General features: G+C 57.0%; 1 protein-coding gene, 1 long non-coding RNA gene and 1 pseudogene across 2 annotated transcripts in view; all 3 read right to left on the reverse strand.

Annotated features, from left to right (window-relative positions):
* Positions 1–3165: 3165 nt before the first annotated feature.
* Positions 3166–3700, reverse strand: LOC125927630 (60S ribosomal protein L23a-like; annotated as a pseudogene).
* An 11600-nt stretch (positions 3701–15300) lies between these two features.
* On the reverse strand, positions 15301–34786 carry NGFR (nerve growth factor receptor). Its single transcript, XM_049635871.1, has 6 exons — positions 34592–34786; positions 27580–27721; positions 23814–24173; positions 19935–20187; positions 18186–18346; positions 15301–17530 (listed from the first exon to the last, which is right to left on the reverse strand). The coding sequence occupies exons 1-6, from the start codon at positions 34664–34666 to the stop codon at positions 17229–17231; spliced, it is 1293 nt and encodes a 430-aa protein (XP_049491828.1). The 5' UTR covers positions 34667–34786; the 3' UTR covers positions 15301–17228.
* A 32289-nt stretch (positions 34787–67075) lies between these two features.
* Positions 67076–69274, reverse strand: part of LOC125926437 (uncharacterized) — a 3669-nt gene continuing 1470 nt past the window's right edge. The window contains exon 3 of the long non-coding RNA XR_007459099.1: positions 67076–67922. This is a non-coding gene — a long non-coding RNA (uncharacterized LOC125926437). The remainder of the gene's footprint in view (positions 67923–69274) is intronic.

Here is a 69274-nt window from a genome sequence, read left to right on the forward strand (position 1 = left end):
TAAATCAATGAAAAATCCTAAAGGAAAACTAAAAATACCCTTCAGTTGAAATTTTTAATTGAGACAACTTATGTAAACATTTTTCACCAAGTAATATACACATAGTTGAAAAGTTAAAGAGCACAGAAGGGATTCAAGTGAAAAACAACTTCTCCTTGTCCTATCTGGAGTCCCGATCCCCAGGGAAACTTGTGAACCATTTTTATTTAGATACTCTGGTGATTGTCTTCTTATCTCTAATTTTTTAAAGTTTGTTTGTTTATTTATGTATTTATGTATTTAATGTTTATTTGTTTTTGAGAGAGAAAGAGAGAGAGAGACAGAGTGCGAATGGGGGGAGGGGCAGAGAGAGAGGGAGACACAGAATCGGAAGCAGGTTCCAGGCTCTGAGCGGTCAGCACAGAGCCCGACACGGGGCTCAAACTCACAAACCGCGAGATCATGACCTGAGCCAAAGTCAGATGCTTAACTGACTGAGCCACCCAACCACCCCTATTTATTTATTTTGAGAGAGAGAGAGAGAGAGAGCATGAGTAGGGGAGCATGAGAATCCCAAGCAGGCTCTGCACTATCCAGAGCTCGAACTCACAAACCAAGAGGTCAGGACCTGAACTGAGACCAAGAGTTCTTGATAACTCCAGTATACTGTTATTTTAAAACATTTTACTTCTCTTCCTTGACTTGTCAACTTTAGACATTATCAACTGGTTGCCTTTTAGGGTTGATAAGAATTCGGCTCTCAGCCTCCCAATCTCTCCTTCCCTCCTAAATGTGGTCATGATCTACTGTTCTCAAGCCCTTCACTCCTCATCTATGCACCATCAGTCATCACACATCAGCCCACTACAGAGGCCATTTCTTGTTCAGCCCACCAAAGACGGGATCTCTTGATTCTCCACATTGGTCCCTCCCCCCGCTCCTCTCTCTCCACCTTCTAGCCACTATGAACTATACTTTTGGCATCAAGTCGTTAATATTTCCCTCTTAGGCTGTAATCATAGACAAGTCTCCCGTCATTTGTCTAAAAGTTGATCCTTGTTTAAAAAAAACCAACGACAACCAAAAAATAGCATCTGACCATGTAAATATCACTCATTGCAGAGCCACGTGGTGTGCTGTGATCCAACATGACTGTGACAACCAGTTCTCATCATTTTGTGGATGAGGAAACCGAGATCAGAGAGGTTCAGGGGCCCAGAAGAGCTCACTGGAGAATTTTAACTTCGAAGGAAGACATTATACCAATGCTCTACAATCTCTTTCAAAAGATAGAAGATGAGGGAATACTTTCTAACTCACTCTATGAGACCAACACTACCCAAATATGTAAACTGGACAAAGACATGACAAGAAAAGAAAACCACAGATCAATATCTCTCATGAACATATGTGTGAAAATCCTCCAAAAATATTAGCAAATCAAATGCAGCAATGTACAAAGAGAATTATACACAGTGACTAAGCAGGATTTCTCTCAGATATGCAAGGCTGGTTTAGTATTTGAAAATCAATTAGTGTAATCTATCACATCACCAGGCTAAAGAAAAGTGACGTGATCATATCAATAGTTACAGAGAAAACATTTGACAGAATTCAACACCCATTCATGCTAAAAACTCTCCGTAAATTAGGAATAGAGGGGAACTTCCTCCACTGGATAAAGAACATCTACCAAAACGTCTAGCTAACATCATACTTAATGGTGAGAAACTGGAAGCTTTCCCATTAAGATCAGAAATAAAGCAAGGATGGGGCGCCTGGGTGGCTCAGTCAGTTAAGCGTCTGACTCTTGATTTTGGCTCAGGTCAAGACACATGTCATGGCTCATGAGATCGTTCCCCGCATCGGGCTCCACCCTGACAGTATGGACCTTGCTTGGGATTCTCTCTCTCCTTCTCTCTCTGCCCCTCCCCTGCTCTCTCTCTCTCAAAATGAACAAATAAGCATTTTTTTAAAAAAAGAAAAGAAATAAGGCAAGGATGCTTCTCTCGCCACTGTGTTTCAACATTGCCCTGAAAGTCCTAGCTACTGCAGTAAGACAAGAGAAGGAAAGGGAAGGCATTGAGAAGGAAAAAATTAAAAAAAAAAAAAAAAAAAAAAAAGGAAGAAATCAAACTGTCTTTGTTCACAGAGGACATGATCATCTATACAGAAAATCCGCAAGACTTGACCATAAAAACTCCCGGAGCTAATAAGGAATCGCAGAATACAAGGTTAATATACAAAAGGCAATCACTTTCCTATGTACCGGCAATGAATGAAATTAAAAACACATTGTCATCTATATTAGCATCCCCCCAAAGGAAATACTTAGATATAAATCTAACAACATATGTGTAAGATCTCTGTGAGGAAAGCTACAGAACTCTGATGAAAGATATCAAAGCAGCACTAAATAAATGGAGAGACATTCCATGCTCACGGATTAAAGAGCTCAGTTTTGTCAAGATCTCAATTCTTCCCAACTTGATCTACAGATCCAGCGTCATCCAAAATCAAAATACCAGCGAGTTATTTTGTGGCTATCAACAAAATGATTCTAGAATGTAATATGGAAAGCAAAAGCCCCAGAGGTAGCCAACTTGGTACTGAAGGAGAAAGACAAAGTCAGACGACTAATGCTACTTGTCTTCAAGACTTACCATAAAGCCACAGTAATCAAAGCAAGTGTGGTATTGGCAAAGGAATAGACAAACAAATGAAGGGAAAGAATAGAGAGCCCGGAAACGGAGGCAAATGAATACAGTCGATTGATCTTTGACAAAGGAACCGATGCAATACAATGGCAGAAAGATAGTCTTTTCAACAAATGGTACTGGAACAACGTAGACATCCACCTGCAAAAACCTGCATCCAGACAGAATCTATGTGCTTCGCAAAAATTGACCCAAAGTGGATCAAAGATCTAAATGTAAAGTGCAAAACTGTAAAACTCCTGGAAGATAACACAGGAGAAAATCTAGTTGACCTTGAGTATGGTGATGACTTTTTATTTATTTATTTCTAGCTTTTTCTAAGATTTGAGTAATGTCTCCACCCAACATAGGGCTCGAACCTACAACCCCAAGGTCAGGAGTTGCACGCTCCACCAACTGAGCCAGGCAGGCACCCCGCTGATGACTTTTTATTTTTTATTATCCTTTTTTTTTTTTTATAGTAAAAAAATGCGTATGTAGGTTTAGCCAGCTGGACTCAGCTTAGTGATCCCAATTTTGTCGGCCACATCCAAAGCATCATAGTCAGGAGCCAGTTGGATATAGGCCTTCTTTTCTCCATCGGGCCTCATCAGAGTGTTGACCTTGGCCACATCAATGTCATGGAGCTTCTTCACAGCCTGTTTGATCTGGTGCTTATTGGCCTTGACATCTACAATGAACACAAGTGTGTTGCTGTCTTCCATTTTTTTCATGGGTGACTTGGTAGTCATGGGGAACTTGATGATGGCATAGTGGCCAAGCTTGTTTCTCTTGTGGGTGGTCTTTCCAGGATATTTGGGCTGCCTTTGGAGATGCGGTGTCTTGGGCCATCAGAATGTAGGTGACGTGCAGATCTTTTTTCTATGACTGTGGATGCCTTTCAGCACCACTTTCTTGGCCTTCAAAGCCTTTGCTTTGGCTTCGGGTTTGGGAGGGGCAGGGGCTTCCTTCTTTGCCTTTAGCACCATCTTCATGAAATGATGACTTTTTAGATACAACACCAAAAGCACAACCCAAGAAAGAAATCATTGATGAGCTGGATTTGATTAAAATTTAAAACTTCTGGGGCGCCTGGGTGGCTCAGTCGGTTAAGCGTCCGACTTCGGCTCAGGTCATGATCTCACGGTCCGTGAGTTCGAGCCCCGCGTCGGGCTCTGTGCTGATGGCTCAGAGCCTGGAGCCTGTTTCAGATTCTGTGTCTCCCTCTCTCTCTGACCCTCCCCCGTTCATGCTCTGTCTCTCTCTGTCTCAAAAATAAATAAACATTAAAAAAAAAAAACTTCCGGGGTACCTGGGTGCCTCAGTCCATTAAGTATCCCACTTTGGCTCACGTCATGATCTCATGGTTTGTGGGTTTGAGTCCCACGTTGGGCTCTGTGCTGACAGTTCAAAGCCTGGAGCCTGCTTCAGATTCTGTGTTTCCCTCTCTCTCTGCCCCTGCTTGCACTCTGTCTCTCTCTCTCTCTCAAAATAAATAAAAACATTAAAAGAAAATTTTTTAAATAAAAAATAACTAAATAAATTTAAAACTTCTGCTCTGTGAAAGGCGATGTCAGGAGAACAAGGAGACCAGCCACAGACTGGGAGAAAATACTTGCAAAGGACACATCTGACAAAGAACTGTGGCCCAGAATATACCAAGAACTCTTAAAAGTCAACGATAAGAAGGGGCGTCTGGGTGGCTCAGTCGGTGGAGCGTCCGACTTCGGCTCAGGTCATGATCTCGCGGTCCGTGGGTTCGAGCCCTGCGTTGGGCTCTGTGCTGACAGCTCAGAGCCTGGAGCCTGTTTCGGATTCTGTGTCTCCCTCTCTCTCTGCCCCTCCCCTGTTCATGCTCTCTCTCTCTGTCTCAAAAATAAATAAATGTTAAAAAAAATTTAGAAAAAAAGTCAACAATAAGAAAATGAACAACCTGATCCAAAAATGGGCAAAAGACCTGAACAGACACCTCTTCAGAGAAGCTATCCAGATGGCAAGGAAGCATACGAAAAGATGTTCAACAGCCTATGTCATCAGGAAATCGCGAATCAAAACAATAGTGACATACCGCTACCCACCTATTGGAACGGCCCTAATCCAAAGCACTGCCAGCACCAAATGCTGGCAAGGACGTGGAGTGGCGGGGACTCTCAGTCACTGCTGGTGGGATGCACAAACGGTACAGCCACTCTGGAAGATAATTTGGCGGTTTCTTGATACTTACAGCGGTGGCTTCGTGTCATCACACATTCGTCCAAACCCACTGAAGGTGAACTCTAGGGTAGATAACGGACTTTAGGGGACACGATGTGTCCGTGTAGTTTTATCCACTATAGCGCAGGTGTAGTGTGGGGTGCAGTTGGTGGGGAAGGATGCGTGTGACCAGCACAGAGGATATGGGGGAACCTGGTATTTCCCCCTTAATTTTGCTGCGGACCTAAATCTGCTCTAAAAAAAACAAAGCTTATTAATTGACAAGAAGAGAAGAGAGCACTAAGGGAAGAACTTTTGTCCTCGCCGTTTGGGTTATGGAGGGGTAGCGCCGATGAAGAATGAGTTCTTGCTGCATTTTGAGCGCGTCGAGTCTGAGATGTTGGCATTTTTAGGTGACCAGAAAATCGGGCATAGGAGAGAGGGGGTGAGAGAGCCGTGGGGGCCACCGTGGCAGTAAGTCACATGAGCCGGGAAGACAGGGAGGGAGGAACAGGCCCAGAAGGGGACCCGGAAGCTCTGGCCTTGGGGCGGTGGCCCAGGTAGCCATGTTCGGGCAATACAGGGGAGACAGTGGCTCAGGCAAGCTGAGGCCCTCAGAAGACCGGAGGGTGAGTCTCAGGGGGCCCCACTGGGTCCCACAAGGAGGGGGCCAACCGGGGTGGGAGTGGGTGGGGGTGGGAGAAGGGAGTGAAAGGCTTTCTCCCCGAACTTGCCGGGGAGGGTGAGAGGGCAGAGGCCTGGGAGGGCGGCAGGGCTCAGAGAAGGTGTTTATAGGGTGAGGGAAGTAGGAGCGTGTTTATAGACTAAGGGGACAGACTCTGAGAGAATCCAGAGCACAGGTGGAGGAATAAGGGACTTTCATGGCTTATTTCGATTTATTGTGGAAAAGGTATTACACCAACTCTTAAAACATTTTTTTGGGAAAACTCCCATAATCACACCCCTCGACTCGCTCAAAGATTCCTTTTCTTCTAATGTGAAGAAGTTTTTCCTGGCAGAAGGGAAGGGAGTCCAAGGAGGTCCTGTCCCAAGACCTTGGCCTTCCCAGAGCCTAGCGGATGCGGGGGCTGGATGGGGAGAGGAGAAGCCTGGAACGGGGGAGGAAATTGGGGGGGACACAGGGGGGCTGCGGGGTGGGGGGGAGCAGGGGACCGGGGGTGCCAGGCTGGGATTTAATACAGAATCATCAGAAATGACTCCAAACCTTGTGTCCTTCCCGACGTCCTTGTGGCCGCCCTGCTCAACACGCCCAGTCCTGACCCCCCGCGCGTGGAGGACGTGGGGAGGGTCGTGGCGCGAGTGGGGGAAGCCGGCCGTAATTGAATCCAGGGGCCTCCAGACAGAGGCCAATGGCTTTTCCCGGCCTAATTAGAGGGATTTTTTTTTTTAAACCCAGGAAACAAATCCATATGGTCTGCGATTCTTTTCTCAGGCTCTTTACCCTCCTGAAGTCGTAAATGTCGTGGGCTTTTTAGCACCGGAGCCTGGGGAAGGGGGAGGGCTCCCAGGCTTAGGTTTCTCAGCGGGGGCCCAGTCCAGGATCTGGGGCCCCCAGGGCCAGGGTCCGCCCCACCCCCCCCACCTCAGCTCCCTCTGCTGGTCCTGGCAGGCAGCCTCCGTCCCCCACCCACGCAAGCTTCCCCTTCTCCCCCAGGGCTCTCCCCTGGCCAAAAACGCTCCCCCCCAACGCAGCCTTTCTTTGCGGCTGACCAGTCCATCCGCGTGGCCTCCCCTCGGCCTCCCCCCGCCTCCCCCGCCACCCCTGGGAGGATGCCCAGCGCTCTTTGTCTCCGTGCTGTCCTCCATGTGGGGCCTGCTTCTGCCATCAGAAGGGGAGGTGACCAGAGACCAGAATCATGCCTTTCCCATCAGTCTGGGGGCTTCTTAGCGGTTGTTCTACACGGTTGGAAAATCTTCTCTAAAGGACAGAAGACGCTGAGGTTGGGTCTAAGGCAGCAGGGAGCGTGCAGAGCTTTGCTGTGCTGTTTCCACGGGGATGGCTCAGAGTGTGGGACAGACTGGAACCTTGGGCCCAGACCCCTGGGCAGCCTTCCCCGGGCATCTGGGTCCTCTCCACAGAACCAGGGCAGCAAGCGAAGGGGGAGAGGTTGAGGTTTGCTGTAAAACCAAGAGACAGGCTCCCCCGGTCGGTGGTGAGTGACCTCGCTCGGGGCCTTCTAAGCTAGGAGGTCAGTTGAGCCCTGGGGTGCATGCTGGCGAGGGCAGGCGCATGCAGAAGGAGCCGGCTTCTGCCCCCAGAATCCTTCAGAACGTGTTGAGCTTCGGGGGTCTGTGGGTAGAAACATCTTGCCCTGGAGATCCCTGCCCCAAGGGGATTGTGACAAGAGTCACGAGGTCTCGAAACGGGTTCCCACCTCTGCTGTATCTCCATGGTGTGACCTTGCGAGAGTCGCTGTACCTCCTGGAGCCTCAGTTTCCTCATCTGTACAGTGGGGCGGTTGTGCTAATGGCTGTCCATCAGGCACAGCGCTAGGTGTGGGGGATTAATCGGTAAGAGCCAGACCCTTGTTCCTGAGCTTACGGTTCGGGTGAAAGGCAGAAGGGACTTTACCAGAAGTCTAAGAGGGGTTGTGTGGGGGGATAGATGGAGGACAGCGGCCCAGAAAGCAGACAGGTGTCTGATGCATTAGTCTCCGGTCCCGTGTCAGCTGCAGCCAAACTCAGCCATCGTCCCCCTGACTTTACTTCCCCCACCCACAGCCTTCCTTCCAGCTCCCGTCCGGAGGGCCAGGCTATGTCTGTCTTGCAGGCTGGTATCTGTGGGTGGCTTCTCCTTCTCCACATCGTCAGCCAAGAACGGGGGAAGGCGAGAGCTGCCGGCCTGGCTGGAGCCAGAGGGACGACGGCGAATGGCTTTTGCCAAACCGTGTCAAGCTGGATTAAATCACAGGGCTGGCCTGTGTTAATCCGTTTCTCTCCCCCCCTCCCCCCACCGAAGCGCCATTCGGGTTCTCCCTGGAGTGGCAGTGTCCTCGCTGGGTGGTGAGAAGTCTCCGTGTGGAAGTGGGTACGAGCAGACCGGAGGGAGGTGGGCTGGGCTCCCTCCAGGGAAAAGGGAGGCGATCAGCCTCCCACGGGCTTTCGAGAACCTAGTGGTCGCCCAGGGGCTGGAGAAATGGGAACATGGTAAGGACGGGAAAGGGTTGCAGAGAGGAATCAGCTTATAACCTCATAGAAGAGTTCTTCAAAGCTATCAAGATAAAAATCTAATAAAAGATGTGAAGTGTGGACCCCCCCCAAGCGGAGTAGAGCCCTTTCTATGCAACGTGAGAGGCCGGTCTGGGAGGGCTTCCTGGAGGAGCTGGAAAAAGGACGAGGCTACAGACGGGGCCCCACAGGCTGCAGGTGCAGCCGGAAAGACCTCAAATGCGGAGTCTGGCCTGTCCTCAGGAAATGCAAGCCACATCGTCTGGCTGCAGGGGGAGAGGCTAGAAAGGCAGGGCGGGGTTCCTATGGGACCCCCAACGCCAGGGTGGGGGTGACGACGACTCAGATATCCACCGTGACCCCGGGGTGTGCCAGCTCCAGCCTCCCATATATTAACTTTACGTTTCACAGCACACCTTGCAGGGAGCTTTGTCGATTCCCATTTTACAGCTGAGAAACAAAGGCTCGCCGGGCCTGAGACCCCAGAGCTAGGAAGCAGCAAGGCTGGGGTTTGAACCGAGCACTGCGTGACTCTAAACCTTACGCTCTTTCTACTTGCGTCCCTTGGGGGATGGAGGCGAAACACCCAGCAGGAAGGGTGGGAGGAGTGTTCTGGCAGGGCCGTGGAGCCTTCATTTTAGGGGTCCAGGGACGGTCCCTGTGGGGCTGCCCAGGGGGATCCAGCAAGAGCCCAGGGTAGACGGAGGACCGGGGTGTCTTGAAACGGCAGACGTAGCTGAACCCCAGATTGAGGTCTCGGACGGGCAGAGTGGTGGGCAGCTGAGGACGTGCAGAGGGGTCCGGGCACAGGGTTGCAGGCTGGCCATGGTGGTCTTCTTGCCCCCTCCACCAGGCCTGGCCTATGTGGCTCTGTGCCAGGCTCCCCGTGGCGCCAGCCTCCTGCCGCCTGGGTGGGGGGCTGGAAGCAGAGGGGAGGGGGTGGCGGTGGCGGCATCGAGGTTAAGACACCAGGCTCTGAACTGGGATCCCCTTTCTTCTTCCCCTGGTGGGTTCCAGCTGTCCCTGCCACTCTGCGGGAGGGGGGCAGGGGATTCTAGAAGGGGAACGAGACTTCGGAAGCATTTGAATGGGGTCGGCTTATTTTCACCCTCCATCCTTTTGTCTGAATTCCAGTCCCCGCTCCAGGCTCCCTGCCTCCCCAGCCCTGCCCCTTGCCCCAGCCCTTCCTCGACGGAGACTCTGCTGACGGAGGGTTGCCGGGCATCGGGGCACCCGCTCCGAGTGCGGGTCCGTCTGAAACGGCTTCGATGCCAGTCTGCCGTGCCGGCTTGCCTGCTGTTAAGGGAAGCATGCTCCCAGATTGGGAGCTAAGCCCCCACCCCTGGCACCCTCCCTGCCCCCCTCGTCCCTTGAGCAGCCTGCACCTGGTATTGTGGGCGGGGTGGGGGGGGGTGCCACAATCTGGCCTGGAGGCAGCCTTCCCGCCCCAGGCCCCCCCCCCCCTCGCCTGAGTCACTGTTCGGGGGTTTGTCCTGCCCCGGGGTTTCTGGCAGCCTCCTTGGAGAGGCGTGAGGCAGGTCTCAGCCTGATAGGCGTGTGGCACTCTGTGGGCACGTGCTCAGCCCGTGTGTGGCCCCAGGAAGAGGCGGGATTTGGTGCCCAGAGCTGTCCAGGTGGCTTCTGCATGAATCTGACGTGATCCTGGCGCGGGTGGGGGACGAGACGGGGAGGGCCCCGAGGACCAAAGCGCAGTCCCCTTTGCTGGCCTGGACTGTCGAGGGTGTGGAATATCACACAGAGGGGCTGGGCTGATGGAGCCGGGCCCAAGAGGGAGTCCGAGAGGAGAGGGATGGCTCAAGGTCAGCCCTCCTTGACCATGGAGATCCCCTCCTTCCTCCAGGCAAACCCCATCTCCTTCCCCTCCCAGCAAAGCTTCTAGGAGACTTATACGCGGGCTCCCTCGTCTCACCTGCCACCTTTTCCTTGGGCCACTGCCATCTGTCTCATGCACCCCCTCCTCCAGCCCAGAGGCTTATCCCAGCCCCCTCCCTCCCAGGCGTCCCCGCAGTATTGGCATCGGGGATCACCTGTTCCTCTTGCACACTTAAGAGTGAGTGAAAGCCCGCTCCTCCTCCAGGGCTCCCGACTCTACGAACAGCACCATCATGCCCTTGGCTGTCACAGCCAGAGACCGGGAGTCGTGTAGACTCCTCTCCGCTGTGCCGTTTCCCATCTGATCCGGTGCCAGAGCCGGCTCATTCCCCCCTCCTTAATATCTCCTGAGTTGCTTCCCTCTCTTCCTCCCCACTGCTAGTTTTCTTGCCTGAAGCACCAGCCTCCCAGCTGGGCTTCCTGCCTCTCCTTCCAGAACACTCTCCTGCTTAGATAACTCCGGTAGCTCCCCGTTCAGTCCAAATTCCTCAGCCCGGCATTGGGGTCCCCGCTAGACCCGGCCCCGATTTTCACCTTATTGCCATTGTTATTCATGCCGGTCAAAGGGGACTCCTCCCTGTCCTTCATTCTTTTGTCTTTGTTCCACCCGGTTCCTCTGCCTGGAACATTCTTCCCACCTTTTTTCCCCATCCCCCACGATCCAAATCCTGACCATGGTTCAAGGCTCGGGTCCCTGCAGGGGATCCTCCTCGGGTTCCTGCAGCCACGAGGACTTCCTCCATCTTCAGAACCCCAGTGCCTCTTGGTTGCCCTCGAATCTTGACGCCCGTGGTGTTTCATGGCGATTCTTACTAGAAAGAACCACTCGGGTCTGGGGGTGCGGTCTCACTCAGGTTGCCTGGTGAGGAGGAAGGAACTCAAATGTTGGTCTAGGAAGGGGGCTACGTTTGTCCTTTCTGGGCCCCCTTTGGGTAACTGTGCCTCAATGTCCCTCACTCTCGGTCCCCATGCTTCAAGTGGGGCGACCCTCCTGCCTCGGGGGGTGGAGTGTGTGACCTCCACCGTAGCCCGTCAGTGGTGGCCATTCCACGGCCACAGGGATAGGCCAGTTAGAACCAATGATGCCTGGAGACTTTCATAGAGCTTCTAGAACGGAGGCATGTTCTCATTGCCACAGACCTGAAGCTGTGCAGCCATCGTCTCACCATCAGGGAATCGTCTGGGGAAGGAAGTGAAGGCAAGAGATAGAGACAGAGAAGCTAGGCCCTGGGATGCCATTGGAACCTCTGAATCAAGCTGTGCCTAGAGCCGGCCCTACCCCAGGACCTTTGACTTCGGATGGACAGTGCATTCCCTTAAACCACCCGGGGCTGGGTTTTCTCCGTCTTGCAACACAGAGAATCTGAACTGGTACTCGGGGTGAGGAGAGGGGAGATCCCAGGTGGCTGGCTTCCCGGCCTTCAGCACCACCTTCCAGGAGGTCATCTTGTGACCTCCCTCGGCTCCGAGGTTGACCAATGGAAGCGTGGCTGCTCCGTGCCCCTGGCCCGCACATCCGGTGCGGACTGCTGCCATCCCAAGGTCCGTAGGAGTAGAATGAGAACCATCTGGACTGTCGATGGAAGCCTTAGGCCTCGGGGTAGGGCTGGGCCCCTGGAATGTGGACACTGAGCCCCAAGCCCAGGCCAGAGAACGTTGCGGACTTCTCAGGGGGGCGTCAGGCAGAAGGATGGCCGGCTTCTATGAGTCACTAAAATATGGGAGGGGGGTGGGAGTATTCCCAGACTTTTCCAAAGAGAGCATCAGAGCAGGGAGGAGACCCGATTCTACCTTTCCCAGGAGCCCTTTGGGAATGTTGCTGGAAGCAGCCGGGAGCAGGGATTGCCGGGAAGGAAGCACAGGGATTGGGATGTGCCCGGATGCTGTGGGAAGAGGGCTGGACTCACGCAGTGCCCTGGGAGGGCTGGGGGGTGAGGGTTGGACTGTTCCTGAGTATTCTTCCATGAAAGAGCCCTAGGAGAACGTTCCTGGAATCCTCTAACACGGTTGGGGGACTAGAGCAGGTAGAATTGGGGTGTGGAAATGGGGAGTCCTGTGCAAAGCCCTAACTTTCAGTGGGGCCTGGGAGGGATCCCCCTGCCCGTAGGGACGCAGAGAGCCTCTCAGCGTCTCCCCCAGGGGGACAACCGGGTGCCTATATGATGAAGGTGCTGCTCCAGAGACTGGCCTGGGCATGTGCTGACAGCTAGGGGGCTTTGCTGGGGCTGGAGAGGGCTCTGGAGGCTGGGGCAGGGCCGGGCAGGCAGATTGCTGCAGGGAGCCTGGTGTAGCTGGGAGGGTCGGCAGGAGGGCAGGGGTGTTGCAGGGAGTCAGAAAAGAGGGGGAAGTTCCCCCTCTTGCCTCTGTTCTTCTATGCCCCAGAAGCCCGGGGGGCTCAGTCTTGTCCCCTGGCCTTCTGCCCACCAGCTGCCACCAAGCTGGAGAGGAATCTGCTTTGCATTATCAGAGGAGCCACCTCCCCCAGGCATATGGTCAGCAGACCCCCCCCCCAGCCTGGAGCATCATGGGAAATGTCTTCTCCTGACCCCAGCTCTGGCCCAGCCCCCTGGAGCACTGGGCTATGGGCTCTGTGGCCCCACCACACCCCTCCCCACTGGATGAAGAGGCCTTTCACATGGTTCTAATCTGATCTCAGCTTCGTGGAAAAGAGAGGAAGGAGCCACTGGGGGAAGACAAGGGGCCCCGATGGGTGGGCAAAGATGAAGGGTCTCATCCTCCAGCCCAGAGAATGAAAGAGATAAAGGGAGGTTTCCCAGCCTGAGCAGAGAACAGAGAGGCCATGGGGATGGGCAGCGGGGGTGGGAGGGGGGAGCCCTAGGCTTCAGGCCTAAGGATACTGATGACGCAAGAAAAAGCATCTATCTGTCCCCTGAGCCCACTGGGGGTTCCAAACGCATCCCTACTCTGGGGGGTATGACTGTCTAAAGCTGAGCTGCCCAACGTAATAACATACAGCTACGAGCACTTGAAATGGGGCTAGTCCAAACTGAGGTATGCTGTAAGAAGAAAATACACACCGAATTTTGAAAACCACATGGGGAAAAAAAATGTATCCTGTTTCATTAATAATTTTAAAATATTGATTATATGGCGAAATAACGCTTTGGTTATATTGGGCTAAAGTTCATTTCACCCGGTCCTTTTCACACTTGTAATGTGGCTACTAGAAAATTTTTAAAAATCACGTATGTTCCAATATTTCAATTGGACAGGGCTGTTTTAGAGCACATTCATTCATTCATTTATGCAACACATTTTTATTGGGTGCCAGCTATATGCCAGGCGAGGTGCTGAAGATTAGAAGGTGAGCAAAACCAGACCCTGTCTCTGGATTCCTGGCATTTACAATAATCAAAAAATCACTCAGATGGTGCCCGATCGCAAAGAATTCTGGAGAAAAGGAGTGGAAGACGATGTCCTCTGGACGTGGAATCAAGAAACCTCATTTGTGTCCAGAGTACGTGAGAGCTTCCCCAGGGAAGCACTGGACTGCGAAGTAACTTAGGAAAGGAGAAAGGGTTCCAGACAGAAAGGACAGCATGTGCAAAGGCCCTGTGGCTAAGGGGAACATTGAAGCTTGAAGAATTGTAAAAAGGCTGGTTTGGGAGAACACAGAAGGCAGTGAATCTGGGGGAGTCGGCAGAGGCTTCACACAGCCCTCTGAGGGCGACATTAAAGATGGGAAGCTGATGAAGCATTTTTACCCTTGCGGGGGGGATTAGAGAAGGAGGGGTGGAGATTAGGCTGAGGGCAGAGAGGGTTTCTCCACAATTGCTGAGGGAGAGGGTGCAAATGTCTGGGATGATGTCTGTAAGGCTCCCTGCTCCTCGACACCCAGGGAGCCTAGGCCAGCTTCCTCCCCACTCCCCAATCCTATGTGCTCTGGGTCTTGGCTGAGCTGCGTCCCTCTGCCAGGAATACTCTCTGCCCCCAGCTTGTTGACTCCACGCAAGGTCGCTTCAATGTCCCTTTTCTGGCAAGTCTTCCCTAACCCCTGGTAGGGGTGGGTCTGGGCTGGGGCGCCCCACTCACGGCTCTGCACATCACGCAAGGCCTGTCTGCCGTCTCCCTTGTTCCCACGGGCAGCATCTGGCTCTCCCCCCACCAAATTAGAGGCATTCCCCCCCCCCCCCCCCCCCCCGCCGCCGCCATCAGAATGGGGTTCTGTTAGGACAGGAATTGTGCCTCCCTCATCAGATTAGAGGCACCCAAAGTCCTGGACTGTGTTCTCTCCAGCAGACGAGAAAAGGCTCCCTTGAGACAGAGACGGTCTCCCCCATCACCCTGGGGGTTATCCAAGCACCGGGACCATCCCTCTTACCTACTCCGAGCCACCCCTTTCCACGTGCCCTCCCCACGGCCCTCACAGGCTGGGGGTGGGAATGGAAGACGGCCTCCCCCCCACCATCCCTCTACTCGGCTGCCCCAGCCAGGATCTCGAGACCAGGAAGGCTTGTTTGCTGTCCTTTCTGGGAAGAGCAAGCCTCCCGTGGCCCTCCCCAGCAACCACAAGCCAGCCCCGCCGGAAGACCTGGCCAAGTGACCAGCAGAGGCCGAGCAGCTCTGACCTGCTCCCGGGCCAGCCTCGGCGAGGAGCGCAGGCCCTGCAGCTCCTGGGCCAGGCACAGCTCGGAGCCAGGCTGCCAGGAGCTGAGGTTAGGACCTGCCCCGGAGAGCCGCCAAGGGAGGGGTCTGCCTAACTGCAGGCCAAACAGCCCCGGCTCCTGCCAGGCCATCTGGAGCCAGACCCTGTGTATGTGCATGTGTGTGGGTGTGAGTGTGTGTCTCCCAGGCCACGTGGGTGGCTGGGAGCTGCGGGGTGGTGACCTTGTCCGCCCCCCCCCCCCCCACAAGCCTCTGGCTCCCTTGTGGTCACTTTCACTTCTGACATCTGGTCAAGTTCACAGCGGTCGAGCTTCCTGCGTGGCTGTTTTCACTTTTCCTCTCCCAAATCTGGGGGCAAAGGGCCCCCACTCCTTCCCTGTCCCACTTAAATTTACTCCGTGGCTACCCATGTGAATTTGCTTGATTTCTGCGAAAACTCCCCGTTTCGGGGGGGGGGGGTGGCGGGAACAATAGGACAGGAACTCACGCAATTAGAAAGGATACCCGGGTCCCCGCCGCACATGCAGCCCCCCACTGGCTCAAATCACGTGCATTTCCAGAAAAATCTCTTGGCGCGGTTTTTCTTTCTTTGCTATTTAATGCTCATCATTTATGTTTTATGTGTAGGTTTAGGAAGGCCCAAGAAATGATTACACAGGATGCAAGGGGGACATGACAGGGAGTCTGGAGCTCACAGCCCCCAGCTGGTGGCGGAGGTTGGCGGGGGGGGGGGGGGGGGGGGGGGGGGACGGGATGGGGGGCGCGGAGAAGGGCAAAAGGGTTTCATCTCAGCCCAAAGGGAGGCAGGAGGGGCCCCAGAACCAAACACATGCTAAAACATACTTGCGGTACCCCAACCCCCTCCCCAGCTGCTGGGGAGGAAAATAAATACACTCAGATTCTGTCCCGCTCTCCAGGTGCACAGGTGAGGGGCCAGCAGGTGAGTTTCCTCCTCCCATCAGATTGAGGTCAGAGAAATGCCATCTACTTACAACGCCCCCAGTCCCTTACACGGAGTCGGGAGAACCCTGGGCGGCAGAGGGGTGCCTGTCAGCGCGCACCCTGCCTGGGGCTCGGGGATGGGTGGTGGGGGCTCGTTCATGCTAAATAGAGGGGGCGCCACACTCATTCCAACATCAAGCAAAACCGAACAGGCCAGGAGGGACCTCAGGAGACCTCATGGCCCCTTTCTGGCACCAAGCTAGGGAACAAACAGTCCTTTGCGGGGTCCTTTGAACTCGGGAGAGGCCGTGTGCGGGCCGCAGTCGACCTCTGTTCCTTCTTGCTGCATTCCCACCCGGGGTCCACTCTTCTCCACTGCAACCTTCGGAGCTCAGCCAAACCCACGCTTGCAGGAAAGGGGAGGATGGGGGTGCATTCCTCCGCGTGCAGGCCCTCGGAAGGCAGACGCCAGCTCGGGCCTCAGCCGTCTTTGGCCCGCCAGACCAGGGGTGAGGGAACGGAGCAAGCTGACTCCCAATCCCCCCCCCCCCCCCCCCGTGCTTCTCTGGCAGCTGCCCTGGGCAGGAGCGGGCCCCAGCCCAAGGGAAAGAACTTGTGGAGAAAAGCGGGATTTCTCATCCTCTCTGTGTCTCTGTATCTGTTTGTTGCAGGCGGGGGGTCCTTAGTCCCTGGCCCCCGGGGCCGGCTCTAGAAGACACTGCCTCCGTTGGCTTTGGTCTGTGCCCGCATGGAGGGCACCCGGCAGGCTGGGCCGCACCACGGGTGCCACACGGACGTGCCTGAGCGGGGGATCAGCGAAGGGAAGCACAAACCCCAAAGCACGCTCGATCGAATCCGTCACTGATCGAGACGGATCAACGGGCCAGGCCTTGGGCACAGCATCCCATCTCCACGGGGGTTGGATGGGCCTGGAGATGGTGGAGGGCAGGCTGGATTTGGCTTTGAGACATTTCCCAGAGGGTCGCCTGCCCCCGGCTCTCAGGCTCATGTAAACCTGAGGGCCACACCCCCTAATTCAGAGAGTGGGGTGGGGGGGGCAGCCCACATTTGGCCTCTCCATTGCTGGGGCGCTTTGGACAAGCCACTCCCTCTCTGGGCCCGACTGTCCGGTATAAAAAACAAGGGGTGGGGGCGGACCAGATTTCAAAACCCCCCTTCCAGCTCTAACAAGCCTCTGACCATCTTCGTCTTGGGCCAGAGAGGGGAGTGAGGGGGCTGAGGGAGGATGTAGGCCACAATGATGGTCCCTCATTCCCCAAGTTCACAGTGTAGAGCCCATGGCTCTGGTTCCTCAGTCTCTCCCTTTGAGTCTCTGGGGCTTTGTCATCACCCCCAACACCGTCCTTGGTGTCAGCCCCCCAGGCCCGACACCTGCTGAGGTCGAGGTCGGGGGCGGCGGGGCTGGGGGGACTGGCCCACCTATAGAAGTACCGGGAGAAGAAAGGAGCAGAAGGTTTGAGAGGTGATGAGCAGGGGCAGGGCGGGAGAGGCGGCAGGGGCACTTCTGGCACTGGAGAGAGTGAGCAGAAGCGAGGGGGACCCCACAGGAGCAAGGACAGGGCTGCGGTGGAGGGGTCCGGGCTCCGAGGCCCTGCCCAGAGGAGCTCAGCTCTGACGCTGGCCCGTGGGGGTTGGCTGGAGCATCGGTCGTCGGAATGTGGGGGCAGGGCGGGGGGGCTCCGGGTCGGCTCACACCGGGGACGTGGCCGTGGACTCGCTGCACAGGCTCTCGACGATGTCGGCCCGCTGGATGCGGCGCAGGGCGGCCAGGAGGGCGTCGAGCGTCGCGCTGTCCTGGGCGGCCCAGCTGGCGAGCAGGGCCCGGGCTGGGCAGGCCTCGCGGGTGAAGGAGTCTATGTGCTCAGGCTGGTAGCCCAGCTCGCCCGCCAGGTGCCGCCACGTGTCCCCCGCAGAGCCGTTGAGCAGTTTTTCCACCTCCTCCCGCTTGGCCGATGGCAGGCTGCTGTAGAGACCTCCGTCCCCCTTGAGGGCTGCCAAGAACCCGGGGTGGGGGTGGGGGTGGGGGAGTCAGGGGCTACCCTCCAGACGCCCTTTTCCCCAGTGGGCATGGGGGGCCTGGAGCAAGACCCAAGAAGGGCTGAGGCATTTCTCCTCCCGATGTAGGGAAGCCCCAGGGGCCTAGAGGCAGAGGAGTCCAAGATGAGGTCCTGGATGGAGGGGGTGGGGCAGGGCTGCGGAGGGGCCCAGGGGTGCGGACTCACATCCCCTGTCGCCCCACAGCTTCGGCACCAACCCCACGGTGTAACCCCGTCCCTGCCCCTCAACGATGAGCCAGGACAGGGCTTAGCCCCAGACTCAACTGCAGCAAATATCTTGGAGCTGGGCTCTGGGCCACTAATTAGGGTCCGTAATTAACTACGTGTTCCCCAGAAGTCCGGAGCAGGAGGCTAATTGCAGCCACTTTGGGGAGTAATTAGCCCTAGGAGGGACAATTAGCTTGATGAGTCTGGCTGCTCCGGTCTGTCAAAGCTCCCATCTCCCACATCTCTCCACTGGAAAGACCTCTCTTACCCGCGTCTCCCGTCCTCCACAGAGGCCCTGCTCCCTGGGAACCAGCCCCTCGGGCGGTCCTTCCTGCGGTCTAACCTTCCTCCCGGCCTCACCCCGCCCAGCCTCACTGCTCACCCTGGCCGGCGGCCGTCTGCGTGTGGGCCTGCTGATCATGCAGGCTCTGGCTGTCCACAGAGATGCCACTGTCACTGTGGAGCTTTTCTCCCTCGGGCGGGGGCGTCTGGTTCACGGGCCGGCTGTTGGCGCCTTGCTTGTCCTGTTTGCAGCTGTTCCACCTGGAGCCAGAGGATGGGCCCAGTGTCAGCGGGTGAGGGGCCACACTGGCCGGGCGGCTAAGGGATCTGTGCTCTGATGCGTGGGGCCGGGGCCACGGTAGGTACCCAGCTACACCCCCAACCCACCATGGTACCTAAGGTTCTCCTTTCTCTCCATGTTCGCCCCCACCCACCTCCCCGCCCCCACCGGCCTCGCACTGAAAGCGCCAACGTCCAAGGCACGTTCATGGAGGGGCCCCTGGGCGGCTCAGTCGGTCGAGCGTCCGACTTCAGCTCAGGTCATGGGCTCGCAGTTCGTGGCTTCGAGACCTGCCTCAGGCTCTGGGCTGGCAGCTCGGAGCCTGGAACCTGCTTCGGATTCTGTGTCTCCCTCTCTCTCTGCCCCTCCCCCACTTGCGCTCTGTCTCTGTCTCTCTCTCTCTCTCTCTCAAAAATAAATAAACGTTAAAAAAAAATTAAAGAACGTTCATGGAATGGATGGTGGATAAATAGAAGACTGTTCCACTAAATTATGATCCACGCATACACTGAATGAGTGGTTACCAGCAATCAGATAATCCCTATGTCCCGCGAAAAGCTCTCCCAAGGGAGATTAAGTGAAAACGTAAGTTGTGGTGCATGTATAGTGTGATCCCGCTGATCCCTAAAAAAAACAAAACAAAAAAAACCCCAAAAAACCCTCTGCGTGTTTACACATAACTATAAAAAGTTTCCCGTACGTGTGTTTACAAAGGCACACAAAACGGTTGGAAAGGATCCATTCCAAACAGATTCCAATGAGGAGAGAGGTGGGACTTGAGGAGATAAAAGAAGGCTTTTCCTTTTTTCCTTTACAAGACCTTGGCCTTGTATTGCATTTACCCAAACAAGCATGTATTCCTTGGATGATTTTTTTTTTTCCACGAATGGAAAATGCACTTAAACATTTCAAGCACTTTCCAGAAGTGCTGGCACATCCTGAATTTCTGGGTGTGGGTGCCACAACTTCCCAGGTGTGCCATGGGAAGGAAGAGACACAGGCACACACAGGTGACTGTGGGTAAATGGGGTTTGAGGGATGAGGCACAGGTGGCTGGTAAAGAAAACTGTGTGTGCAGCGGGGGCCTGGGGAGTCAGGGAGGGGAGCGGCATGGGAGGGGGGGTGGGGCCGGTGGCAGAACAGGTCAGAGACCGTCCCTTTCCTGCGTCCTGCTGACCTGCCACACCCTGGCATGGGGCAGCTGCTGGTGAGGATGACCATGGTTTGGGGTTGAGTTTAAAAAGGGGATGAAGGGGCGCCTGGGTGGCTCAGTCGGTTGAGCGTGCGACTTCAGCTCAGGTCATGATCTCGCAGCTCGTGAGTTCGAGCCCCGTGTCGGGCTCTGTGCTGACAGCTCAGAGCCTGGAGCCTGTTTCAGATTTATCTCCCTCTCTCTCTGTCCCAACCCATTCGCATTCTGTCTCTGTCTCTCTCAAAAATAAATAGACGTTAAAAAAATTTTTTAAAAAAATAAAAAAAATAAAAAGGGGATGAATTTTCAGGTCAAGGTCACGGTTAAGCCCTACTTGAGAGCAAAGACCCGGCTTTGTCCCCCATCCCCTCTCTCACCTCTTGAAGGCAATGTAGGCCACCAGGCCCACAACCACAGCGGCCAGGATGGAACAATAGACAGGGATGAGGTTGTCGGCGGTGCCTCGGGTCACTACGGGCTGAGAGCTGCCCATCACTGTGGTTACCACATCTGCCACCGTGCTGGCTATGAGGTCTTGCTCTGGAGGTACCTCTGGCTCCTCCGTGCTGGGGGCGGTGCTGTCCGAGCCCTCCGAAGGTGTAGACCGAGTAATCCAACGGCCAGGGATCTCTGGGAGAAGGAACTACAGGAGTGAGGGCCCGCCGCCCCCCCACACCCCCCCCACACACCCCTCCCCTCCACTTCTTCCCCAGCCCTGGCCGGGCTCCAGGTGCTAGGGTGCCCAGCTGCACACAGGGGTGAGAGCTGACATCGTGCGTTTGAGTCATGACGGTGGAGAAGACAGACCGGGGTCCCCTTCAGCTCTGTCACTGACTTACTCTGGGACTCTGCACACACCTCTCGGGACCTCAATTCCCCCATCTCTAGAAGGGGGATATTAAGAGAGATGGTCTAGGCGCCCGTCCATCTGAGCTGTCGCCGCGGTCCTAGGAATCTATTTTGCCTTCCCTGGGTACCCAAAAGCCTGGCAGGGAGGTAAACACACAAAGAAGAGAGATCGAGCGCCAGGAAGCTTCTAGCGGGAAGCCCGCTGGGGAAATGTTGGACCGTCTCCGGTCCCAGTTGGTCCCAGTGCCCCAGTCATCCCGGTCCTTGGGAAGGATGAAGATACCCAGGCCTGGACGGAGAGATACCTCCCTGCAAACCACCTCCCCAGGAGCTGGCACTCAGCCTCCCTCCCGGTCTCTGATGTCCTAGTTCTCAGCTTGGGCAGGGGAGGGGGTGCCCAGCTGGTTTGCTCCCCTCCAGCCAGTCCTTAAACCGCCCAGTGGCTAGCCTCCGTTTCCTGCCCTGTGCGGCCCCCAAACCAAACCTTCTGATCTCGCCACCCAGAGGAGATGGTGTCGGGTAGCCCACCCGTTCCCTGGGCAGAAGCAGACTGTTGGTGGAGAAAAGACCTACAAAGAAGATACTGCCCGCTGCCGGGGGGGGGGGGGGGCGGGCGGTGCGCCTTGCCCCCCACCTGGCCTGAACATGCCAGCAGGGCACTGCCAGCCTCCCTGACAGGGGACTTGGCACCTCCGGGCACTAGTGGGTGGGATTTTCCATTCTGCCACCCAACCAGGGCCAGGACCGGGGGCTGTGGGCTCCAGACCGCCCGGGGGGTACCTGTCTGGGCAGAGTTGCCTACCCTATCCGTCCTCGCTTCCTACGCCTGGGGCACGGAGGGAAAGCAGACGGAACATGCCAGTGGGGTGAAGGAGAGGCACTTCGCGCCCTGGCTCTGCCCCCCCCAGCCCCCAGTTTGCCCACCCAAGTCGGAGCTGAGGCTGCCCACTGGTCCCTTGGGCCTCCTTGGCTCAAGATGTGGATGGTTCAAAGGCCCCCATTTTCAGCACCTTCTGAGGGGTAAGGCCCCCAGATGTGAATCTGGAATCCATCTGGCTGGCATTAGGGAGGGGGTTGCCATCTGTTGCCCCATTGTCCCCCTCCCCTAGCTCGGTCCGAGGAGTGGGGAGGGCGGGAAGTGGAAGAGACACGGCCCTGTCCTTTGGCAGCCCCAGACAGGGTGTTGGGACTGGGGAGGGTCTTCTCTTGCCCTGCGAGGAGACTGGGCAAACTGGCGGGGCAGCCTGAGCCCTGAGGCTGAGATACAACTTGGCTAGGACCGACCCCACCCCAGAGGCTGAAGGTTTTGGCGGGGGGTGTGGGGGGGTGTTGGTGAATCAGGCCATCACAGAGATTCGAGAAATCTCAAATGGGACCGGTTGATAGTGGCATTAAGGCGACAGACCGGGCTAAGACGGGGCTGTCCAGGGCACTTTCTCCTCATCTCTCTGATCCCCTCTAGCGGGGGTGGGGGGCGGACAGCAGGATGAAATCCAGATGTGGCCATGTCCACCAGCATTCCAACCCGCTAAGCCCCTGGCAAGTCCTGACAGCCATTTCCGGAATGGGAGCTGTCAGACTTGGGGGTGGAAAGAGGGAGCAGGTTACTCCTAAATCCAAATTTCACTGGAACAAGGGGGTGAAGGGGGGGGTGTCCTTCTGCCCCAAGGCTGAGTGAGTCACCATGTTGACACCTGAAATGTATATGCAAGAAAGTACAATGCACTGGAGGGGGGGGGGGGTGACCAAACCACAATCCGATTCCATTTCCTGAAATGTTCCTTCTGTTCCAAGCTGACACTTAACCCTTCAGAAACTCAGAGAAGGGAAGAGGGGCAGGGATAAACACAGCCCTCAGGGGCACCCTCTTCCTTCAGGCTGGCTGGGAAAGTAGGGTGGTATCTGGGAGGAATGCGTGAATGCCTCGGAAGGGAGAGCCTACCCCTCCCACAGCCACTACCTCTCTTTGCTGTCACCGCACCCCTGACTAAGTCCCCCCACCGGCTGGTCCAGACTTGCCCCTGAATCGTGCTGCCCGCCTGCCTGCTGCCCGCTGCTCTGCCCGCCTGCCTGCTCTGCCCTGTGCCTGACGCCACTTGCCTGTCTCCTGGCCGAGGGCAATTGCCACCGGAATCGTTCTGTTCTGCGCCCCACTCCTCCCCCCCCCCAACACCCCCTCCCAACCCCAGTGCGTGAAGCTTCACACACATACCTGGCCTCAGCCCATGTTTAACCACCCTCCCCACCGTGTGCTCCCCGAGCCAGGGATGACAGGATGTGGCAGGCAGGCGTGCTCCCCACGAGCAGGGGATCTATCCCCCCCCAAATGACTGGGGGCTGACTGAAGGCAGGGGCTGTGCTGCCTCCCCCCAGAATGGGGGAGAGGCTTCCTGGGAACTAAATCCTGGGACCCTATCTGTCTTATCGGAATGGGGCAAAGGCTGTCTCTCCCCCGTGAGACCTGGGGCTCCCCGAAGGAGGCTGTTCAGGGGAGAGCAGCCAAAGGCAAGTAGCTAACGAGGTACCCAGCCACAGGGCAATGGGCGGAAAGGAAAGGCACTGACAACCTCTCCCCGGAGATGGATGTCACCAACCAGAAACCAAAATGGGTCTGCCCTGGCTGCCACAGCGCTTCCTCCTCCCATCCTGGGAACTGTCTCATCTCCACGGGGCGCCATGCCTGACTAAGGTGGGTGCACCCAGTTTCCAGCCACCCTGGAGACCCACAGCCCTCCAGGAGCACTCTGTCTTATCCCTGGGCTCCTGAGCCCCAGGCCTGCTTCCTCTGCCCCCACCACCTCCTTAGTGTCCCGAGTCCAGTGTCCTCCTCCGCTAACGGTAACAATGACTGTTGACCCCTCCCCCAGACACCGCAAGTTAAAGAGGGCCAGCCACCTTCCCTAACCCACAGCATCCCTGGAAGCTGCATGACCAATGAGGAAACTGAGGTCCAGAGACAAGGGTGACCTCCCAACCATCACTCCAAGAGCGACAGTGAAGATTCCATCCCCCGAGGCTATAAACCACTCCGGACTGAGACCAGGCCTCAGAGCCAAAGGGCCCCAACTCCTGAGGGTCCTCAAGCCCCTCGTCCAGGCCAGAGAGGCTGCTCAAGGACCAAACATGTCCCGCACTGGGCTCTGACCCACAGGCTACCTTTGAGTTGCTTGTCTGTTGCCCATCCAGCCCCACAGATGAATAAGCCGCGAGAACTGAGTTCAAGGGTAGTAGCTGCGGCCTGGGGGCCAGACGAGGGCTTTCTAAGCACTCAGCCCAAGGAAGGAAATAGTGGGAGGGGGTCCTTTGGGCCTGGAGGTTTCAGGGAGGGTGGCGGCGGGCTCAAGGCCACCGAGCAGGCCCGGCCCGTCTCGACCCCCAGGGGGCGCCCTTGCCCGCGGCGCGCTCACCCTCGCACTCGGCGTCGGCCCAGCGCGTGCACTCGCGCAGCTGGCGCTCGGTGTCCTCGCACACGGTGCAGGGCAGGCACGGGTCCACGTGGTTGGCCTCGTCCGAGTACGTGCCGTCGGGACACTCCTCGCACACGGTGTTCTGCCGGTCCTGGCACGAGAACACCAGGCCGGAGCCCGCCTCGCACACGCGGCACGCCTCGCAGCGGCCCGTCGTCTCGTCCTGGTAGTAGCCGTAGGCGCAGCGACACACGGCGTCGTCGGCCTCCACGCACGGCGCCGACATGCTCTGCAGGCCCACGCACTCGGTGCACGGCTTGCACGGCTCCGTGGCGCTCACCACGTCCGAGAAGGTCACGCCTGAGGGCAGATGGAAGGGCCGGGTGGGGGCGGGTTGGGGGTGGGCACGGAAGTTCGGCACCTGCCCTCCGGGCATCCGGGACGTGGGGGGCTGGAGGCGCTCCCTCCCTCCCGTATCTTCCCGCAGGGGCCCCTCCCTGAGCCCCACCCTCCTCCTCGGGGGTCCCAGGCCGCCTGGGAAGGGCCCCTCCCCACGCCCCCAGCCCAGTGCCCCAGGGCCGGAAGCACGGACCCCGAGGCTGGGCGGGGTAACCCGCCTGGAGCCGGTAAGTTTCTTGTTAAATTCTCTTAGAGAGTTCCCGGCCCAGTACCCTTGTTCCCAGCATGATTAAGGAATAATCTGAGCGTGGTTCCCATCCAGCCCTCCCCGCGGGCCAGAGCTGGACTGCGAACCCAACCCAGGCACGGGCGGGCCTTCGCTTAGGGAGCCTCCCGCCCCCGCTGCCCTTCCATTCGTCTGCGCGCAGGTGGGGGCCCAGGTGTGGCCTGACTAGGGTGAGACCGCAGAATGTCCACCCGTGGCGCTACCCCACGCTGCTTAAGGGCTGGGCTCTTGAGGGTGGGGATGGTCTCCCCGACAAGGCAACAATAGGAGGGATTGACGCTAGACAGCAAGAAGGACTTGCCCGTAGAGTCCTCTCCTAATGGATGTGAGCTCTGATCTAATAAGGGGAGGGACGCCAGGGGATGCCAGGGTCCTCTCCTCCGTGTGCAAGGAGCGGGGAAGGCACAGATCCTTCACCCCTGCTCGCCCAGGTGCAGAACTCTGTGCCAGTCCGAATCCAAGAGGATTCATCCTGGCTTCAAGGGCAGAAAGAGCAGAATTTAGGAACCGCGAACCAGGGAAGGAGGGGGTGTTCAGAATGTGGAGGCGGAAGTAAACTAGGGTTTCCCCACTGGGGGGAAATCGAGGCCTGCAATTCTGAGCTTAACCATGTCTAAAGGAATCCAGAGTCCAGATGGAGCACAGGGTCACGATCTTTGGCAGAAGCAAAGAAAGAAAAGCAGAGCCGAATGAAAGGGAAAGAAACTGAGGGGGGAAGACAACACAGAAGACAAGACAAGCCTGAAGGGAGACCAGTGTCAAGTCTGTTCTGGCAGAGGAACTCCTGTGTTTCTCTTCCCGGGGATCAGGCAGACCTCGACCCAAAACCTGCGTCTGTCACTTATTAGCTGTGTGACTCCGGGTGTTTTACTTAACCTCTCTGAGCTTTTTTCTTTCTCTGTCAAATGGAGAATAATGTCTCCGCTCACAGGGTTGTGGTGAGGAATACATGAAATTCTACCATAAAGCACTAGCCACACAGCAGGGACCCTACAAAGGTTGAGCCCCCTGGGGTGGGCAGTGGTAAGCCCTGTGAACTTCAGTAGCAAGGATACAGTCAGCAGAAGGGACTTGCAAACATAACACAGTCAAGCAGGACGTCCAGTTTATGCAAACAAGAGGATCCTGTCTGGTTGGCATGTGGCAGGGGGCGTGGGTTTCAATCACACTGGAGGGGGGAGGGGAAGGGGGGCCCTGCCCATGGGAAAATACAGAAAAACGAGTAGTAGAAAACTCTTGGGAGGGGGTTTTAAGGGGTGGGGAAAATGTGGCCTTTTTTGGCAGAGAATGAAGGCGGGAGCTTAATGGGTTTCCTTGTGGAAACATTTTGAGGACAGAGGGAAAGTCCGCTGGGGTCTCCATCCCATAAAGTGAGCTTATAAAGGCGGCCTGTTAACACAGCTGGAGAGGTGGGGGAGGGGGGGGGGAGGGGAACAGAGGAAGCAGACGCGAGGGAGGGACTCCTCCTGCCGCCACCTCCTTGCTGGGCTCTGCTCCTGTCTCCCCTTCCCAGCAGATGCCAGAGCCTCCCTCTCTCCCAGGCTCCTCTCCCCTACCTCCTGTTCTGACAGAAGGGGGTAGGGTCCCATCCTGGGAGACTTAGGGTCCAGGGAGGAGAGGCACCAGGCAGGGGTCTAGGAAACGAGAGAGGCAAACTCGGGAGGTTCCAGGTAACCAATGGTTGGCCAACCCCCACCCCCACCCCAGAAGGCAAGGTGGCAAAAGGCATTACAGCGTGTGTAGCCTCTCCACCTGAGGTCCAGGCATCTCTCTGCTGCAGGATAGAATTATAGGATCCACAGGCACAGAGAGAGGAAAACTGTATTTTGGGACACCAAGGAGTTGGTGTTGCCGATCGGCTGTGTGCGTGTGTGTGTGTGTGTGTGTGTGTGTGTGTGTGCACGTGCGTGGTGGTGGTGGAGAGGCATCCAGAGGTCAGATTAGGCGGGTGGGTTCAGGGTTCCCGGTTCCTGTACTCTTGTTTCCATCATGATTGAAGAATAATCTGAGGGCACCTCGGTGGCTCAGTTGGTTAAGCCAACTCTGGATTTCGGCTCAGGTCATGGTCTCACAGTTCGTGAGATCGAGCCCCGTTGTTGGACTCCACGCTGACAGTGCAGAGCCTGTTGGGACTCTCTCTCCCTCTCTCTGCCTTCCTCTGCTCGCTCACTCGCTCTCTCTCTCTCAAAATAAATACACTTTTTTTTAAAAGCCTAATCTAGTATGGTTCCCAGCGGCCCTCCAGGCGGGCAGTGAGTGCCAGGTAGAAGGCAGGATGTGAATCTAGGCAGAGAGGAAAGGTTTCTGGGCAGGGAGAGAGCACTGAGCCCATGGCCTGAAGGCAGCAACTGAGGCCGGGGGCATCCGGCAGGGACAGAGACTCCTGGGTCAAAAGCACCCAGAATTCAGACCCCAGGCCTGCCATCCTTCTGCATCCCCTAGGGGGATACATCCCCTTGGGGTTCTCCCCCCTCCCCAAGGAAATCCCAGGTAGGACAGGCCACAGCAGCCCTCTCCCCTCTGACACCAGCCCACAGCGAGGAGGACATCCTGACATTGATTCAGCCCCCATTCCCGCCCCCTCTGGAAAGCTCTGCTTCCTTGGTCAGAGCTGGAGAACAGTTGGCCTGGGGGGGAAGGGTAGCCACACCTTCCCAGGATCCCCCAAGGTCAGTTTCCAGGGCAGCCAGGATGTGATCCTCCCCCACTCCCCCCCAAACCCGGTGAGGGTAAGTGGCAGCCATTGATTTTGCAGTGCGGATGATATTTTTAGCTGGTCTTAGCATCAGCTACTCCTCCCACCTGGCCACATTCTTCTACCAGGCCTCTCTGCCTGGGGGCTGGGAAGGGGCACCCCCTGGGGATCCCTGATCAGGTCCTCCACATACTTCCCTGCATCCCTTCTCCGCTTCCCCCCTGGCTTCCTCTATGGGGTCAGACCCATGCTGGTGTCCATACGGAGGTGGGCTGGAGACCCTGCCTGGAGGCAGAAACGCGCATAAGGCTTCTAGCGGGCATGTTCCTCCCGGCCGGGCCGATGTGCCCTTCCGCCCCTCCCCCCACCCGCCACCCTGTACTCACTGTCCAGGCAGGGCTCACACACGGTCTGGTTGGCTCCGCAAGGCTGGGCTACGCCCTCTCCCAGGTTGCAGGCTTTACAGCACTCGCCGCTGTGGGTGAACAGGCCCGTGGGACATGCCTCCTTGGCACCTCCAAGGGACACCTGGGTGGGGGGGAGATCAGAAGGTCAGACTGGCAAGAGAAGGGAGAGAAGGGGTCTTCCGGGGGATCCAACACCCCCCTCCTAGAGCCTTCTATTGGAACCACCTGGGCTGGGGATGAGCTCACCACGGAGGCATCAGGCACATCAAAGCTGGCGGGGAAGCAAGGCGGTGGGGGGACAGTGCGCCCCTGCCGGCTGCTGGGGGTGTGAGGTCAGAGCCCCGGAGGCTGACTTTGTGCAGAGTTCATCTTGGGGTTACGGCAGCTTCTGGAATCCCAAGGATGCGCCACCTGGGGAAGGCGGCCTGAGACCCAGCAGCGGGCCTTTGGGCAGGTACAGGTTGCAGCTGGCACAGGGCTCCCAGCCAACGGGGCAACCGGAAGCTAAAATCTAGCCCACATGCCACTTGCTAAAGCTGTACACCTGCACCCCATCTACCCAGAGGGGAGCCCTTTTCTAACAAAGGCTAGCAGGGCCCTGCTCCAGGGCCTTAATTCTACCTTTCCACATCCTGAATATTAGATGGGAGGTGTCTGTACCCAAGAACAGAAGGCAGAGGGGGTAGGGTCTTGGGTTCGAATCCCGACTCTGCACTGGAGTTCTGACTATCTCTGCCTTCCCTCTCTGAGTCTACCTCTCCTCGTGGATGGCAACAGAGACCACTCAGGGCCAGAGCAGAGAACGGGCCAATTAGCAAGAGTCTGGAGCCAAGAAGGGAGAAAGGGACGCCTGTTATCAATGATGAAAACGGGGCTGCTCTCACCATCCGGCCACCCTACTCCACCAGGGTTTGATTTCCAGCCACCAGCCCTCCCCTCTCCCTGCCCCCCATGCAGCCAGTGGGAACGGCGCGCTGGAACCGGGGGAAAGGGGAGTCAGATTCCTGCCACGGAGGCATCTTTGCTCTTTGCTCATGGATGGAACGATTTAGCACCAGATTCCCTGGGGTGGGGGGAGGGGGGGAGTGCTGGCCGCTTGCTTTATGTTTCTATTCCTTACCAAAAAAAAAAAAAAATTCTTCATGTCTAATAAAACTCCAAAGCCTGTTTCCCTGGCTTCAGACCATGCAGCCCTCCTTTGATGCCAAGAGGAAGTATGGGCTCTGGGGTCATGGGACCAGAGGGGAGTGTTAGAGGTCATTTTGGATATCCCTCTGCTTCCACACTGGCCAGATCAGAGCCAAGAATACTCCCTTTCCCTCCAGTCCTTTAAAATATTCTGAGGTTTAGGGGTGCCTGTGTGGCTCAGGCGGCTGAGCGGCCAACTCTTGATTTCCGCTCAGGTCATGATCTCCCGGTTCGTGAGTTCGAGTCCTTCATCGGGCTCGGTGCTGACAGTGCCTGAATTCTCTGCCTCCCCTTCTCTCGGCCCCACCCCACTCGCTCTCTCTCAAACATAAATAAATAAAATACTCTGAGGTCTCCCTAGGGTTTGGTGGATGGAGGGGGATGGACAGGTGGGATCAGTCTAGGAGGGGGCTCGTGGTCCTCAAGTGACCAGCAGGGAGGGTGCAGGCAGCACAGGAGGGGGGCCTTGGGTATTGCCACCATCCCCTCCCAGGTGGTAGGAACACCGACCTGGGAACATCTGCAGAGCGGAAGCCATGAGGGGTGGGAGTGGGTGGTGTCCCAGATGCAGGCTTTCCCCCAGGAGGAGAGCGAGATTCCAGAAAGGTCTGTTTGGATTTCTTTTCATCCTCGAGGGCTCCGCTTAAATGTCAAGGAAGTGGTCCTGTGGCCCCCACCCCTCTCAGATCAGGTGGAGGTGCCCTGTTACAGTTCTCCCTGGTCACTGCTCTTGTCCGCAGAGTCCCTACTGGACCGTCAGCTACCCAGGGGCAGCGCTGTGGTTGCCCCTGCACCTGGTACATAGTAGGGACTCAAAACATGTATGTTTATGGAATTTAAGAACATGAAAGTACAATGTGAACTAGACGATTTGCCGCTCTAATGCTTTTCGTTGTAAAGCATCATGGTTGCGCCCTTCTGACTCCAGAACATACCTGCCCAGTTTCCCCAGGACTCAGGAACTCAGTGCTAAACCCCAGTGATTATTCTGGGCTGCTGTGCAGTGAAGCCCTTGTGTCTTTACCCCAAACTGTCACACTCTTGTGTCTGAGTTCTTCTGTCAGCCCTTTTTTTTTTTTTTTAAGTGTTTCTGCCTCCCTCCTTCCTGTCAAGATATCAGTTGTCAATTTCGCTGCTACCAGAGTGTGACCTGAGCAGCCCCTCCCCCACCACCCTAACTTATGAGACCTAATTGAATCTGTAGAAAGCATGTAACTAGCCTGGGTAGGGAGGGATAAAACCCGGAGTGTAGGTAGGATCTGAACCAGGAGGGGGCCATTCTCCGGGGAAAAGGGGCAAGCTACACTGCCTTCCTCCTCAGGGGTCTCCATTGCTCTGAATCCTGGCTCATCACTTAGAGCTGGGTGACCTGGGCCAGGCTGAAGTGTCTCTGGGCCTCAGTTTCTTCATCTTTAGGTGATGGTGACAATACCTGTCTCATAACATTGCTGTAGGCATTAAGCGAAGAAGGTGTTTATACACTTCAAGATCCTTCTTCCCCACCCCCCCCCCCCCCCCCCCCCCCCCCCAAGGTCTTTCCTGCTGCTTTTGTGGCTATTGGCTGGGTTCCAGTTGGTTGAGGTCAGCAGAGAGCTGGGCCCGCTGAGGGGGTCTGTCGATGGCAGTTGTGCATCCCGTACAAGCCCCCTCTTCCTCGAGGCCTGCCCTCCCTGCGATCCTCTCTCTTCTCCCAAGTCTTGCATTTGGACACCAGACCACATAATTAGTACCCAGGCGTTTCCTGTGCTTGTGTTATGTGTCCTATTTCAAAACACCCCAGATCTGCTACTTAACAGTATGCTACTCTGGGAACAAGTCGCAGTCTCTCTGAGCCCTCCATTTTCCCACCTAAAAGTCTGGCTTCGTAATATTTACGGCTCAGGGTCGCCATGAAAATTACAGGAAATAATTTATGCGAGTCCGTCCGGTGTGTAGAAGGAGTTCAATAGATGTTGGTCGTCAGAGAAGTGTCTTGTCTGAGGCTGAGCTGCTGAGCCCAAGTGGGAGGGGAGAGTTGTAGTCAGCCCCAGAGAGAGGAAACTACCTAAGAGGGGGTGGGATAGGCATGAAGATAGACTTACCCACCAGGAAGAGTCTGAAGAGGGCACAGGGACCAAAGGAGGATGGGAATTGTTCTCCTTACAGATAACTGATTAATTAACAACTATTCGCTAGTCAACAACCATTTACTGAGCACTGAACTAAGAGTTTCCAATGCGACATGGTCACTGACCCCTGGGGGAAGTCACAGTCCCTTGAGGGAGAGAAAATACCACTCCAAACAGTGACATCAGAAGCCAAGATGCTGAAGGGGAAAGACTTGAGGGACTGCCTTCATCTCCTCTCTGACAGATGGGGAAACTGAGGCTCACAGAGGCCGTTCTGCCAAGTGGCTTGACTCATGGCCTGTGTCACACCTTTGCTCGGTCCAAAGTGGGGCAATATCGGGAAGCAAGGAGGGATGACCAGGATTCAGGCTTCTTGCTCCAAAATGATCAATTTACCAAAATGATAGCCACATTGGCCTGAAATGTACATCTATTACACTTATTCACTTCCAACTTAATGGAGTGATTTCATCCCATTTTTTGAGAATGTTTTGCAATCTTGTCGCCATCTCAAGGCTTTCAAAAAACTAAGGTGGACCCATCCTCTGATGAACGGACTTTTTAAAACGTTTTTTTTTTTTTAATTGGACAAACTAGAAAACACACTAAATAGGTGAAAGAATTTGAAACTATATGACTGCTTCAGTGGGATGAGCCCTAACCATTCACAACAGTCTCGGCAAAGGGGTCCTTAGGTGAATGGAGCCATTAACCACCGCCAGGGGGCTGAAGAGTTTTCAAATACGTGGAGGGTCTTTTGAGGTCGATGCAAACCCAGGAGAGACACTGCCACATGCGTGCCACTCCTTTAGAGAGAGATTGAATTTAGGGTAGGAGACGAGCTAATTACTGAGGATGCTGCTGCATGGAGGCTATGGGAGGGGGCGGGGCGGGGGGAGACCATGGGTGGGGTGCAGGGGCTCAGTTCCAAATTTGTGGCGCCAAGGACATAGGACATAGATCTAATATTGAGGGCTAGTGATGGTCAAGGACCTCGTGTCCCTCCGTGATCTAGAAGGCTGGCGGGGGCGGGGGGGGGGGCGGGGAGTGGGGTGGTGATGGCACTCGGAGGACAGAATAAACTCGAAGCCAAGCATCCCGGGTTCCAACAGGGGCTCCACCCCTTCCGAACTGGGGGAGCCTGGTTTCACGCCTGAAAGTCTGGGAGGTTCAACTCCCTCAACTGTATGAGGGGAATAACTAGATTTACTCTGCGGGGATCTTATAAGGATTAAATGACACAGTAGAAATTAACCAGGGCAGTGCGTGGCACATAGTAGGCACTCGCCCGATTTTATTATTCCCACCTCCCCACCCCCCACCCCCACCCCCAGGGCAGAATCTAGGCGTGTGAATGGACCCCGGCGGGTACAGGGGAGCGGGGACCCCTTCCATCCCCGAGCCGCCTCCCCCGCCCTGTCCTCTCATTTGCTGCGCTCGTTGCATCCCTATTAGGCGCATTAGCCAGCCCGGCGGCTCCGGTTACAGACGTCTGAATGACAAAGTGCCTCCATTACCGGCGCGGCCGGCCAGCCGAGCCGCCGGGACGCGCTCTGGTTTCAGCACTCTCTCGCCGCGGCCCAGGAAGAACCTCGGACCGCCGCGGCGCGCAGAGCGAGCGCGTAGACAGCAGTCCCGCCGCGAGGCGGAGGCCAGAGCCGCAGGCGCTTGGGGGCCGCGTTCTGCGCGGGGTCCACCTTCCCGAGCTCCCAGGCGCTCCGCGCCCAGCTCCCCTCCTTCCTCGCCCCTTCTCTACTGGGGTGGTGGGGGGAGGACTCTCTCCAGCCTTGGTCTGGAGCCCACGCCCTCGCCCCTCTGAGCTCTGCACTCCTGGCCACCCCAGTCCCACCCCCCAAGTCAAGATGCCTCTCTGAGCCGCCGCGTTAGTCAGCAACCATGCCCACGGTCACTCCCAGATCTCCGGCGAAGCCACAGGTGCTGACAGCTCCAAGGGGCTGAGCTTCGGGGATGGGGCCAGTGCCCGGAGACGGTCTCTGCCCACCCTGGCCCCCACATTCCACCGCCCGCCCACTCTGGGGATGGCCTCAAGCCCGCTCCCGCGGAGAAACGAGCTGGGACGCCGCGCTGCCTCCTTCCGAGGTATGGGGAGTACCGAGCTGGGTATCAGGTGAGGGACGGCCTAGCAAGCACTGGGGAGTTAACTTGCTTGCGAGATCTTGGCCAAGTCGTTTACACTCCCAGAGCCTCTCAGTCTCCCTTCCTGTAAGATGGGGGTTGGGGATGCAATGCTCAGATGAGAGATGAAAATGGCAGGGAGAGTGATGACACCTCTTCGGCGCCGTTCAGGGGCCCGCACAGGTCACATCTCCTGAGTATCTTGGGACTACCGGACGGACTTAGATGCTCAAGAGGACCCGCAGTCCTAGGCGGAGGCAGGATCCGAGGCACCTGAGCGCCTCCGTCTGGTTCGGTGCCCAGCGTCTTCCACCGAAAGCTGGGCGGGGCACGGGCGGTATCCAGACCCGCTTGGGCGCTGGAGCCCAGCGAACCGCGGGCGCGGCGCTCGGGTTGCTTAACTTGACGGGGTCGGAATGCGGGCGCGGCGCGCAGCCCTAGGCGCGCCCGAAGCTGCGGGTGGCACAGCCGTCGCATCTCAGCGCCCCCTGCCGGCCACCTCGGCCAGCGCGACCCGGGGCTGCGCGCCGCCGGGACCTTCCCCGCTTTGCGAGTCCCAGCGCTCTGCGCCCTGAGACTTGGCTGTGGCCAGACCGGGTCGCGCGGTGTCTGCTCCATCCCTGTCGGTCCTACGCACTGCTTCAAACCGCGAACATCAGCGCGTCGGAGGAGCCCGCGGGTCGCGGGGGAACCAGGGAACGGGTTCGCCCCGGCGAAGTGGGCGCTCCCTTCCCAGCCTCGGATCCCCAGGCTCATTTCCCAGACTGGGCGAGGCCGCGAGAAAGAGCACGCGACAGGCGCGGGAAACGTCCGTCCCTCCGTTCTGTCTGTCCCACTGTCCCTCGGCGAGAAGGCGGGGCCCTGACCACTTCAGGGTCCGCTCTCCCTTCTCCGTCCTCTTTCAATTTGCTTGCATCTATCTCCCTCGCCGTCGTCCTTTTTCTGCCCTCCCTAACCCACTTCTCTCTCTGCAACCGACCCCCCGTTCCCCGAAGCTCTCCCTCCCACGCCCCTCCCCCCCATTGTCTGCCTGGCCCTCATTGTCCGATGCCCGGTCCCCTCTGCCTCCAGTCCCTCCAACCTCCTCCCCCATTGTTCTATCTCCTCGTCTCCGGTTCCCCGCCCCAGCCCCGCTTGTCCCTCATATCTCCAATCCCCGTCCCATTCCTCTTCCTTCCGTCCCACGACCCTCCAGAGATCAAGATGCTCAGGGGGAAAGTCGCCTCGAGATCCCGGCATCCAAGCGTCCTCTTCAGAAGAACCCAGGCATCCGAGAGAGCCCCTCTCGGCTCTGCCGTACACACCCTCCGCGGTACCCGAGGACCCGCATCCCCGCGCCCCTGTCTCGCGCATCTCTATCCTCGGTCTCAGGGTCGCCTCTGCGCTCTGAGAACCCTAGACGCTCCTCCGTGGATCCTGGCATCGGAACTCCCCGCCCGCCATCCACCCCCAGCATCTGGGACCCCCTCGCTCTGTTCTGTTTTCCCTTGGCGGAACCTGAGCCCATTGGGGTTCCCGTCCGGGGAGAGGGCGCGGGCTCCCCTCCGGCTAGCACTCACCCCCAGGAGCAGCGGCAACAGCAGCAGCAGCGGGCGCGGCCCGTCCATGGCGCAGCCCGCGGCACCTGCCCCCATCGCCCGCCTCCCGCGGCAGCGCTCGGCTTCCAGTTGAGTCCGCTCCGCGGACGGATAGGGCTGCGCGGCGCTGCGCTCCAGCGCCCGCCCCCCAGAGCTGGCCGCGGCTCCGCTCGCTCTGGCTGCGGGCGGGAGGGGCCGGGAGAAGCCAGTGCGGCGGCCCCGCCTCCTCCCCGCCCAGCCCGCCCACCCCCGGAACCGCGCCCGCCCGCCCCACCGCCTCCGGGAGGGGAGAGGAGGGGAAGGGAGGGCTTGCGGGGAGCTGCGCGCCCGCGCGCCCCGCGGCCGCTTTTCCGCGCCCGGGCCCTCGGAGCCTCTCCCGACTCCGCCCCGGTACCCAGTGCCGGGTCCGCGCTACGGCGTGTCGCTCCCGGATGCTGTGGGCTCTGGGACCAGGGCGTCCCCACCGCGGCTCCCATTCCCTCTGGGCTGCAGACCCCGCCAGGTTCACTCTCTAACCCGTCTTCCTCTGCCTCCAGCTTCGGCTTCTTTCCCCGGGGCTCTGCTCCCTTCTCAGCCGTTCTCAGCAAGAAGGCCCGCCCGGCCCTTCACCTCCTGGTCCACACCCGATCCCTACCTCTGCCCCTTCCCCGGGCAAAGGCGTAGGGGAAGGGGAGGGGAGGGGTAGCAAGGTGGTCTGAGCCCAACAGCGTGCAGCAGGGGCATTCAAGGTGGAGTCCATCCTGATGTTTCTGAATTCGCAAAAGATGGGTTTGGAGGGGGGGGCGGGGTATCAGGTGTGCACACAAGATCACGGGAATACACACACCCTCAAGCTCACGTATACATGTGCTTACGCACGTGTCCACACCACCCTCCTGCACTCGTGTAAACCTGTGCATTCTACACATGCATGTGCACCTACACACTCGTGCGCGGTGCACACTCATTGCACTTGTGGTCATAACGTGCAAACACACATACTCACCTGCACACTCACACTTCCATGCAAGTCACCACACAAGCCCTCGCAGGTGCAGTCTTCTGGCCGGGTGCTCACACATTCATGAACACACATGCACACCCATACGCAAGCACACGTGTATCCTCACTAGACTGCGAGTGTTTCCATTAGCTTATGAGCTGCCTGCCGGCGGGGACTTCGATTTCTTATCTGAATGCCTGGTTCAGGAAAGGTCTGTAGAAGGGTTTACGAGGAAAGGGGGTTGGATACGCTCACACCTACATACCACAGACTACGTAAGCAACCCAGGACCACACTCACCGTGCCCTACAAACCATAGCGGGTCCCAATCGCAGCCCCCCCCCCCCAGCAACCCAGGGAGGGTGCCACCAGTCTTTTGAGGGGAAGCACCCCACCTCAATGCCTACTCCTTGCTTGTCCCCACACATTCCTGATTCCCAGACAAGGAGGCCACCGAACAGAGAACCTGTAAGGAGCAAATCTACAAAGCCCATCCCCACACCCTGATCTTGGCCATGTGTCGACCTCAGTTTTGACTCAGAAAAAAAAAAAAAAAAAAAAACTACTGCCCTCCCACATGACAGGAAGAGGGGGGAAGATCAAGTACACTTGGGAAGAGAGTATCTCAGCAGTTGGTAGGTGACTCCCTAGATCAGCTGAAGCTAATTTCTTCATTGGGGGGCTGAGGGGGGGGGGCATCTGCCCTGGGACATCTTTCCCGTGTATCCAACAAAGTCCAGGGGACAGCCTCAGAAAGAACAGGTGGGCATCCCTGGGTCCTTGAGCACGAGTGTGATAAGCCACCACCTCCATGGCTGGGCAGGAGAGGGCAGGCAGTTAGCCCATCTCCAGAGATCCCTGAGGAATCCCTCCTCCCCAACAGGGACCACCTCCAAACTGTCTCCTCCTCTGGCAGCTTTTCACAGCCCTGCCTCTCCTTTCCGAGTTCATGGAAGGCAGGAAGGGGCCTCGATGCAGGAAGGGGCATCTGAGCTGCTTACTACCAAGGGTATCGACAATGTGGCATTAATTTAAATACTCCTGTTATTAATTTATGATCCCGGTTACTATTATTGCTAAGGTTATCCGTCTCAACACGATTTAATATGACCCACACTACCATGGCTGGGCCCTGGCTTATTAATAATTTCCATGGTCTTGATCATTTAAGCCTTACTTCGACAATTACACACAGCAATTGTTACTATTATTAGCGGCATTTCTATGATTAAGCCTGAGCGCAAGACCACAATGTAGTGCTGAGAACCCGCGGGGGGAGGGGCCGCAAAGTATGTAGATGGAAGACCACTGAACTGAGAGTCAGGTAGGCCTGGCTGTACGCGTCTACGCACCCCATCCCCACCACGCGCTCCCGGTTGTCTTAGGTGGGTTATGTCATCTCTCTCGGCCTCAGTTTCCTCACCTATCAAGTGGGATTTTTTTTTTCTTTTTTTTTTTTTGTAAGTAGGCTTCATGCCCAGTGCGGAACCCAATGCGGGGCTTGAACTCATGACCCTGAGATCAAGAACTGAGCTGAGCTCAAGAGTGGGATGCTTAACCGACTGAGCCACCCAGGCACCCCTCAAGTGGGAATTTTTTTAAAAGCTCCGTGGGGGGCGCCTGGGTGGTTCAGTCTGTTGAGCGTGGGACTTCGGCTCAGGTCATGATCTCGAGGTAGGTGAGTTCGAGCCCCGCCTTGGGCTCTGTGTTGACAGCTCAGAGCCTGGAGCCCGCTTCGGATTCTGTGTCTCCCTCTCTCTCTGCCCCTTCCCCACTCGCTCTCTCTCTCTCTCAAAAATAAATAAACATTAAAAAAAATTTTTTTTTAGTAAAAATAAAAAAATAAAAAGCTCCGTGGGTGAGGGGGCTGGGGTGGCTCAGTCAGTTAAGCATCTGACTCTTGATTTCGCCTCAGGTCATGATCTTGTGTGTGGCTCATGAGATCGAGCCCTGCATGGGGCTCTGAGCTGAAGGCACAGAGCCTGCTTGGGATGCTCTCTCTCCATCTCTCTCTGCTCCTGCTCTGCTCAGGTTCTCTCTCTCTCTCTCTCTCTCTCTCTCTCTCTCTCTCTCAAAATGAATAAACACTTAAAAAAGTCTGAAATGGGCTTGGTGAAGAATAAATGAGGTAATACAGTGTCCACCACAAGGAAAGACTTGATCTCATTTTACTCACTCAGCACATATTTATTGAGCACCTACTACGTGCCACACGCTTGTTGGAGGCCCTGGGGACACAGCGGTGAATAGCAGCTGCCCTCGTGGAGGCTTCCAGGTTCTAGGTATTTGATGTGAAGTACTATTCTATGAGGTGGCACCTTGACTCGACCATCCTGTAGATAGCGTGGCTGTGATCGGGACGTTCCTTCGCTGGGACCATTACTGTCACCGCGACTGTCACCATCACGGCCTCCTGTGCCAAAACCATCCCCGTACTATGACCACCATCCCCGTGACACCAGCACCACTACCAGAACCAGCACGGCCATCGCGGCCACACCCACAATCACCCCCATCACTACCATGACAGTGGGACAATCGCCACCACCGTCACCATCATCGCCATGACTGCTGGGCCAACCGCCTTCCTGCTTCTGCGCCCCCACCCCCACCACACACTCTCCAAGGCTTCCCGGACCTGATAGTGACCCTGAGGTGAGAAGGTGAGGATGTCAATGGGAGTAGCATCGGGGGTCAAGCGACATCTTCAGAAGTCAACATGTGTGGCCCCCCCCCCCCCGCATGCACCTGGCCACCCCTCCATCACCCGCCCTCCCCCACCGGGAGGCAAGCTCCTAATACACACCCCCTGTCCTCCCGTCCCGCGGGGACCCCTCACCTCAGGCCTCCTGAAAGACACCACTCACAGCTCCCTGTGCCCGTCCCCTGCAGTCCCTGGGGAACCAGCCTGAAGCCCCAGCCAGACCATGAGAACTCGCATCTGTGGAGACGTCCTATGGGCAGGGAGATCCACACATTACCTCCTCGAATCCTCACTGGGTCCCCCTGAAGGAGGTGCTGGGATTGACATTCTACAGATAAGAGATTGAGGCTCGAAGAGGGTAAGCCACTGGCCCAAGGAACCACCCCTGCCCCCACCCCAGGCAGGAAGCAGTGGGTAAGTGGCCAGTGTAATACACAAGGCCCCCACAGCCACACTTCTCCCTGTCACTCTTTCCCTCCATCCCTGCCCCTCCAGCCCTCACCCTGAGTTGGGGGGATAGAACCTGCCATGTCAGAGAGACTGTACTCTGTCCTTCCATGCTACCACTCAGGGGCCCCCTCCTGACACCCGTTCATGGAATCTGGGCTTGGGGGCCCAGGTGGGAGGAATGGAGGTAACCCCGGGGACGATCTTTGTCTTTTGCTCCAAGGCATGATGTTCAAGCTCTCTCAGTGAGCGCTCACTTTTCCTGCTTTGGGGGAATCGCCTCCCCTACCCGCACCCCCACCACCACCGCCCCCGGTTCCAAAATCCAGCCAGAGAAGGGGTGAAGGGAGATGGGCAAGAAGACAACAATTTCTGCGGGGGAGGGGAGGGGAGAGGAGGTGCGGGGCCTCCCCCCCCCCTCCCCCAGCTGCAGCCCATCTGCCCTGGGCAGGCGGCCAGGCAAGGTAAGTGAAACCCGCTGCCCCCCATTAGGAGCTGGCTCAGTGGTGGCTTTGAAGCATGATGCAGTGATTACCTCTGAGCTGACTCCTTCTGGGCTGCAAGGGGGACCCTGACCCACAAAGGGGGAGGGTGGGCGCCCTGGGACTGGTTTGGGTCAGTGCAGTTTGATTCTGGAGCAGTGTCAGTAAATGTGAGGGGGTGGGAGAAATTAGCCAGTTTCCGAGTCCAGTTGGGTTAACTGGAGTGTCAAAGCGGGCCAGTTCACAGCGCCCTCCCTCACCTCCTGCCCCAGCCTCAGAGGCCTCCACTCGCCCCCCGCAAGGGCCCCGCCTGACCCACATTCATCAGCCGCCCCCCCACCCCCCACCGCAAGCCCTTGCCTGGGTTCCGCTTCCTTCAGAATGGTCTTCTCTCTTCCTTTGACATAACAGTGAAATTGGTCAAGGTTTCTACCTTCCCATCTGTAGTCTTTTCCTTCAGAAACCACCCTCTCTCCTGTGCCCTGTTTCGCATCCATATCTCTCATCAAGGAATCACAGATCCGATCCATTCATCAGACATCATCCGCAGTAGGGACTTAATTCCCCCAGACTTTGGGACTGGGAGAAGGGGTGCCCCGAGAGGGCAATGCTCTACCTGAGGGCTTGGTGGAGTGTTCCAGGCCTTGTGGTAAGGGTGTGGGGGAGAGATTCAGGTACCCCAAGCCCCAGGGAGGCGGTCTTTTTTGCTAACTCCAGGGCCCAACCCTCCCTGGCCTTTTGTTCGAGCCTCTGCCCTCGTCTCTGTGGGTGGCTATCCTCCAGAAAGTTCCTCCTTGCCAGCCCTCAAGGATCGCAGCGCTGTCCCGCAGTTCTGAAGGACTCAGTCGTCCGTCTCACTTTTTATTCTGCATCCAAAGACAGTCAAGACATTTTAAAGAAAAACTAAGCAGGCTTACACCATGGCTGGAGCCGGGCAAAGCCAGCAGGTGGGAAGGTAAGAGGATGGGGCATCAGAAGACCCAGGTACCAGTCTACCATTATTTGCCAGTGCCCTGGGCCCAGTCCCCTCCCACACCCCCTCCCCTCAACCTCAGTTTCCTCATCTGTAAAAATGGGTGTGAGATCCCAGTCTCCCAGAGCTGCTGCAAGGAGTCAAAGCAGTATTGAGTGAGGGTGCCCCGAAAGTCAAGGGGGCTTGTGAGACGTCAATTACTCTCGTTCTATTTGCTGCTGCTGCTGCTGCTGCTGCTGCTGATGGCTTCTGGCCTGCAGGCTGGGGACCGGATGAGGGGTGAGATGACATGTCAGCACTGGAGACCCAGGCTCCGGGGCCTTCCTGCTGCAGATAAGAGCCAGACCTGTGACAGGGCCTTGGGCTCCGCACAATTCCCACGGGAATCACTGCGGGGAGGAGCTATCCCAGGCTCGAGCTTATCTTCTCCCTGGCGCGTCTGGGAAGTAGGGTCAAGTGCAATTGTCTGGGTTGGTTCCTAGCAGGGGAGGGTAAAGGGGAGGAATGCACAGTCTGGCAAGTCTCTCAGTCAAGGGAAGACCCCCAAGAGGGCCCAGGAAGGGGAAGGAGCTGAAGCAGGAGTATCCCTTCTCTGTCCCACCCTTCCAAGGCTGGGGGGGGGGCCCTGAGACGAGGCTGAACGTGTAAGAACAGAGGGCCCCAGGCAGCCAGCTCTCCCTACACCCGCCTGCTCTCTCGGTCCTATCATATCCACTGGCCATGAGCGCCCCCTCCCTCGGAGGAAAGAGAAGAGACCACCCTGCCCTGGGGACAGCTCCTGCTGAGGCAGGAGACCAAGCCCTCGAGCCCTCGCCCTGGAAGTCCCCCTGCTCTAAAGAGAGAGAGAGAGAGACGTGGTCTCTAGGCTGCAATCTGCTGGCCCAAGGGAGCGGAGAGGCGGGTCCGGAACATGGAGAGGAACTTCAACGCCACTTTCCACTCCTATGCTGGGCTTGGACAGGGGTGCGGCGGGCAGGGGCAACTCATGGCCTTAGGGATCTCCCAGTCTAAGGGGCTCCCAGTCAAACAGTGATTCACACCTGGGGCAGGAGCACAAGAGCGCTCCTAGTTACACACTCTAGGCCAGGACTCGGATCTCAGGAGTGGAAGCCACCACCGCCCCCACCCCCCGGCCGTCTACAATTGGGGAAACTGAGGCCCCGAGAAGCGCACGATGTATTCCAAGTCGCTCAGTGGGTCCATTGCAAAGAAGGGGATTACGAACCCGTTTTGGCAGTTTCAGCTGAAGGAGGCAGGAGGTGAGGGTTGTCCCCTCAGCTTGCCCCTACTTCCGTGACCTGAGACCACTCCCAGGGCCTCTCCTGTTCCCCACCTGCCATGAGAGGAAAGTGGTCCTTCCCAGACCACCCCTGCTCCCCCTCTCTAGGGAGTCTGAAGCCAGGTTCCTGTCCAGCCCCAGCCTTGTCCAGCCCACGGTGCCCGGAGGAGGGGAGGCAGGTGCGGGAGGTGCAGGGGGGACGAGGAGGGGGGATCTCCTGGAGGAGCCAGCGGGCGGAGGAAAGTGCTGAGTCGGCACTCAGAGCCTCAGCCACCTCCGCTCCTGTTCCATTATTCATCCGTGTAAGAGGCTCTCCCGCCTCCTTTCTGACCCAGGCCCAGTCTCCAGGAAAGCCTTTGCCCACCCCCCAACGTCCCCCCTCAGCTGGAAACTCTTAAGCAAAAAGGTCGTCAAGATGATTAAATGCGAACAGATTTTCAGCTCTTTTTCCACTTTAATTAAAAATGGGCTCTCTGTTCAGAGGAAGCTGGAGACAGAACAGCAGCTCCCCGAAGGCCCCTGGGCTGAAAAACTGAGGGAAAAACACTCAAGAGATGTCTGAAGGTTGGCCTGCGGTGGCCTGGGGTCAGGGGCCTGGCCTGCACAGCCACCACCCGCCCATAGGCCCTGCCCGCAGAGGACAGAGGGGGCCTGGAGTCCCCTAGGCCCAGGAACAGAGCAGGGACACAGGCAGGTGGGTGAACAAGCAGGGGAGCTGAGCTCCCCATATCTAGGGTGGGGATGGGCTGGGAAGCAGAAGGGACTCCATTCCCACAAACCCTCACGATTGCCCCCCCCACCCCCCGCCGTCCTGGTCTGGGGTGGGAACATGCCTTCAAGAAGGGGTAGAGCCTGACCCAGAGAACACAGGATAGAAAATAAGAAATGGGTTAGGGGCACCTGGGTGGCTCAGTCGGTTGAGCGTCCGACTTCAGCTCAGGTCATGATCTCACAGCTTGTCAGTTCGAGCCTCCCGTCGGGCTCTGTGCCGACAGCTCAGAGCCTGGAGCCTGCGGCTGCTTCTGTGTCTCCCTCTCTCTCTGCCTCTACCCCACTCTCATTCTGTCTCTCTCGAAAATAAACATTAAAAAAATTTTTTTAATAAAAAAAAGAAAAGAGAGAGAGAGACGGGTTAGTAGCTTCCAAACAACCCAGAGGCAAACGCAGCAGGGGCCCAGCATAGGGAAAAGAAAAACGGGGTGCTCGCGTGGGAGGGGAGCCTACAGTGGTGGGAAGGCTGGGAAGGCTTCAGGAAGGGGAGCCAGACCAGGACACGGTGCATTTTGTTAAGAAGATGGGGAGATAGAGAGCAGGGAGAAGCCAGCAGAAGAACTCAACCCTTCTCTCTCTCTCTCTCTCTCTCCCTCCTATCAGGGATCAGGAGCTGGAGAGAAGGGAAGGAGTGGCAGAGGAAGGGATTTGGTAGAGACACCTGAGAACATCCGCAGGGGAGGAGGAAGGCGGGTGGGGGCGGGGGGAGCTGGCACAGGCTTCGGGAACAACAGGAGCCCACAGCCCTCGGTCACCGATCCCATTTCCGGTCTGGCCCCAGCCCCTGGCAAGCCCTGGAGCAGAGCTCCCCTCTGAGAGGACGGTTGCCTTGAAGTTCCTCTTGTGTTCCAGACCGCCTCTGCGCTAAAGAGGCCAGGCTGCCGAAGTAGCCGCCAGGCCCGGGGAGGAAGGCCTCCCACCGCTTCCGGTACCTGTGCTGGGTGGTCCCACCTGCCCTCCACTCAGGGGACAGCCCTTGGTCCTCATCCCGGGGAAGAAAAGCGCTCTCTTCCTGGTGAACCCCCTGGGTGTCTGGGGGCAGCCCAGAACCCTCAACCCGCTGCTCAGCTCTGGTGAGAGGGTCCCAGCTGGGCGCTTCAGAGTCGCCCCCCCCCCCCCCGTCTTTTGGCCCCAGCCCCCTGCCACCACTGAGGATGCACCTGACGAAGTCAGGGGAGCAGGCGCAGCGAGAACCACCAACTCGGCGAAGGTGCCCCGCCCGGGGAGGTCCCGTGCACCATGAACCATGCCCAAGGAAAGGACCTTCCCAGGGCAGGGAGGGGAGGACATTCTGAACAGGGGGTATAGGGGGGTGACAGGGAGCGATCAGTGTGGGGGTTGTGCGAGGGATGGGGGAGCAAATGGGCCCGGATGGAGCTGGCCACACCGGTTGGGGGCACTCAGAAGTCCCATTTCCGTTGTTAGTGATAGATCACCCTTCCTTGTTGAAATGCCCGTCCTGCTCCTGGCGGGGGGCGGGGGGGGGTGGCAGTTGGCAGGATCATAGTCCAAACCTCCTGCTTCTCCAAAAATCTTCCTAATCCACCCTTTCTCTCCTTCCAAACCAGGCGGCTGGGGAATGGCTGTCTCTGTTTCGCCCTTGTCCCCCCGGCTTCTCCCTCCCTGCCTGCTTTGGTAGAATGGGCGTCTTTGCCCAGCTCCTGGGCACAGCCCTCCCCGCTCAGTTCCACGGGCTACCCTGCCGAATGCCACCCAGACCCTCAGCCTGGCACCTGCTCCTCCAGGAAGGACACGTGGTCGGGAGAGGATGGGGGGGGGGCGGTGCTGGCCCGCTGCCAGGTGGACGGGACGCCTGGATCCCCAACAGCCTGAGTCCCCCACTTCTCAGAGAGAGCTATTCACCCAAGCAGCCCCCCAGCTTTGGGCTTTGTCTCCTTCCTTCTACTTTTAGAAAACCCAGGGACTCCACGGCAGGGAGTAGCCTATTTAGACAGAGCCCAAATGGAGCAGTGTGGGGAGGGGAGCAGACGGGGCGGGAAGCGTGTCTCTGTTGGCGGCCCCCGCTTTGCCCGGAACTCGCTTTTCCTCCCCGGTGTTAATTATCAAAATTAACCGAACACTATAAATAACCCAACTCAGAGACTTGAAGAGCCTCGCTTCTAATTAATTCATTTCCAATCAAGACACTTCTAGGCCCCCCTACCCTAGAATCCGAGGCATGGGAATCTCATTGTGCAGCTTTTCAAATAACGAACCCAACCGTCCCCTCGCTCCTGAGCCGTGAAAGCTCAAAGAGAAAAGAGAGGAGGAAAAACACTCTGCTTTCTTGGAAGGGGGTAGCCTATAAATAACCCCATATTGGTGCATTTGATGGACGACGTTCGCGTCTCGATTGGCTTTTGTTGGGATGAGGAGACGCAGAGGGTGGGGGCCGGGTGATGGAGGCTTCCAACCTGCTGCCTCCTTTACCGGGCAATAAATTTAAAGCAAGACCGTGAGCACCATCCAAGGCCTCCGTGTTGGCTAGGGCCGGGGAGACTGATCGATAGAGGAGGAGGGGTGGGGAAGGGGGGAGAGAGAGAGAGAAAGAGAGAAAATGCAAGTCTAGGGGAAGTGTCAGGGAGGAGAAGGTGGGGGCGGGGCGGGGTGGGGGGAGAGGCATTTTCATCGCCACCTTGCAAGAGACCCTCGCCGCCGGAGACCCACCGACCTGCTCCAGCCTTGTGTCCAGCTGCCTCCTGTCAAGATCCTCTGCGCCTCTTCTCCCTGGGTGTCGGTGACCTTTGTGGTCTGTGTGCCCCACCCAGGTCCCCCCCAGCAGCCCCCCAGCAGCCTGGCTCCCTGCTGTAGGGGAAGGGGCAGGCTGCGCATGACCTTCCAGGACCAAATGCCCCGCTGGACAGGGCGGGGGGCGGGGGCGGGGGGGGGCAGGGGACAGAACTGAGTCAGAGGAGGAGGGACTCAGAGAGGGAAGGGGAAAGAGGCGCTACGTCAGTGAAGAGACAAGAGGAAGGAGTAAAAAGCAGGACTGAGAGACAGACAGAGAGAGGGACAGAGGTGGAAGGAGAGGGGGTGCTGAGGCCTGGGAGGCCAGGGCTGGGAGCACTGGATTTCGCTCCGCTTGAGCTCCGGCTTCCCTCCCCGCAAAATGGCCTTAAGGTCAGCCCTTTCCTCCCCGCAAGGTGGTTGTGAAGATTGAACGAGAGTAAATATGCATGAAACTCAGGGCACCTGGGTGGCTCTGTCGGTTGGGCGCCGGACTTCGGCTCAGGTCATGATCTCGTGGTTCATGAGTTCGAGTCCCGCATCGGGCTCTGTGCTGACAGCTCAGAGCCTGGAGCCTGCTTCGGATTCTGTGTCTCCCCCTCTCTCTCTCTGCCCCTCCCCCCCCCCGCCTCTCCCCTGCTCGTGCTCTGTCCCTCTCTCTCTCAAAAATAAATAAACGTTAAAAAAATTTTAATATGCACGAAACTCTCACCCAGGGGCCTGGCGGGAAAGGAGTGCTCACCTCAAGATGGCTGCTGTTACTACCCTCATTAGGCTATGTCATTACTCCTAGTGGTACGAGGAGAGAGGGGTCCTGCAGTAGGGCTGATGTCCCCTTCCTTGTCTCGCCCCTGGTTGTGAGCGCCGCCCCCCCCCCCCTGGGCCCAAAGCCTTCCCCCCCCCCCCCCCCCCCCCGCAGTGGAGCTTTGGCCCAGCCACCAGACTGGGGTCCAGAGAGCAGGGCTGTGGCCCGCCCCCCAGGCCAGGGGCTTTGCTGGACTGTGTCTCTTCCCTCAGACTGGGAATGCCTCCGGGGGTGGGGGGGGGGCAGCCCGGGCTTTCTTCTCTCTCTGAGTGCCCTGCCCTGGTCCTTCCCAGCCAGAGGGCTCCACGTGTGGGGCAGGTGGTTGACCGAGTGGCCTGGGGAAACCACGGAACCCCAGGCCCTAGGGGGGTTGCCTTTGGCCGGCCTCTTTCCCCACCGCCGTGGCCTCCCCCGTCGGATGCAGCCGCTCTCCCCACCTGGTCCTACTCCTCCAGCTTCGACCCCCTCCACTCCAGCTGAGATTAAGGGAGGGAGATTAAGGGAGGGACCAGGTGGGGAGAGTGGCCCCTTTCCCACCTACATCCTGTCCCCGGGCCTCTCCTTTCCGCAGGCTGGGGAGGGAGCTGCTGGGAGCCAGCCCCCGGGCAATCTGATCTCCATTAGACCCTTCTCTGGTTCTCATTAGTGCAGCCCCGGAGGCTTCGGAAACGTGTAATTTCCCGGTGGCTTTTCTCTCCTGCCTCTGCCTTTTGAGGTCCCTCTACCACCCCAGTCTTCTTTTTTTTTTTTTTAATTTTTTTTAATGTTTATTTATGACAGAGAGAGAGAGAGAGAGAGAGAGCGCATGAGGTGGGGAGGGGCAGAGAGAGAGACACACACACAGAATCCGAAGCAGGCTCCTGGCTCTGAGCGATCGGCACAGAGCCCGACGCAGGGCTCGAACTCACAGACGGCGAGATCATGACCTGAGCCGAAGTCGGACGCTCAACCGACTGAGCCACCCAGGTGCCCTCGCCACCCCAGTCTTCTCTGGAGACCTCTCCTCTAGTGGACAGGCATTGGGAACACAGAGTCACCAAAGCACTATGAGGAGGGGATTACGATGTGACCTTCAATCTCAGCCCAGCTCCGGACCCTCAAGGAGCAGAATGCTGCCTTTCTTCCTAAATGAAAAATAACTCTGGAGGGGGGGGGGGGGTGCCTGGGTGGCTCGGTCTGTTAGGCGTCTCACTCTTGGTTTCGGCTCAGGTTACGTTCTTGCGTCGGTGGGTTCGAGCCCCACATGGGGCTCTGCGCTGACAGGGCAGGGCCCGCTTGCGCTCCCTCTCTGCCCCTCCCCTGCTCGCTCGCTCTCAAAGTAAATAAACAAACTTAAAAACATTTAAATAAAATAATAAGAAATCAATTTCAAAAATAACCCTGGGGGTGCCTGGATGGCTCAGTCGGTTGCGCGTCTGACTTTCGGTTTCAGCTCAGGCCATGATCTCACGGTGCGTGGGTTCGAGCCCCGGGGCCAGCTGCACACCTGCTCTCGCAGAGCCTGCTTGGGACTCTCCGTCTCCCTCTCTCTCTCTGCCCCTCCCCCACTCGTGTGCATTCTCTGTCTCTCTCAAAATAAATAAATAAACTTAAAAAAAAAAATAACTCCCTTCTCACCCCTTCCTTCTGCTTGGGCCCCCTGTCCTTCCCTCCCCCTCTTGCGGGATACACCCCAGAGTCCCGGCCAGGGTGAAGGGGTTGCTGCAGCCTAAGCCCTGTGCCTGGCACTGAGGGAGGCAGGCAGGAATACCTAAGCAGCACGAATGGTCCAGCTAACAAATGAACCGAGACGGGGCAGCGGGGGAGGGGAAAGAACTCAGCCAAAGAAAAAAACCTGCTGCCAATGACGTTCAGTTCATCACCCCTGGGTATTTCTCCAGCCTCATCACCCCACCACGTCCCCTTCCAGAACTATCTCCCTCTCTCCTACTCGCCAGCACAGGAAATCACCTCTTCTGGGAAGCCCTCCCTTTTATTCCAGTCTGAGTGAGCCCCGCGTGGACCCCAGGCACCCTGCTTCCCTCCCGGCCACCAGCACAATGTGCCGCGGAGGGGGGGTTGGGGATTGCCATGTCCCTCCATCTGGGCGCTGAGCCCCTTGGGGACGGCGGTGATTGTGTCTGTTATCCATCTGGTGTCCTCCTGGCCCGGGTAACAAGTATGCGATCACTGCCGATGAACGAATGCACACACAAAGGAATGAAGGAAGGAAGGAGCAGACGTACTGACAGCCTAAATGCCAGCTAGCAGTGGGCCGGGGAGGTCAAAGACACGCCCCTCTATGAACTTCAAGCGACTGTCAAACGCCGTGATTGGCAAGCAGGGGGCAGCCCAGGGAGAGGGGTAAGTGGGAAAAAGCAGAATTGCGACTCACGCGACCCAATATGCCACGCGCCCAAGGGCCAGAAGGGAGCAATTGTATTGTGTGTTTTTTCCTTTTTTTAAGAATCCTCCTTTCATGTCAGATTCTCGTGTTTACAATTCACAGATGGCTGTTTAAGGACTTTCCGATGCCGTCAGGGACAGGGAGAAACCCCCAGATGAACAGGAGAGATTGTGGGCAGGGGGTTCCCCATCATTCCCTGTCTTGTGTCTCTGGTTCCTCACTGTTCCCACCTGCTTGTCCAGGACTGGGTGGTGGCCTGGCCTAGCCCATATCTGCTGGAGGAGGAGGAGAGCAGGGGAGGGTGGCCACAGAGCCTAAACAGCCCTGACTGAGTGTCTCAACGGACAGGCCTGGGCAGTGCCCAGATGGAGTGTGGCAGACATCATGCCTGCCCTCTGGGGCTTCCAGAATGTTCCAAACACACAGATGGGAACAGACATGGATGGGCAGCCAGGAACAAAAATAAAAGAGAATGTTAAAGCAGGCTCTGTGCGTATACACACACATATAAGGTGACCCTCTCTCTTCTCACTGCTTGGTGAACTCCTATTCACCCTTCAAGGCCCAATTCATTTATCCAGTCATTCATGTATTCATTCGTCACGGACACCTGTTGCCTAGCACCACTTTGCTCTTTTTAGCTTATGGGAAACCTCCTCTCCCCAACTCTCTTGTAGGGAGAGGGTTACTTTCGTTCTGCTTTTACCCCCCTGGCCACTCTGGGAGGGGTCCTATGACCCGAACCTGGTAAATTAGTGTATACAATGCCCCTGTCATGCGATTGGCTCAAGGGTGAGCATATCACTGAATCCACCCAGTGACAGCCAGTCCTGGGCTTCCTCTGGGACTACAGGGAAAGAAGTGCTTTCTTTGTGCTGGGGATGTTGACCTAGACTATTATAAGCCTTCTTACCGTCCCTTGGGGAGACCCTGACTAAGAACGAAAGCCTGACTGAGATGGTCTGAGAGAAGCTCACGCAAGAAGAAGACAGAGGCAAGAGGTGCTCAGTGACAACAGGTAGCACCTGCGCCTGGCTTTGCCGGACTTTGCCTCCTCCAGGAAATTTCCATGATGTTGAACAATATTCTCTCTCCCCTTTTTTTTTTTCCCTTAAAAAGTTTGCAATGACTTTCTGTCACTTACAACCCAAGAGCTCCTGACTAACGCACCATTAATTTGTCACTGCGCTCCTGCTCTGTGCCAGGAGCTGGGTGGTGGAATCCAAGGGGCAGGGGGGGACTGAGGCACAGCCCCCTGCCTTCAAGGGGCTCAGAGTCACCTGAGATCTTCCAAATGCTGCCCCTCTGTGCTATGGCCAGCTTCCACAGACAGTGAGTCCCCTTCTCCCCTCTGCTCCTGGAGGTATGCTCATATTCCGTGGCCACCTATTACATACGGGGCTCTGTGGTTCTTCCTACTGTCCTAATGTCCTGGGCTATGTCTACAGCTGTCCCTACCTCTGCCTCTTAAACCGTGAGCTCTTTGACGATGGGCGCCATGCTGGTGAATCCCCAGTACCTTAGGGCAGCGCCCGACACCTGCTTCTTGCTTGCATTCGTTTTGAATGAATAAGCGAGTGCTTATCTCTCCGGTGTTTACCAGCGTTGAGGCAGCAGGCAGCCAAGGAAAGGTACAACAGTATGTAGAGCAGAGGGACCTGGGGAGTCCTAGATCCAGAAAAGCCAGCCCACTGCCCCACTCGGTCCCATGAGCCTTCCTGCAGAAGCATTCCACACAGTCGAACCACAGGCATCCCTGTCTGAAACTCTGCCCTGCCGCAAGCCCCGCCCATGGTGTCCCCACCCCCCCCCAAAGGCCACTACCTGGACCTGTGCGAGGTGTCACTGCAGCCTGTCCCTCTGAGGCTCATTGGCCCATCTTTCACACAGCTCTCTCTCACCAACATGGCCCCGGGGCCGCCCGGAGTGATGAGGACTGCCTCACTCTGCCTCCAGACACCGTCCCTCCTTCCTTCTCCTCCTTGCATCCCTCTCCTCTGTTCTTCTCTACCCCTTCCCTTCCCATCTCTCCATGGTCCGCCGTTCCTTTCCCTGCTCCTCATCTGTTTCTCCAGCCCTCCTGCCTTCCCACTGGGCCAGTCTTCCCTGACCATGACTGCAGCTGGGTAAATTTCTGTAAACAATTCAGTTTGTAATAGATTCAATTGTATTACATCCTTATTAGAAGCTTATAGCATTTGGGAAGAGGGACTCGGGCGGCTAAGAGGCTGATATCCTCCCTGACTGCTTGAGTGCCTGGGAGTGTAGTGCTCCCATTTTCAAATTAACTTGGGCTTCACATATTTCATTATCTCCCCACATTTCCCCCTGTCGAATCATCCGGAGCATCTCTCTTTCCTTCCTCTCTGCTTGAGAGAGTTCCCCCCCCCCCCCGCAACCTTTGTCCAGTCCCAGAAGATAGTCCCTGAGAGCAGGAAAGATGGGGGCTATACAGCAAGAAGGACTTCCGGGTGGGTAGGGCATGAAAAGACTCCTTAGAAAGAAGGAGAGGAGCGGAGGAAGGTGAGAGAGACTCCGTCAGTGGAAAACTGTGGTCATGGGTGGGAGAGGAGGAGGCCAGCCCCCTCAGCCCCAAACCCGGGGCCCCGGGACCCACGGAGCAGCTGACACGGGTCTCCAATCCAAGACCCGGACGGGGAGTGGGAGAAAACAGCTGCACACATCTGGAAGATGCTTGCCCAGCTCCCTCCATTAGGCCAGGCACCAGCCGGCTGCGTTTGATGTTTGATCTTGCCTTCAGTGCAGGGAAGAAGCCAATGAGAAGGCAGAGACCGCTCATGCAGCCACCCCCTGCCACCAGCCTGGCTCCCCTCCCCAGATCCCCTGACAGCCCAAACCAACTTCCAAGGCATAAATGAAATGCCAGAAAACCAAACCCTGACCCCACCCCCACCCCCCTCCCCACAGCAGTGGAGCCAAAGCCAATTCCCCATGAGTGGGGGGTGGGGTGCTGGAGCTTCCTACCCACCCGCACCCCTCCCCATGCCTTTCTTGTCTGTCCCAGGCCCTAGGAGAGAGGCTCAGCGCCAGACCACAGTCATGCCTCATTTTGGTTCTTTTCGCCGAGGGCAGGTAATTGATCAAGATTTTGGAGGGCGGGGGAGGCAGGGAGTGAATGGTAAAGACTCATCTGGAAGAGGAAGTGTCTGTGGAGAGCTAGGAAGGGCAGCAAACTGCTCTTAAGTAGGACTGGAACAGAGAGCAGGGAATGCAAAGCTAACGTGCACTTATTGAGCGCCTGCGGCATGCATATATACCAAGGTGAATGAGATGGTCCAGTGGGGGAGGCAGACATACAAGCAGACATAAGCATGGTGACAAGGACAGTAAAGGCACCCACGAATGCCGTGGATGGAAGGCGTTAATTCCACCAGGGAGAGAAGCAGAGGGCTTCATGGAGGCGGAAACACTTGAGCTGGGCTGCGAAGGGTGACTATGAGCAAGCCGGGCAGAGAGAAAGGGGGAAGAGCCTTCCAGAACCTTCCAGGCAACAAAGCAACACAAGCAGAGATTGGGGGGGGGGGGTGGGGGGGGGACCAATGTAACCCCTGGACTGTAGCAAAGGCTGTGATAACGTGTGCAGGGTGGGGTGGGCAGAGGAGGTGTTGGAAAAAGCTCATACTTACCAACCCTTCGCGTTTACACAGCACTTTATAATCTGCAGGGTGCTCTCCAAAGTCACAATCTCATCAAACCTTCACCCCAAGCGGGGGGGGGGGGCAGGGGGGCAAGATGTCCAGTATACGAACGGGGAACCGGAAGCTCGGAGAAGTCAAGCGATTGACCCCGAGTTCATCTGCTGCTAGGGGTCAGATTAGCCGACTACGTCTGAACTGAGTAAGCCCAGTGAGGAGTCCCTGGCCCCTGTGAAAGACAGGGGTGGGGTGGGGCATCCAGACTGAGGCACCAGGTGGGCGTGGCAGCAACAGAGAAGCAGTGGGCAAGAAGGCAGGGGCAGCCCAGGCAGACTTCCTGGCGGAGGGAGCCACGAGTTTGGTTGGGATGCAGAGGAGGGGTGGAGGCAGGGAGTACCGGTGGGAAATAGCGGGGGCAGTCGCTGGCCGACAGGCTGAGCTCACCCGGCACAGGGGCGGTGGCCGAGCTGCCTATTGGCTGGAACGGAGCCGGAGTGGGGTGAGCTGGTATGACAGCAAGGGAAGGGTCCGCCGGCACTCCTGAGGGACACCAGACACTTTGGGCTTCACCCGGGAGAGTGGTTAGGGTCGGCTTCAGAGAGGGAAGGAGCCGGGTTCCCAGTTCTCTGCCCCCCCCCCACCCCCACCTCAGAGGAGTGAGAAGTAAGCAGGTTAACACGTAGCGTGTCCCCCCCGGCACGTGTGTTCACGATGGAGAACATGCGAACAGTAGAAACAGAACTTTTGAGAAGATACTTATTGAACCACTGCTACGGGCTAGGAGCTGTATAAGAAGCTTCTACACAGCTTAGAGTTTTCCAGAGTTGCTGGGTCCTGAGGACTCTCTGGGGGTGACCCAGATCCGCTAGGGGGACAAAATGTTTTTAACAAGGGTCCCAGGGGCATGCCTGGGTGGCTCAGTCGATTAGGGTCCGACTTCGGCTCGGGTCACGATCTCGCAGTTCGCGCGTTCAAGCCCCGCGTCGGGCTCCGTGCTGATGGCTCGGAGCCTGGAGCCTGCTTCGGATTGTCTCCCTCTCTCTCTGCCCCTCCCCTGCTCACGCTCTGTCTCTCTCTGTCTCTCAAGAATAAATAAACGTTAAAAAAAATTAAAAAAAAAATAACAAGGGTCCCAGCTGATTAAGCTCACGCAAGTTCGGGAAACACTAACAGGGGACAAAAGCCAAAAGAAGGCCGGTTCTAACGCTGGGAGATCCACGCCTCCCAGTGGCAAGACTGGGAGAGGGGCACCCAAGGCTTACAGATGAGGAAGGCAGCTGCTGGGGCGGCCCAAACCAGAAGGAAAAGGGACTGTCAGGCTACGTTAGTTATCTGTTGCTGCGTCACAAAGTACCCCCCAACTTAGAGGCCTAAAACAAGTCCAGCCACGTATTATTTCGCATCGTTTCTGCGGGTCAGGAAGTTGGGAGACGTTTAGCTGGGTAGCTCTGGCTCAAGGTCTCTTGAAAGGTCCCAGTCAGATGTCCTCTGGTAGCGGCAGTCATCCCAAGGCGTGACTGGCGCTGAAGGACCCGCTTCCAAGATGGCGCACTCACCTGACGCCGGCTGTTGGCTGGAGGCCTCAGCCGCTCGACACCTGGGCCTCTCCTTTGGGCTGCTTGAGTGTTCTCCCAACATGGCAGCGAATGTCCCCCCCCCCCCCCGCCCCCAACTAAGTGATCTAGGAGAGAATAAGGAGAAAGTTACATGAAGTCACACTCTGCCATTTCTAGGATATTCCATTGGTTACACCCCTCGGCCCTATTCAATGTGGGAGGGGACTCCGAACACGAAAACCAGGAGGACAGGTTCATGGGGACCACACTGGAGGCTGGCTGCCACAGGAGAGCTGATCACCCCCATTTCACGGATGGAGAAACACGAGGCTCACCCAGAGCAGAAGCTTGACCCCTACACTTGATCTTAGCCAAAAAGCCGAGAAGCGAGGAAGCTTGACCCCTGATACCCTTCCCCCCCTCCCCCCCAGCAACTTTCTACCACCCTCAAGCTCCTGAAGAAGAAACCACGGACCGGGAAACCTAAATCTTCATGCCCCCAGCTGGGTGGAGGGGAGGGGTGACAGTCAGGCCTCCCAGGCCTGTGAAATAAATATTATCACATGTTTGCCTCAGCAGAAATAAAGCTTCCAGCCGGGTGGGGGAGGGAGAGGGCTCGCTTCATCTAAACATGCTTCTGCCCTGATGGGCTGTGTTTTCCATTTAAAACCACACTTAGGATGGCTGGGGAAAATACGCGTGATCCTGGTGCGTTTTTCGGAAATTCGACCTGTTGGGTTTCTTGCCCCTTTCCTGGTGCCCCCCGAGAGTGGGCTTATCCTACCCTCCACAGCCTTAGTGGCTCACTCGCAGGGTGGTCTCAGACCCCTGACTCACCCTCTCTGAGCCCCCCCCGGGAGCCGGGGCAGGCGCCAAGTCCCTCCTGATGTTGGGGCAACATCAGCCTTCATGTCTTGATATCCGTAGACTTTGGGCAAGAGCTGTCTGAGATCAGGGACACCTCTCATTTCAAAAGGACCCGAGGGCAGGGGTTGTGCCTATGGATCCCAAAGCAAAGGGACAGGGACTAGGGGTCCCAATAAGTGGAAGCCCCCAGTATGGGGCCACGCCTCCTTCCTCCACTCCAGCTGACGGTGGTGAGGGAGAGAAGGTCACTGGCTGGCAGCTAGAGCAAGATGGGGGGTGATTTAGGGTCCTTCTGCCGCTTTCCTCCATAAGCCCTCTGCCTGGTATCTTCTCCCGCTTAGCAGGGAGGGCCTGGAGAGGAGGGGGGTCAGTGAAGAAATGCAGCAAGGTAGGGCAGAGAGTGGCCACGGTGACAGGTCTCAGAACGGTAGGACAGTCTCCACCCCGCTCCCCTTTATGACTACTCCCCACCCCCTCGTCAAGCGCATCGACCTCCCTCTCCCAAACCGCAGTCACACGGACTTCACAAAAGGCAAACTCACAGAACTAGAAAGGACCCCTGGACTCACTGCGCAATGGAGAAACTGAGGCTCAGAGAAGGAACAACACTCGCCTCGGGGTGCCACGGAGTCAGCTACAGAGGCAAGGAGCCCTCCCTAGGTGCCAGCACTAGGCAGAGGCAGCAGTGGCCATCATCGGGGTTAAGAGTCACCACACTCCTTCAGGAAGGAGGAGAGAGGGAGGAGGAAGGGAAGAGGCAGCACAGAAATCTCAGGGGCTCCCCTTGTCAGGGCGGGGTCCCCAGCGGGGTCTGTGGTGGAAGCCTGAAGAAGGTGGAGTCCCCAGAGGAAGGGGGAGGGAGGGGCAGCAGGAGGAAACTGGCGCCCTGGCTTTAGACAGGTAGAGTGAACACTCCGGGCCTCAGTTTTTCCCTCTGGAAAATGGGGCTGTGTTTTTCCGGTCTGGCCCCACTGCTAATTGTAAATCAGAGCTTTTCCCTGTGGACACCGGCTTCTAAGCACTGAGGACATGAACTTGGCCTCCTCTCTCCTGACCCCTGACCTCCAGTTTCCTCTGCAGCGGGGGTCGGGGGGGGGAGGGTAATAAATCCTACGTGAGGAGTAGAGGGTCACTCCAGAGCTCAAATTGCAGAGTGGATGGATACTAGGTTAGAGGGACTTCCTGGCCTAGCAGCAGTGACCCTGCTGGGCATAGCCACCCCTCCAGCCCCCAGGCTGCGATGGGGATCCTCTCTTGGGAGACATAGCCTCTTTTTGTTCCTCCTCCCTGGGGGCAGGGGAGGCTGTGGTGTGGTGGAAGGTGCTAGACTCCCAGACGCTGCTGGGATATCTCTCCTCACTACCTTCACAAACCCACAAGCCACCTGTGCCATCACAAAGCCACGGAGCCCTTCGGGGCGGGGGGAGGGGCAACCCCACCCTCCCGCGATCGCCCCTCCCCTCCCCCCCCCCCCACCGCAGTTCTGACCCCAGACTTCCTGCCAAGGGGAGGCAGTGGGGTGAGATGAGTGGGGAGGGAGAAGGTGGCCGTGAGCAGGATGGTGGAGAGGGGCAGCCGTCCAACTACCGGGGGAGGACATCGGGCAGACAATATTTCCACACAGAAAAAGAAAAATAATCCATTAGGAAAAGCTGGTGGCAAGGCCTGCCCTGTGAGTCCTTCCTTCAACCCTTGGAATGCTGGGAGAGACCCGGACATCCCGGAGACACAGCAGCCAGAGCAGGGAAGCCTCAGGAGACAGGACTCTCTGGGGGAGGACAGATTTTTTTTTTTTTAATGTTTATTTATTTTTGAGACACAGAGCCCGCAAGCGGGGGAAGGGCAAAGAGGGGACAGAGGATCCCACAGCTGTGAGCCCGATGATGATGATGCGGGGCTCGAACTCACTAATCATGACCTGCGCCACCCCGGCACCCTGGGGAGGACAGATTTTCAAGCAGATAAATGAGAATTCATCAGGTAGTTTTAAGGGTTCGAAGACAAATGGATTGTCGTGATAAGTAGGGAGTTCCTGGGGGCTGCTACAGATGGGATGGTCAGGGAGGGCCTCTTTGAGGCGGTGGCATTTCCGCTGACATCTGAAGGCCAAGAAGGAGTCAGCCACGTGCAGAACTGGGGGTGGGGGTGGGGGGAAAGCCTTCTGGGCGGAAGGAACCCCAGTGCCACGGTGCTGAAATGGGAATGGTTTTGAGCCAGAGCAAGCAGGCCAGAATGAGTGTGGTCAGAGAAGTAGCCGGGGGCCAGATCACGTAGGGCCTCGTGAGGTAAAGCAAGGAGGCTGAATTTTCTGCTGAATGTGAGAGAAAACCACGAGAGAGTTTTGCGTAGGGGAGCGATGAGATCTGATTTATGTCTTTACAAGATCCGGCTGCTGAATGGAGAATGGATTACAGGTGCCAGCACGGAGGCTGGGAGGGGAGACGGGACCCACCGCTGGCGGCAGCGTCCGGCCCACAGCCCGGACAGACAGAAGAGCCCGATCGGGGTTTGGCTGAGAAGTAGAGCCAACAGGCCCTGCCGACACCTGGATGTGGCTGCGGGTCAAAAGGAGGAGTGGAGACACGAGGCTGGTGGCGCCTCGCTGCGGACCGTTTTCCATTCATCTCCTGCTGCAAGGCCAGGCCTCCCTCTGCGGAGGCTGCGGGATGGTTGTTCATTCATGGATTCATTCCCGCAGGAGGTATTCCTTCAGCTTCGGCTAGGCTCCTTCCAGCCCCCAGTCCCTGACCCTGAACTACCCCCGCCCCCTTTTCTGACAGTCAGGGCTGACAGCTGCTTCCCCCTCAGCCTGGTGGGTGTGGCCTTTTCTACTGCCTCAGCCCAGATGCGGCGTAGACATGGGGGGCCTTGGAGAGCTTGAAAAAACTCTGTGCAGTGACACGCTCTGGCGGAGATCGTAGGGTGGGGGCGGGGGGGGGGATGTCCCTGTTCAGGGAGCACAGCCCCCACCAATCCCTGTACCTGGGAGGGCAGGGACCAATGTGTACTTTTTGTCATCGAGGTTCTAATGAATGAAAGACACTACTCCTGGGGATCTTGGACGCCTAGACGAAGACCCTGCCAGAGGTTGCTTCCCATGAGTGCCCACGCCTGGGCATGATTCTCTTCTAAAGGTCCTAAGACGTGGAGGCTCAGACTGGTTAAGCGACTTGCCATAGGTCGTCCAGAAGGTCTCAAAGCCTCAGGTATCTTTAGTCTTCTTCCGGGCAGCCTCAGAGGAAGCTTCGGAGTCAGTACTGTTGCCACAGATCTCTGCTCGCAGTCACCAGACTCCTGTGTCGCGAGTCTCTGCTCTTGGAGCCCGGCCCTCCCTCACCTGCCTCCGCGCCTTTTCTCCTGCCCCCAAAGTCCTTCCCACCTCCCACCGCATCCTCTCTCCCCTCCTCTAGAAACAGCCCCCCCCCCTCACCGCTCACACCTGCCTGAATACCCCGCGTGGCTCCCTAAGACCCAAGGCCAAGGGCCTGCTGCCCTCCGATGCCCCTCGGTGGCTGGGAGGTGGGTGGGGAGGGGGTCGGAAACATCAGATGGCAGCTCGGTGCCGGCGCCCCCGCCCCCCCACCTTGGAGCCCCAGTCGGTCAGCGGTGATGGATGGCCGGGCAGCAGTCCCTTGGAACGGATCCTGGGTCTAAAAGCCTCACGCAGCCATCCTGCGCGGGAGGCGGGGGAGGGACACCGGGGTCCCCTAGAGCCCGGCTCCCTGCCATGAATCAGGCGGCCGGCAGAGCCAATTAGCGCAGACAAGAGCCCAGCGATGAATCATGAGCCCATTAGTCGGACCGGCTCGCCCCTCCCCCCACCCACCCAAGTGGGGTCCTGGCCGGGAGGGCGGGGGTCCTTCCTCCCTCCGGACGGGCCTCCTCCTCCCCAGAGACCCTCTGTCTTAGAACCGCTAAGACCCTCACGTCGTGGAAGCCGCGGGGGGGGGGGGGGGAGGAGGGGGGAAGGCAGCGGGGCACGCCGGTCATTTGCATGACATTTGCATGGCATTTGCATGGCATTTGCATGGCACGAGGGCATTGGACGCTCCCAGACGCGCCCCCTCCTCCCCTCTAGCCCACCTGGTCAGACCTGAGAAAAGACTTAGTGACCCCAGAGCCCGGCCCCTCTCTTCCATCCTCCGGGGACAGAGGGCTGCATCCGGGGTTGTCTGCCCCGACCCAGCTTCAGGGATGACCCAGGTCAGCCCCCATCACCCAAACCCGCCCCTCCCGTGACAGAGGAGGAAGAGGAAGCCCACAGAAGATAAGGGTCTTATCAGGGACCCAACTCAGCCTGGCAGTGGACCGCACACCCTGTCAGCCTTGCCAGGGCCTAGAGCTGCCTCCCTGGGCTCTTGGGAGCCCAGCAGGCTGAATTGAAGCCCCAAAGCTGAACTCTGGCGATGGTTGGCCTGGAGTCCAGGCTGGGCAGCAGCAGAGGAGGAAGGGTGGGCTCTCTATGGGGACACTCGGCATCACGGTTGGAGAACTGGAAGTTGCGGCGGGGGAGACGGAGCAGGCGGAGGGGGAAACATCCAGAACTTTGGGTGCCACGTGACAAGTGCGGGCCAACGACCGGGCCTCATCTGATCTTCACTACTCCTCTCTCTCTTTTACAGATGAGACTACTAAGGTTTGGAGAGGTTCAGAGACTTGTCCACGGTCCCAGAACAAGAACACGGGAACGGGATTTGAACCCCCATCTGGCTGACTTCAGCGCGTGAGCAGATACGGCCTCTGAGCCGCCCGACTCTGATTCTGTCCCGGACGTAGCCTCATTTGGATGGCTGCCTAGTTGCTGTCGCCAACCAGCTGTGCCACAGGGCCCTCTAACTCAATGTGTCGAACTCAAAGCTCATTATCCGTCCCTCCCTCCCAGCCCAGCCCACTCTCCTGTAAAAGGTGCCTTCAGCCACTGGTTGCCCGAGCCAGCAACGTGGAGACATTGCCCCCTTTCTCCCCTTCGTCCTCCGTATGTGACCAGGTCGGTGAGTGTAGAATCGGTTCTGCATGAAATGGGCCCCCTCTGGGCCCTCACTTCCCAGCTGTCTGACACTTGTGTGGCTCGGGCCCTGGGCCTCTCTCCGCTGGACAGTTCCAGAACTCTTCCAGCGGGCGTCCCAGTCAATTCCTTCTTCCATATTGCTGCCAGAGTGTGTTTCCTCAAATACACGCTAATCGCCATTTCCTACCTTAAACAGGTTAGCTCCTCATTGCTTTCAAGACAGAGCATCACAAGGCCTCTACCAGCAGGCCCAGCATACCTTTCTAAACCCACCTCTGGGTAAACCCACTTCCTTCTCAACAGCCAGTGAGCTGGTGGCCACGTGGGGTGGCTCACGTCCCCAGGACGTCCCCAGGTTTTCACTCCTCTTGGCCTTCGCTCCTGCTGTCCCTCTGTCAGGAATGCCCCCCATCTCCACCTGGCACGCTTGTGCTCCCCCTTCCAAGGTCAGGTACGTGTCCTCCGAGAAGCCTCCCCTGCCCTGCCCCAGGAGGATGTGCTGTGCTCCCTCCTCTGTGCTCCCACAGCACTTTGCTCAAACTGCTAGCCCGGCGATTCCACACCAGCACCACAGTTGGCGGGGGTCTGCCCCTCCTTGTCTGAGAGGCAGAGGCCGTGGCTTGTTCAGCTCTGCTTCCCCAATAGGGTCTGGTACATCAGAGACGGTCAATAAAGGCTTGATAGATGGGTGGACTGCCCTCTCGCTCCTCTTTCTCTATTCTCCAACTTCCTGTTTTTCTGGCCTGGCTCCCAAGCTGAAAAACCATCCAGTTAAAGGAGTCCTGTGGAAGGCAGGCGGTCCTGGGAGTTGGCCAAGGTCTGTGTGACCCCTGTCACTGCAAGTACCCAATCTGGAGAACCACAGGGACCAGAAAACACAGACTGGAGTCAGGCAGTCCAGATTCGGAACTGAAGTTCGTGACCTTGACAGGTCGTTTCTCTTCTGCGTGCCTCCGGGTCCTTATGTTAAGTGAGGGTATGGGCGGAGACAGATGACGTTTCTAAAACCCCTTCCAGGGGTGCCTGGGTGGCTCAGCGGGCTGAGCGCCCGGCTCTTGGTTTCAGCTCAGGTCACGATCTCACGGTTTGTGGATTCGAGCCTCCTGTCGGGCCCCGTGCTGACAGCGTGGAGCCTGCTTGGGGTTCTCTCTCTCCTCCAGCTCTGAGGCTGTGTAAATGTATCGCTTCATGATCCCATGGCCTGCGGAGGACCCTGGAAAGGTGGTAGGTAGATGAGAAGCAAAAGCTGTACCTTGGGGGTGGGCTGCCCAGAGTAGACAAGCAACTGTCCCAGGAGGTGGCTCCTGGGAGAAGGGGAGTTGGAGAGAAGGCCCGACGGGCACACACTGAGAGGAGGGCGGGCACACACTGAGAGGAGGGCTCTGGGTCTTGTGATTTGGTTAATTGTGGAAATCAATGGTCTGGCCAGAGGCAGGGGCAGGAAAAGACCTGGGGCATGGAGAGTCCCCAGGAATGAATAGAGTGCGGCCCAGCAGCCTTCTGCGGCTCCTTTCATGGGGGGGGGGGGCGGGGAGGGCAATGAACATAGACCTCATAAGCAAACTAAAGAAAATTTCATTGCTGCGCCTTCAAGCGGACACATGGTTCTGGAGGCAAGGCCTCCCACCCCACCAACCTCAAATCCTAACCTGGGGTCTGGTCCTGGCTTTGCCGCTGACTCAGGGGTGTGTGACCTTGAACAAGACCCTGTTTGTCTTTGAGCGTCTCTTTCCTCATGTGCAAAACAATAGGTTGCTCTTGACAGGCTCAGAGGACCATGGGCCTGGCATGGGCTCATCCCGTGGTCCCACCAAGGCCTTGGCAGCCTCAGCACCCCCGCACCCCACCTGTTTGCCACATCTGAGCCTCTGCCCGGGTGTCTACACTGGCTCTCCTGGGCTCCTCCCCAAAGCACCGTTTGTTTCCCTACTTCCTACTTTCAAGCCGGCCTTCCAGCCGCTCCCAGATCCCGGTTCTGAGTCAGTCAGCCAGTGGGATGGCCGACTGCTTTTGATTTTCATAGTCAGGCTGGTGGGGGCACAGGTTGTGGTAAGCCGGCCCCACCTCCTATGCTTTCCCCTCCTCCTCTCCCAGCTGATACCACCCGAGCCCTCTCTCGCTCCTCAGGACCCACTGCTGGGTGTCCCCGGGGTGGGGGGGGGGGGGAAAGAGGTGGACCCCAGTGGGGGGTAGTCGAGATCATGAAGACCCTGGCAGGAAGGAGGAATCGGAGACTGGAAGAAATCATTCTCCTTCAATCAGTAGCCTCCTAGGATGAGATACTCCATTTGCTGGGGCAGAAAGGAGGTGCCAGGGTTGACCCCCCAACCTGGAAGGAGCCGTTCCCCCTCGTTCCCTCAGCAGTGAGCCCACCACCCCCCACCCCCGCACACCCCTTTGATCGACCCTCGCCTGCTCCCTAAGAGGCCGTTAACATCCTTCTTTATGGGGCTGGGACACAGCCAAGGCTCTCACCTCATCTGGGGCCCCAGCTGGCTGCCTTTGTACTTCTCCTCTTGCCCGTCGCCTGCCATGGTGACCGGCCCGCCCCCCACCTCCAATGGGGACTGTAAGTGAGCCTCTCTCAACCTCAGAGGAGTTAGGTGATCCGATGGGAGGGGCAGTTGGAGTTCATAATGGGCTCCCAGTCTGATGGGGAGGGCGCAGGTGGGACACACATCTAGGCTGACAGATTGAAGGGACAGACAGTCCAGCGGGACAGAGCTGAGTGGAGGCCTCAGGTGGGCTTCCTGGAGGAGGAGGCAAGGTGAGGACAGAGCAGCAGGGCCAAAGGTAAAGAGGAAGGGTCTATGGTGAGACTAGGAGAGGGACAGGGGCCTTACAGGAGGGCCCTGGGTGCTTGATCCGTCTGAAGTGCGGACTCAGTGGTAAGGGGTGGGGCTGGAAAGTGGGTCGTGCGGAGTCTCAGTTGACTCATCTGTAAAAACAGACCTGACACCTGCCTCCCCAGTTGTGGTGAGGATTAGCAGAGACCCCTGGTTAGAGATCACACTCCCTCCTCGCTCATTTCCTGTACCTCCTTCATTCCCCCCCCACCCTTCCAAGCCCACAGGGGCCAACCCGCTCCCCGAGTCTCAGCATCTGGCCTCATCTGGAAACATCTGCCTCTCTTGCACAAGGTCCCGGTGAAGTCTCTGGAGGAAGGGCCGGGGGAGGCCAAGGCCGAAGCAGGGGCAACAGATGGGGAGAGTGGGAGGGGCATCTTCCTCGTCCCCTGCCTCCCCCCAGGCCCCACGCAGCACAGATTCGCCCTTAATCTCCTCTATTCACTCACTCCCGGTTGTCCCGCAACATACACCTGTTTTCTCTCTCAACTCCTCCGCGCAGCCTCTCCAGGGCCCCCCAGTAGGGACCTCTGCCTTGCTTCCTCCAGCTTTTCCTCCAGTGGCTGTCCCGCGATGAGTTCTCCAGTTTTGTTTCCAAAATTCTAGCCAATTTTGTATTCTACACCGTAAGGCACCCGTGGCGTTCTATATGCAAATATTTCGTCTCCCAGTTAAATTTCTCTAACCTCTCCCTGAAAAAGCTGTGAGAAGCAGTGCCATTTTTAACCCTATGGCTTTGCCTGCTGAGGGCACCTGACTGACCTGGGGGGGGGGGCACCTGCGCCCCCATTTGAGCCATGTGTCGGGGCTCCGTGGGTACACAGAGCACCCAGACAGAGCCCTCCATCCCGTCCCAGGAAAAGAAGGCAAGGGCACCGGGGAAGGAGCAGGCAGGTGGGGGGCGGGGGAGGGTTTTGAGGATAGTCAGAGTCAAAGTTGGATGGGCAGATGTCACCTGTGCAGGAGGAAGTGTTCCCACCTCATCCTCTCCTGCCGCAGAGGTAGAATCTTGGGCTCATAAAATGTCCCCAAGAGTACATCGGGGACCCTGTGGCACCATTCCTTTGATTACAAACGAGGAAACTCAGGCCAGACAGGGGTGTCATTTGAGACTCCAAACACTTTCCTTCTTCCCAAATTGACCCGTTCTCAGTTTCCAGCACGTAGCAGGCAGAATCATGGCACCGCCCCCTCACCCCCACCCCCTGCCCAAAGATGTCCATGTTCTAATCCCTGGAACCTGTAAATGCATTTCTTTACATGGCAAAAACGACTTTCCAGATGGGATCAAATGAAGGATTTTGCTGGGTCACCTGGGTGCCTCAGCCGGTTAAGCGTCCGACTTCGGCTCAGGTCACGATCTCACAGTTTATGAGTTCGAGCCCCGCGCCGGGCTCTGTGCTGACAGCTCGGAGCCTGGAGCCTGCTTCCGATGCTGTGTCTCCCTCTCTCTCTGACCCTCCCCCACTCACACTCTGTCTCTGTCTGCCTCTCTCTCAAGAATAAATTAACATTAAAAAAATTTTTTTAATAAAAAAAAAAATTAAGGATTTTGTTTTGGGGATGATCCAGGATGATCATATCGGAGCTCAGCGTAATCACGAGAGTCCTTATAAGGGAAAGAGGGAGGCCGGAGAGTCACAGAGATGTGGCGATGAGAGCAGCTATCAGAGGGGTGTGAGCGAGGACCCGGGAGCCGAGACGTGCAGGCAACCTCTAGTCACTGGAAATGGCAAGGAAACGATTCTCCCCTTCAGAAGGAGCCAGTCCTGCTGACCCATTTCAGATTTCTGACCTCTGACCTGTGTTTGTTTTCTAAGCCACGAGATCCGTGGTAATGAGTTACGGCAGCAATCGGTAACTAATTGCTAATGAATTACTAACTGCACAGGGCTGGGGTGGCTCGGGGGGGGACCCCCGCGGACCCCCCCCCCCCCCAAGTTCTTCCATCCTTCCTCCCCCAACATTAACCGCCCACCTCTGTCCCCTGCCTTTGAGAAGCTGACAGTTCGGTGGGACGACAGACACGGAAGCACAAGAAAAATTAAATCGTGGTGCACAGAGAATGCTTGGCACAGGGGCCTGGCACATACATAGGAAATTCTCAGAGAACAGGAAAGGGCTTCACAGAGGAGTTAGAACTTGAGCCTAGAACTGAAGGCCAGATAGGAATTTGCTGGGTAAACCAGTAGGAGGAAATTGTTCTAAGCAGAAAAAAAAAAAAAAAAAAAAGCCAGGCACAGGGGTGGACCATGGAACAGTGGGGGGGCAATTGCAACGAGATTCAGGATTCGAACCCAGATCTCGATGCCCCCGAAGCCAAGAGTTCATTGGGTTCATTGCTCTTGTGGTTTGTCTCATCACCTCGGAGGTTCTAGAAGTTTCCAGGGGCAGGGTCAAGTCTCGTCATTCACTCATTCACTCAATCCAAATATCTGAAGCTTAAAGTGGCTGAGAAGGAGGAGAGACGCCTCAAGAGTAAGCAGGAGCTGAATGACCAAGGGCTTTTTATGTCATTCTAAGGATAATTTTACCCTGAAGCCAATAGGGAGCCACTGAAGGTTGTTGAAGAGGGGAGTGACCCAATCAGATTTTGCGTTGGAAAACAGACCTGTTTTTCTGGGTTAGTGCCAAGGAGAGAGGAGAGCTTGGGGGAGGGATTCCATTCAAATTCAGCCTGTAGGCACAGAGTGGAAAAGGAGTTTCTTTTTTTTTTTTTTTTAATTTTTTTTAATGTTTTTTTATTTATTTTTGAGACAGAGAGAGACAGAGAATGAACGGGGGGAGGAGCAGAGAGAGAGGGAGACACAGAATCGGAAGCAGGCTCCAGGCTCTGAGCCATCAGCCCAGAGCCCGATGCGGGGCTCGAACTCACGGACCGCAAGATCGTGACCTGAGCTGAAGTCGGACACTCAACCGACTGAGCCACCCAGGCGCCCCAGGAAAAGGAGTTTCTAATGCTTCCCACTGTGAACCCACAGAAGACCTTCAAGGAGGAGGGGGCTCGAGGATTTCAGCAGATCGGAGGACAAGACCCACGTACCCCTTGTCTACATGAGGTCCAGGGAACCCCAACCGCCACAACAGCTGGACAAATACCCAGGCTGGATCTGAGATTTAGGCGGAACTCCCAGTCCCCTATGCTGGCTCTTGGGAGGGATGGCGAAGGGAGTCTAGGCTTTTGTCCAGTTTTTCTGGGGACTTGGTAGCTGCCTGGGGAGCCGGAGTGGGTGTGGCATTAGCCCATTTCCCCATGAACTAGAGCTGCAGAGCAGGAGTCAGATAGAGCAGAGGTGGGGAGAGGGGAGGAGGCTGGTGGTACTGCGCCCTGCGCCCCAGCCTGGTCTCATCTAAGCTGGCCTCGGTGCCAAGAGACGGGACCTTTGTCAGCAGGATAGACTAAAAATAAACTAGGCGTTGCCACTTACGCCGTAGACCTGAGTCTCATGACTTGGGTCTCTGTGTCCCAGTGAGGAGGTAGCATGACTCCATGGTACTTTGGGGGATGAAGGAGGAGACCATCAACGCCCCCTCCCCCAATAAAGGTGAAAAAACAGCAAAGGACCCCCTGAGTTCATCTCAAATAATTCACTGATTCTTGAAAAGAGACAGGAGAGGCGCGCGGCCAGAGCTCTGGGCTGCCAATTGAGGAAGTCACCAGGAAGTCTTCTTGGATCGGAGGTGCTTACAGCACTTAGCATCTTCTGCCCCGGAGGAGAATTCCTGGTAGGACCTTGGCCTCTCCCACATCACCCCGACTGCGAGCTCACTGGGGACAGAGACCTAAGTTTGGCACAGCAGGCGGACACGGACAAGGCTCCTCTTTCGAAGACTGTCAGTTCAGCCTCTTAAGGGCTTCCTCAGCCCGTCTTGGCTCCCGCGGTCCACCCAGTGGTCTTCCGAGAAACACCAATCGGATCCTCTAACTCTGCCTAAATGCCTTCAAGGACTCTTCACAGCCACGGCAATAATCCCCAAAGTGTGCCCGGGAGCACACCAATCCCACGAGATGCTCCTGAAGAAAGAGTGTGGGGGCTAGCACGCTTGGGAAAATGCTCTTTGTTGGAACTCCCCACCCCTCGGAGATTCACAGTCCAACATAAGCACAATAAAGGCCCTGAGAAGTCCTGCAAGGTTCCAGCTTGTTTACAGCTTCCCAAACTTACGCCGTCACACACCATCTTTTTTGCAAGAAATACCTATCAACAGCCAAAATACAGTTCAATGAAACATACCTGGGGAAGCAGGGAACTGAATGGTAAAGTCCCAAGTCCATTCAGGGAGGGGAAGGGCAGCTGTGACACGACCCGGCCCTGCCTATGGAAGCACTCAGGGAGCATTCAGGGAGCAGCACTGGCCCAGGGTGCCAGAGAGGAGGTGTGGCTTTGAGGGGGTATGACAGAGACCCTGGGCCGGGAGAGCCCTCCAACAGCTCCCCTCCATATGTTGTCTCCGCATCTGAACACGGATGTCATGGGCAAAGTGTGTGCATTTCTGGACCTGGTACACCCTGAGTAGATCTTGGCCTCTCATTGGTCCCAGCAGTCCCCAACTGGGGGGGGGGGGTCTCTGAGATGGTATGCGATTATGAGAGCTCCCCTCAACAGAATATTCCAGCTTGTCAAGTAGACAGTCATAGAGGCCATTGTCCCAACAGATCAGCTACAGCAAGAACCTTCTATGGTAGGAAAAAGCACAGGCTTTGGAGGCAGAATCCTGGGCCCCCATCCTGATCCCCTCATTTACTGGGAGCTGTGGGGCCTTGGGTAAGTCACACAATCTCTCTGAGCCTGTTTCCTCCTGCGTAAAATGGGGAAATAACAGTTGCTTTCAACCTTGTTGGTGAAGTCAGCGTTCAGACCGAGATCTTGATGCCTCCAAAGCCATTTGGGTTCATGGCCCTGTGGTTTGTCTCATCACCTCCAAAGTTCTAGAAGTTTCCCAGGGTAGGGTTAAGTCGTATCATTCATTAATTCATTCGATCCAAATATTTATTGGGCACCTACAGTGTGCCACGCACTGGGGAAATAATGCCAAGGAAAAACAAGCCAGGTCTCTGCCTACGTGGAGCTCACATCTGGTGGAGATCGAGTCATTTACTCATTTATTCAATACCGAGCCACCACCACCGCAGGCCCGGCACGGTGCTGGGCTGAGGCCTGTGTATCATGTTCACAGAACGCTTTTGCCATCGTTGTTCTATTTGTTCCCCGTGACAATGTGACGAGACAGGAAGTGCTGGGGTTACTACTCCATCTTGTAGATAAGGAACTACAGGTTCAGGAAAAGCAAATGGGAACCTGAGCCAGGAACCAAGATTCTCTTCTCTCGGCAGGAATTCACTGAAGGCCTCCTCTGGGCCAGATGCTGTGTTCACGGTGCGGTGCAAACGTCCAGGCCAGCTGCATGGAGCGGACAGCCTTTGTTTGCCGGCCTGTCACTGTGTTCCTTCGTCCTCTCTGAGACCCTGACTCTCCCTCGCCAGGCCCTCAGCCATGGACCTGTCACACAGCAGGGTGCACATGAACTGATTCCCCGAATTCCAGCCGCTCAGCTGTCCCCCTTCACGGCCCAGGAAATCCTTCCTGCACTTGAACTTCTGTACCTTGCAGGCCAAAGCTGGTCCCTCGCGGGGGCTCTTTTGAGTGGACCAGTGCTCAGGGAAGACCGGAACAACGCAGCCTCTCCCCAAATGCCAGTATATGAACCGAAGGCGCGGCAGACCTGCACCAGCAACCAAGCAGGTGTTCACTATGGGCCCCCCTGGGGCTGAGGGGAGGAGCAGGGAGCCAAGCGGATCTTCCAAAGCCAAGGAGGCTAACAACTAGAATAGGAGAGGAAAAAAGAGTAGTGAGGGGGCAGAGTGATGAGCCCATCATCATTTCACGGGGAGCGGGGCGGGGGGCCTGGGAGCTAAAGGCAAGATGGGATTCTGGACAGAGGAGCTGCATGGGAGGGGGGATAAGGGCACCAAACACCCAACTCCCATCAGCTTAAATGAGCATTTCCCAGCTGGGCCAGACGGGGCTGACGAATCCAGTCCCCAAACCCCTTCTGAGTACCTCCTCCTCCTCCCCCTTCCTTCCCCCTTCCCCCTCCTCCTCCCCCTCCTCCAGAAAGACCCCTCAGATCATCTGCACGACACCAGAGTGTTCCCTGTATGTCTGCCCAGCTCCTGTATCTACACCCTCCCGTGTCCTGAGCATGCTCTATCCCCTCCATCTCATGGGGGTGGGGGGGGGGGCTCCGGGAGGGGGCCGATGAGACTGTGCAGGTTTCTGGAGAGCGCCCCTTCTGCAGGCACAGAGTACCGACGTCCTTCGAAGCTTCCTGCACCTGAGCTCCCCCGGGTCCCAGGCCAGCACCAGCTTCAGAGACCTTCAACTCCACCGGATCCTGACTGTTCCGCAGGTGTTTACAGCCTGTCTCCCGCGCTCCTGGCACATGGCCCTCTGCCTGGACCCTGCCTTCTCTTTCATCCCCTGCCTCTGGTTCTTACCCACGTTATTGCTCTAGCCCTGCTGGCAGTGAGCAGTCTAATCGAAATCATGCTCACTGCAGTTTCGTGCAGGGTTGTGCAGGGTTGTGCAGGGGGATGGGTAGCCTGAAGGACCCCGGGGTAGACCCAGGGGAGAACTCTCTGGTCGAGGGGAGTATTCTTATGCTGTTCGTATAGTTCACTCCAGTGCCTTCCCGAGGAGGAGAAGTTTTGCCTCCACGAACTCACTCATTGCCAGGAGAAGGTAGAGCCACGTCTTTCCTCTTTTCTCTGCCTGGGCTATTCTTCTATTCCCTCAGGTTTCAGCTGGGACATCACCTCCCTGGGGCAAGCCCCTCAGCTTCCCTGGCTGCTCAAATGCTCCGTATATGCTCTCAGGGCATTACGTTCTCCCTTTCCTGTGCACTGATGACCATTGTCCTTCTGACTGCATCGGCGTGGCCATTTAACTGAGGTCTGCTCCCCACAAGATTGCGGGTTCCGTGTGGGCAAGAGCCAGGTTGCCTTTGCTCCCTCTGTATCCTCAGGCTAATGCAGTGGCTGACACATAGCAGGCTCTCAATAAACAGTTGCCGTTTGAACGAGTGAGGCCCGGATGAGGGAAGTACCTGGTGGAAAGCCACCTGGTAGGCGGTAGTCAAGCTAGGACCAGGGACTCGGAGCCCTGGGGCTAACTC

This window comes from Panthera uncia, chromosome E1 (genome assembly GCF_023721935.1).
Source record: "Panthera uncia isolate 11264 chromosome E1, Puncia_PCG_1.0, whole genome shotgun sequence".
NCBI classification, from domain to species: domain Eukaryota; kingdom Metazoa; phylum Chordata; class Mammalia; order Carnivora; family Felidae; genus Panthera; species Panthera uncia.

What these genes read in the sequence shown, in the direction of transcription:
- NGFR (XM_049635871.1), bottom strand. Translation starts at nt 34,666, where the DNA reads ATGGGGGCAGGTGCCGCGGGCTGCGCCATGGACGGGCCGCGCCCGCTG. An exon ending in TGTTGCCGCTGCTCCTGGGG is followed by an intron (nt 27,722 to 34,591) that starts GTGAGTGCTAGC and finishes CCCCCCACCCAG; the next exon opens with GTGTCCCTTGGAGGTGCCAA. An exon ending in GCAGACGGCCGCCGGCCAGG is followed by an intron (nt 17,531 to 18,185) that starts GTGAGCAGTGAG and finishes GGTTCTTGGCAG; the next exon opens with CCCTCAAGGGGGACGGAGGT.